This window comes from Onychomys torridus, unplaced genomic scaffold (assembly GCF_903995425.1).
Source record: "Onychomys torridus unplaced genomic scaffold, mOncTor1.1, whole genome shotgun sequence".
NCBI classification, from domain to species: Eukaryota; Metazoa; Chordata; class Mammalia; order Rodentia; family Cricetidae; genus Onychomys; species Onychomys torridus.
In genome coordinates, this window is record NW_023413904.1 from 1,444 (window position 1) to 73,532 (window position 72,089).

General features: G+C 43.7%; 3 protein-coding genes and 2 pseudogenes across 3 annotated transcripts in view; all 5 read left to right on the forward strand.

Moving 5' to 3' along the window:
- Positions 1-1,106: 1,106 nt before the first annotated feature.
- On the forward strand, positions 1,107-4,820 carry LOC118576564 (annotated as a pseudogene).
- Positions 4,821-22,530: 17,710 nt separating this feature from the next.
- Positions 22,531-29,180, forward strand: LOC118576557 (annotated as a pseudogene).
- A 4,122-nt stretch (positions 29,181-33,302) lies between these two features.
- On the forward strand, positions 33,303-38,309 carry LOC118576562 (schlafen family member 12-like). The gene is made up of 2 exons (XM_036176787.1): positions 33,303-33,432; positions 36,819-38,309. The coding sequence occupies exons 1-2, from the start codon at positions 33,383-33,385 to the stop codon at positions 37,891-37,893; spliced, it is 1,125 nt and encodes a 374-aa protein (XP_036032680.1). The 5' UTR covers positions 33,303-33,382; the 3' UTR covers positions 37,894-38,309.
- Positions 38,310-47,785: 9,476 nt separating this feature from the next.
- On the forward strand, positions 47,786-48,901 carry LOC118576558 (schlafen family member 12-like). The gene has a single exon (XM_036176785.1). It carries the CDS (start codon positions 47,786-47,788, stop codon positions 48,899-48,901), a length of 1,116 nt encoding a protein of 371 aa, XP_036032678.1.
- A 19,344-nt stretch (positions 48,902-68,245) lies between these two features.
- Positions 68,246-72,089, forward strand: part of LOC118576559 (schlafen family member 12-like) — a 27,406-nt gene continuing 23,562 nt past the window's right edge. Inside the window, exons 1-2 of the mRNA XM_036176786.1 lie at positions 68,246-68,317; positions 68,517-68,597. The gene's annotated coding sequence lies outside the window, so the exon portion shown is untranslated. The remainder of the gene's footprint in view (positions 68,318-68,516; positions 68,598-72,089) is intronic.

The following is a 72,089-nucleotide window of genomic DNA, read 5'->3' on the forward strand; positions in this document are numbered from 1 at the left end:
CTCAGGCTTGCCTAACCTGAGTTTCATCTCTTGGCCTACAACAGGGAAGACACGACGCAATCTGACTCATTTGGACAAAGTTGTCTTACTGACTTCGCACATATACTACTGAACACACACCACACACAGTCACTCAACACACCACCACACAAAATATCAATTACAAAAATTATAAAATTGTTCACTCTCGGTTAAGATTAATGGTCTATATCTACATGGCGACGTAGGTTTGGTGAAACGCACTTGTATCCCAGCACCTTGAGGAAGGCAGAATCGGACAGATCTTCTGTGAGTTCACGGTCAGCAGATGGTCTACAAAGTGAGCTTCATGATAGTAGGGCTCACACAGAGAAACTTTCTGGTCTCAACAACTGAAAAAACAGACAATAGCACAAACACTCTTTTTCCTAAAAGAAGAAAACACCTTGCTTCCTGTTTGTCCTTTCTTTTCTTTGAGAACAGTTAGTCTCACGGATACAGCCCATGCGAGCCTCCTGACACTGAGAACTCGAGAACAAAGCTTGGCGCATCAGAACTCAGCACAGATTCTGACACTGAATTCTACTCTCTGATCACCCGGAAAGTGCCACCCTGTGACGGACCAGTAAAGGACTACTTACTATTCTCCCATCGATAAAGCCATCAGTCCCTAAAACCTCTATATCAGAAGGAAAATGATTCTTCCAAGCATGTCTACCAGGTGAACGACACTGGTGGCATCTGGGCACAGAAATGGCTCAATGGACGCCCTCGTCTTCATGAGTAGAAGCAAAGTTTTCCCGTCCAGCACTCTAAAAGTTAGACTAGCGTGCTGGCCTATTGCTCAAATCACATGCCTCAGATGTTCTCCACGTTGGTCGCAACAGGAAAACCATGGTATATAAGAAGAGCACTAGACGCAGTCTTGTCCTTTATTCTAAACAAAAGGTTGACAGAGGCAGCCTATCTGATAGCTCATATTTTATTAATTTTTCTTTATTAATTTTTTTTTTGGTTTTTTTAAAGTTTTTGTAACTTCTGTTTGTTTCACTTCATTAACTTAATATCAAATGCGATCATCACCTAGGCAACATCTCCAATTTCGATGCCAGAATGCCCTCTGTAAGAAGCTAGTTCTTCCAAGATCATCACGGACCTGAGGACTTTACTGAAGGCCACGACACATCCTTGTTCTCATGGGATTATTGTAGTTTCTAGAAGCTGGGCTGGTGATATTGGTTTAACGAAAGAGCAGATGTCCTATGTGATGCTCTCCTGGTAGCAGTCAACAAGCCCTCTGGTACTGTACACAATCTTAACAGACCCGAGTTGGAATGGAGGATCTGGACTATATGTACAACACTGCCCTTCAGTTAAAGCAGCAGCTCCAGGCTCTTGGCGGGCTACTCAGGAAAAGTGTGCGTCATTCCAAGGCAGATAGAACCTGACCAGCAGAGGGCCCAGACCTGATCAGTCCCCAGTGTACTACCCCAGGTCCTACACGCTGTGTAGTAAAACAGAAGTGGAAAAATGTGCTACAAGCTCTTGTGGTGGTTCTCACTGTGCTCCAGGTCGGTGCTGAGTGACAAGTTGGGCTGTGAGTTTTTCAAGCAGCGTATAGAAGACCAATGCAGGCTTACTCTCCAAGAGCCTCCAGGAAACCCGGGAATTGTTCATCCATTGCTTTCCGGGAATCAGGAAGACAGCTCTAGCCATAAAGATCACGGAGAAAATCAAGGACGCGTTCCACTGCAAACCAAAAGAGATCCTCTATGTTTGTGAAAATGACTCCCTCAGGGATTTTGTGATGTGAGAATTTTAGCATCTAAAATTTGGGGGGGGGGGGAAGTCTTCCAACATAGTCACAAAAGCAATTTGTTTGAAGTTTAAGGCTTAGCAATGCTCTTTCACCGTGGGAGTGCAAAAGCCTGAGTTAACGCAAATGTGATTGACCTCTAGAATGGGTAACTTATCATAGTCAACTCCCACACAGGTCAGGGAGTGCTTGTCATTTGTTGGTTTGTGACAGTCTTTCTTCCTAAGCTCAATCCTCCTGTATCAGCTTCCTGAGCATTGAGATTATAGAGATACACCACCATGCCCAACTGGGACTCTAATTCATTCCCACATTGTGTCCTTAGATCTAAGAAAAGTAGAAAAGAACCTGTCTTACTTTAAGTAACTTTTCGCTGGAAGGTTATTGTTTTGGTTATATAATTAGTCACTTTATCTATCAGGAATTTAAATTTAAATACAATTTAAATTTGTTCATAAAATATTCACATATTTGAGTTGTTCTGTACCAGTAATTTTTAGAAAACATGTAACTTTAATTCTAATTGAAATTTCTAGCTTTCAGTGGATGTTGTACAATTTAGCAAACAGAAAAATTCATGTTTTTTCCTTTAGTTTTAATTATTCAAAAAAGTCTTATTGAGCAGTATTTACATTAGATGCTATTAAGTATAATGTCAGAGTTAAAAAAATACGACAAAGAGTTTACAAAATAATCAATGCAAGTGCTGATTATTGGTATTATAATAAAGATCTGCCTTACACAGGCTGGATGTTGGTCAGCATATACTCTCCAGGGAAGGACACTTTTGACCATACTAAATCATTAGGAAGCCAGGTGTAAGAGTGCATGCCTGTAATTCCAGACTGAAGCAAGGGACTGAGAGTTTGAGGCCAGCCTGGCCTATACAGTGAGACCCTGTATCAAAAGCAATTGAACCAATGATAAACAGTAGGAGAAGTGAATGAGATGGGGAGGGCCTCCTAGGCAAAGGGCACAGCAAGGTCAAAGGCAGTGAGAAATGAGCTCTAACTGGAGTAGAGCCAGAGTGTGGACATATGGAAAATGGTGATGCTGGGATGTTTACAGATGCTAGATTATGGAGGAAATTATGCTAGGGACCATGGACATTATAAAGCTCTGTAGCTACATTTTTAAAATGTCCCAGTTAAAACCCCAATTACCAAATACCTATCAAACCTCTAATGTGAAGAAGGTATGAGGACAGCTGAAAATCAGTGCTTTTCTTCAGGAGCCACACAGACCAAGCTTGATGAGGATGGATGTGGTTACAAGTCGAAGCACAGAGAGGAAAGCCCCAGGAACTGTAGACATAAGATATGTATGAGTACACCCTATTAGATCCCTAGAGAAGACAAGAAGCAGCCAGATCTGGGAAGCATGCTTATGTAGCATATATGCATGCTATAATGTACCACAACAGGGAAATGAACCAGAGAGAGGAAGGGCCCTATGGGTTTTTTATTTTTTTTTCTTTTAATCTTCTTGAAGGAACTCAGCAACTGATGTTTTTCTTACCAAAATCCAAAGGAGTTTCTGGTTTTTGTCAGACAAGTAAAGAAACAGAACTTGCTTTAGACAAAATTTGACTTAGCACATACCTCTTCTACATGTATAGATTACGATATGCCCGTAGGAGACTGTTCCCTAATTCTAAAAGGACAAATTAAGGAAGTAGGAACAGGCACGAGTTACTTTTGAGATTTCCTTTAACTGTAGTGATCTTGTCTTCCCCTGTCAAGCATCACAATTGGACCAATAGCAAGGTTTCCTAACCTTTTTTTTTTTTTTTTTTTTTGAGAGCAAGTATTGCTATGTAGGCTAGGTTGGCCTATAGTCATTATGTAGTCCAAGCTGGCCTTGGACTCAGGATCCCCAGGCTCCTGAGTGATGGGATTATAGGCACAAACCACCTGACTGTCTAACTACTTCAGAGTAGAATTTCACATGAAGATTTAACTAAGCAATACACAAATTCTGTATTCTATCTTCCAGGTACCTTGGAAGCAGAGTGGTTTTGCTGTACTGCCTCTATTAATGAATCAGTCTGCAAGGAGGATTAGCCTCTATTTCCAATCCAGAGAGCTAGGAGACCTTCTGTTATCTTTGTTTCTATGCCTGAAACCCTGTTTTTCTCCTTTATGGTTACAGCCAACAAGTAACTTGCCAAGTTGTGACCCAGAGGACCTTCATGAGAGAAGAGTTCCCAAAGATTAAACATATAGTAATGGATGAGACGGAGAATTTCTGTAGGAGACACGGTGACTGGTACCTGAAGGCTAAGAGCATCACCCATCCAAAAGTGAAGGGGGCTGCAGGTGAAACCCTTCACCATGGGATCCTCTGGCTTTTTCTGGATCCTTTCCAAATCCATCGTGCAGATGTTAGTGGCCTTCCTGCTCCTTCTGCTCAGTTTCCTCGAAAAGTGATCATGAATGAGATCCACTGTGCCGTGGAAATAGCAAACGTCATGAAAGAAGAAATGAAGAGACTCCAAGGAAACCCTCCCTCCAACATAGCTCCAGACATGCTGGCAATGTTCCAAGAGGCTTCCTATGAGGAAGCCATGTGTTCCCAGGCTCTGCCTGGTATGTGTGAGATCAAGGCTAACCTGACACTAGAACAGATAGCCCTCTGTGTGGCAGAAAAATGCCACAGCCTGTTCCATGATGGCTATCTGCCCAAAGACATTGCAATTCTGTACTGGAGAGGAGAAGACAGAGGGCGGTATAAGGACATGTTGCTCAGAGCAATGGCTCAGAGGACAGCAGAGGTTTCATTCAGCAGTGCTGCTGATGTTTGTAGTGACGGCATAATTTTAGACAGCGTTCAGCAGTTTTCAGGCATGGTCAGGAGCGTTGTGTTTGGGCTTAGTCCTGAATGTGTGCAGTCCGACAGGGCTCATCAACTCTGCTTTGCCTCAAGAGCCATCAATCGTCTCTACTTGCTGTATGAAAGGAAGATAGCCTTCTGATGACTATTGCAAATAACACAGGAAGCTATACAAGAGCAATCTCTCCTTCCAGATGGGTGGTAGCTACTTCCTTTTTTATATTACAAGTGAAGAAATGAAGGCACATCGTTATATGCTGGAGCCACAGCAGTTTTTTTTATAGGTCACTAGCTGTGGCTGTGCCCTTTGCTCACTCTTGGACAGTCACAAGATAAGTACGATTGGTTCCCTACTCCAGTTTTCCTAACTCAAGCCAGCTTTCATTCTGACATCCAAAGACTCTAAAAGAGAAAGCAAATTTTATGAAATTCTCTGCTTCAGGGAGTTCCTGCATCCTTTGGATGGAATCAGTCCCCAAGGCTTTCTATGGTGCTTGCTCCTCTCCTGACCCCATCCTGGATCATGCCTCCATCTCCATGCACCCTGGTCTTGTAGCTATATTGGGAGTAATGGCACTAAATGTCCTTTAGACCAATTACTTGGACTGAGTGTCTTCAGGGCAGCAACCAAACCAGCATCTGATGCTGTCTGTGGGGCTCAAGCTTCACAGGTCCAACCTTGATTTCCCTTTTTCCACAACATCTAGATTGGTCTCTTCGGGTTGACATTCTGCTAACTAAGGACAAAGAATATAAACACACGAGTGACAATGTCACTCGGTTAGTTTAGACTGTGAACTGTATTAACCAGTGGGCTAGGGGTGTTTTGGTACTTTGTGCACTCATCAAGAACCTAGGAAGCCGTGTGGTGTGAGCACGGCTCAGATAGAGGGACAGCCTGGACCTAGTGGCTGGCTATTCTCTCTCTTTCTCTCTATCTCTCCCACATCTTCTCTTTCTCTCCTTTAATATGGCAGATAATGCATTTAGTGTAATAAAATAACCAAGATAAAGAGTTGCTTATGGTGTGAAGCTCTTAAAACATTGTTAAAATAGGACAACAGAATATGATCATATTGGCTGGAGAGATGGAAAAAGAAAAATAAAAAGCTTCTAAACATCTCATGATCCCAGAGTTTTGTTGTTGTTGTTGTTGTTTTCATTTTTGCTTATGTTCATTACTTTTTGATATTTCACACACATGGCAAGTTCTGCAGTCAACTTTATATCCTATACCGCTGCTTCTTCCATTTAACATTTTGCAAAGCATTGCCACAGCATTATTGTGGCTGATATGTCAGATCTACCTTTAGTTCTACACTTTGCATATCTTAGCAGTAGAGCTACCTATTGAAAACTGGCACAGCCACTCTGAAAATCAGTGCAGAGAGGATATTCTGGAATAGCTTAAAAAACAAAATCTACCAGCTAAACACTTCTGGGCCATATGCTCAAAGGACTTGACATTATCCACAGATACTTGCTCAGCCATGTTCATTGCCATTGTATTCACAAAAGCTAGGAAATGGAAACAGTCTAAATGACCCTCAAAACTGAATGGATAATGAAAAGGTACATGTATACAAAGGAATTCTATTCAGCTGCAAAGAAAAATGAAACCATGTATTTTGCAGGTAAATGGGTGGAACTAGCGTGTATACTGAGAGAAGGAATCCAGACACAGAAAGACGAATGTGTTTTTCACTAATCTGTGGTTCTTAGCTCAGAATCTTTATGCGAGTAACCACAGAAATCAGGAAAGTAAAAAGAGACCAAGTCAGGGGAGCTCTAGACTGCGGGATGGCAGGTCAAGGTGCCATGAATCAGAAAATGGGGAAATTGGATTTGGGCTTTAAGTAGGCAGTGGGAAAGGTGAGCAATACAGAGAGGTTAATAAATAACACGAAGAATGTTTCATATAACATAGAGAACATGTGATTTCATGCTTACCTAAAATTACATGTAATATATGTGTATATACATAAATGTATAGTTTAAGGAAGTTGTGACACCAGGTGATAATGCTCCCCAAAAGAGCCATGAATTACCTAACAAAGCCCCCAGTACCCTGTATGATAGACATGAGATCTCTTGAGTTGTTGCAAGGATAGTCCAAGAGATACTCCCAAACAAAACACCATAGGCTATTGCTGTTGCCCTTGGTTGCCTCCCAGAATTTGAAGGTAAGGCCCTGTTGCTAGAGAAGTCATGCTCTTCAAACACTGGACTTGGAGGAAATGAGCAGTAACTGGCTGTGAAGTCCCCCTGATGACTGGCTGTCAGAGAATCAGATGCTTCTACGGAAGCTGCCAAGGGATAGGTGCATTTGCTAGTCCTACCCCACTGTAAAGCCTATGTACCACAACAGTGACTGGCCTGGCAAGATATCCACAATGATGCAACAGTGGCACCTTTATTTTGGTTACTAACAACTGTCTGATTGGACATAAGGTCTGCTCAATAGGAGGGATTCCCATCTAGTACTGGAACCCTAGCCAACTACCCATGGCAAGAGGGAACATAAACCCAGGAGGAGAGCTCACTACTCCTACTTCACTAAACCAACAGGATTTGTTTTCTCAGTAACTATCCCTACACAGATATGTGGAGCTCTCACCCCTCATCCAAAAAGCTTCATTTTGAAACAGATGGAGACAGTTACAGAGCCTCACAACAAATCCAAATGCAGACAGTAAGTGAGTGGGGTTGCCAACCCTATATGATATATCTGCAACACAACCCCTATATCTAAGGCTCAGGGAAACCCATGGAAAAGTGGGGAGAAACATTTGTGAGAACCATAGGACCATGATCTCTGCTGCTAGGTGGCATGTCCTAGATACAAGAGGGAATGCTGCACCACGTGACCAGGACAATGACACCACCAGTTGACTTGTCAGTTGTGACAGGGGAAAGTCTGTATGGTCCCACCCTTAGACAGAAAGCTGCAGGAGGTCAATGGCTGCTGAGACAGGGAGAATTGGTTGATTTCAGAGACCAACTCCTACAAAGGTTGTCTAATCACGAGGTCATTTCAATAACCGTGATGTGCACAGAGGTTGACTGTGTGCTTTCAGCATGTTTGCTCTTTGGCTTGATGCTAATGGCATGCAAAGAAATGCCCTAGATGACCCGTCAGTCACAAATGAATGAGAAACCTGAGAAACCAGCTTGAACTCAGCTCAGAGCCAAGTTCAAGTAATTACCACTCAATCAGCTGGATCCCGACAGATAGTAAAAGTACAGATGAGAAAGAAATGTTTATCATTTACAATTGAGATTTCAACATCATTCTGTACCAGAACTGACAGATGCAGGCCACTCTCCATGTGTGGACTCTTTGGCTGACCTAATGCAGACCTTGTCAGCTGGACCTCGGATCTGAGGTCCTGAGAGGATGAGGCAGAAAGTCAAATGCTGTAGACAACCATACCTCAGTTTTAGCATACTTTTAAACACAAATGTAACAAAGAAAGCAATGTTACAAAAAACATTATTTGAGTTCAGAAAAACATGTCAATAAAGGCCGGTAAGCACATACTAAACATATGAACATACTGAACACAGCAGCCCCTTTCCCAGAACTTTCTCAGGACAGGCCAATTTAAACACAATTGCCTGGCTCTCTCCATAGATTATGTCTGGGAATGCAGGAAATCAAGACAGAAGGCCATATCCAGACTCAGGGTACACTGATCAGATTGAGTTCTGTAGCTGTGCTCTGACATCCAACAAGAATAAATAGGCCTCCTGTATTGAATGTGAATGTTTAATACAGTAGACACAAAATCACATACTATAACAATCCAGGGAACAAATGCACCCGAGGTAAAAGGCCCTCTGTCTTTTTTCCCCCCGGAGTCTCTCTTGTGGTTCCCCAAGACATTGTTTATCATATGTCATTCTTTTTTTATGATTTATTTTATGCATATGAGTGCTCTACCTGTATGTATAGTTTTATGCCAGAAGAGAGCAACAGATCCCACTATAAGTGTTTTTGGGCCATCATGTGGTTTCTGGGAATTGAACTCATTACTCCTGCAAGAGCAGCCAGTGCTCTTAACCACAGACCCATCTCTTCAATGCTGTCCCCTCCCCACAACTTTGAGACAAAGTCTTGTTAGGTAACTGCCAGGGGCTGGGATTGCATGCATGTACCATTGGACTAACAGACATACAGAATTTTTTTATTTAAGTAAGGAGGGAAAGGCTGAAATCAGCATCTGATTACAAAAAGTGAGTACTCATGTCTCAGAAATAGTTGACTCTGCAACGGAGCACATATGGTAGAGCCATGCCTAATCACTCCAATCCAGAGGCTCAAAGAAAGTACTTGGAGAATTGTAGGTAGGAGCATGGACCATTTAACCTTGATGTTGCATAAGTACAGTTTCAGAGAAAAGAAAAGATGACCCTGTTCAGGAATGAGACTTTTAAAAATAATTTTTAGCCAAGCATGGTGGCATACACCTTTAATTCCATTCTGTCATATGCTATGGACTCTATCATTAAGCCATATCCCCAGACTGATATTTATTTTTTATTGTAAGACAATGTCTCAGTAAGTTACTCAGGCTAACCTTCAACTTGTGATCTTCCTGCCTGAGCCTGGGGAATAGCTAGGGTAACAGGCCTACACCACCAGCCCTACATAATTCTAAATTTTGTTCAAATGATTTAGGAAAAGTTTAAGTAGTATATTTTTTATAAACGCATAGTAATATATCAGAATACACACAAATACACCCTAGCACACCCACACGTAAAAAGCAAAAACCAAATGCAAACCCTCATCCTTATTTTCACAACGCCCCCAGGTGTTTCCCATTTTTGCTCTTTCATTTCCAGGGCTAGCACACTGGCAGATATGCTTTTGCTGAGTTGTAATCATAGGCACACTCCTCTTGGTGCACATCTAGGCTGATGTTCCACAGCTCCTTCCCACTCTGCAGTCTCCCAGGTCACAGCCCAGGCACAGCAGGTCCTTGATGCCTTTGAGCAGGGAGGGGCTGGCAATGCTGGTTTCTGCAATCAGAGCTCAGGCCTATTGTAGAGGAAGAGGGTGGTAGGTTGTTAACATTTCAGTTCATGAAGATCTTAAATCTCAGGGCAAGGGGTTGGTTGGGGAGCTCCAACACTCCAGGAGACATGGCCACAGAGCAACATAAGACAGAAGCAATCTTCTCCCGTCATTTCCCCACTGTGAGAAGATGGCACAGGTGGCATTTGTGTCCTCGGTGATGAGGGGCAGTAGCCAAGTACAGAATCCAGGAAGTCTGTAAGCAGATCCCTGCTTGCCCGAAATGTTACCCATCCCCCTCTGCCCCTTCCTGTCTTTTGTATGCTCTTTCCCCCTCCCACCATACCCTCTCCCCTCTCCCCCTCCCCCTTTTCTTTTCCCCACTATCCTTTCTTCTCCTCCCTCTCCCTTCAGCTCCCTTCTTTCCAAAGAAATAATAGATTTTGCAAATTAGAGAAAATGTTTCATATTTGTTATCCCAGGCCCCACTTTTTTCACTGATCACAGTCTCTTCCTTGCCAAAGGTATCATTTCATTTTTTATTAAGGCCAAGTAAAATCCCATCGTGTACATTTTCTTTGTCTGTTCATCAATTGATGGAAGAAAAAGCCCTTTCACATCTTGGCTACTGTGAACACAGATGTACAGAATCTGTCCATGAATAATTAAAGTCCTATACTCACCCAGAAATGTTTTCAGATTCTCTTATAAAACCAAACTAAATCAAACAAAAACCCCAGGCTTTAATTATGATAGAGAATTAGGTCAAACTCATGGAGCGATAAAACCAGGCTTAATTTTTGTTGTTGCTTCTTTCTCTCCTATATATGGGATGTTATATTGATTATTTTAAAACTCTCAAAGGTTGCACAACCAGTGAAACCTTTTACAAGTTAAAAAAAGGAACAAATTAATAGACTCAAAGTAAAAGTGCAGCAAATGGCGACTCAGAAAAGAGATGATCGAAAGTAGACAGGCCAGTGGCTTGGCATCAGGACACACGTTAATCTTACTTTAGATGACAAGATAAATCCCCTCGGGTGGGAGGGGGTGGTGGTGGTGGTGGTGGTGGTGGTGCACCATCCCTGGACATACTGCAATACCAGGTCGATGTATAGAGTGAACAGAGCAAAAGGCCAAGAAGCGATAATTCTACCTTGCCACACTCCAACACCGCTAACACGCACGAAAACCTCTACATCACAGTCCTAAATGCTAGTACCAACAAACACGAGCCTGACACAGACTGTCTTGTTCTTTCCTGCCCATTACCTGAACTGTAGAGTAAGTCTGTGACATTCAACAGAAGGGGATATTTTAGTTGCACTTTTAGTTCCCAGAATTCCAAGGAGACTGGGCCATGTCCTTATTTGCATGCCCCGCTCAACGCATTTCTGGTCTGACCAGTGCAGAAAGCAGCAAGACAACTGGTGGACCTACAGATGGAAGCCTTAGCTAGAGAGTTTTTTCTTTGGGTACCACCAAGCTCCGGCAGTCCGATGACAGTCCATTTATAAAATAAACACACAGATGCTTATATTATTTAAATTGTTTGGCCTAATGGCTCAGGCTTTTTGTTAACTGTTTTTATATCTTAAATTAACCCATTTTTATGAATCTATAAGTAGCCACATGGCTCGTGGCTTACCAGTACCTTACATCTTCTTTGTTATGGTGGCGGCTTGCAGTGTCTCTGTGACTCAGCCTTCCACTTTCTAGAATTTCTTTTTTTTCTGTTTGTCCCGCCTATACTCCCTGCCTGGCTACTGGCCAATCAGTGTTTTATTTATTAACCAATCAGAACAACACATTTAACATACAGAACATCCCACAACAGATGCCCATGGTTCTCCCAGTTTCTTCTTCACAATCTTTCAGACACAGATGACAACATCCACCACAAAGAGGTTCCCCCGACACACACCCTCTTCTTATATCTAGTTCATTCTGCATCGAGTCTCTCCCTGGAATGACATGCATGACTGAGGGCAGGGGGCCAGAGCCCTCCCTGTATGTGGATCCGGGGAAGATCTGCCTGGCTCTGCCTCCCGAGTGCTAGCAGTAAAGGCGTGCACCATCACCACCTGGCTCATTCTTTTACAAAGAGACCAAACCTCTGTCAAGATCTCCTCAGAGAAGGTTCACCCACCCCCATGACATCAAAACCTATTAAGGGCAGAGGGTCCACCTTAGGGTCCCTTTTGAGAAAGAACACTACCGGGAATGGGAGAGGAAATGGCTACTGAGATTGGTTTAAGAAGTAATACAAAGGTATGCTGTGGGGCACAGTCTAGACCCTCAGCTACCTGAGAGGACTTCTCTCCATAGAGACTTTCACCTCTTCATATTAGAAATTCACCCTTCACAAGAGGGCCCAGAGAAGACTATGCTCCTGGACAAAGTCATAGAAGCAGAAATGCAGGCAGCAATGATCTAGAAAAGCTTTCTTGGAGAGATAGTCACAATGGGAAAGATAACACAAATTCAAAAGAGAAAGAGAGTGGGAACGATCCAGGAGACCATAAAGGACAATAGCATAAGAAACAAGGAAAAGGAAGAAATTGGGAGGGAGGGAGGGAGGAAAAGCTTCCTGAGTACTGAGCTGTTAGAGTGGTCCAGCAAATCCCGGGAGTTTTCAGGTGTTGATGACACTAAGGCATACACACTGTTTGTCCTCCCAAGGACAGAATATGCTTCACCTGGTGGGGATGAACCCATGGATGCAGAGTCTATCACTTTCAAATCAGGGTCTACAAAGGACAAGTGAGAAAAAGATAAACCAATAGTAAGAAGTGACAAGACAAAATGGAATAGGGTGATGTCTGCTACAGCCGAGAAAGAAAATGTTTTCAAAACTTCTAAAGGACCCCACGAATATGGGAATGGGGAGTGTGAAAAATCTCCTGGGCCTGAACATCCACTTGAAAAAGCCAAAGAGCAGGCTGCAAAGCCTGACTCTATAAAACTCCCACCTTGTAGCTATGTTGGGAGTGATGGTAGCATATCCTTGAGACCAGTTTCTTGGACTGGGTGTCCTGAGGGCAGCACCTAGACTAGCATCTGATACTGCCAATTTTAACAAAATCATTAAAGCTGGCTGTGTGTCTGTTCCAAGCTCTGGCAAGGGAGGCACCCACCCACTCCAGGCCTCTCCTGCCCAGTCTGTCCATGCTCCTTCCCCATGAGAGGCCCCAGTCTCAGTCCTTCCCAAGGTCCAGGGAGTGAGGAGCACTCAGCACCTGGCCCCTCTGATGAGCTTCCCCCACCAGAAAGACAAACATGGTATGTGCTCACTCATAGGTGGATGACTAGTCTGCTACTCACAACTCCAGAGAGGCTACCTAGAAAAGAGGACCCTAAGAAAGACACAGGGATCACACAAGGACAGAGAAATGGATGAGATCTACATGACCAAACAGGATGGGCACTGGGGTGTGTGTAATGAAGGGCAAGGGTACCAGGGAGGCTCTCAGGAATCCACAAGGTTGACCCACTTTGGACTGTTGGCAGTGGTCTAGAGGGTGCCTGGACTGGTCTTCTCTGGTGACCGGTCTAGTGAATACCCTAATTGTCATCATAGAGCTTTGTCCAGTGACTGATGGAGGCAGATGCAGAGATCCATGGCCAGGCGCCAGGCTGAGCTCTGGGAATCCAACCAATGAGAGAGGGGAGAGGAACATCTATTCATGATGGGAAGACGTGCAGAGATGACTGGCCACACCTGTGGAAGCCCATGAACTGTAGACTAGTGGCTGTGGATCCCCTATACGAGTGGATGAGGCCCTCTGGATACTGTTTAGCTCAAACTGTTTGGGGTGCACACAGACAGGGGGATCAGGATCCATCACTGGTGCACAGGCAGGCTTTTGGGAGCCCTGTGACTACAGTGTAATGCCTTGCACAGCCTTGGTGCAGTGGGAAGGGGCTTGGACTTACCTAGGCTCAGTGTGCCAGGCTCTGTTGACTCCCCAAGAGAAATCTTGATTTGGGGGATGTGGGAATGTGGGGTGGCTTGGGAGGGAGGGCTGGGGGTGGAAGGAGGGAGGAGGTGGGTTCAGAGGGTGATATATAGAGTGAGTAGAAAAACAAAAATAATATAAAATAAAATTCAGTCTTGAAAGGCAGAATGGAGACAAATGCTTAGAGCCAGATGAGAATCCTAGAACCTCAAATCCTGACAGTTTAGTTATTAAAAAATATTTTTTTTAAAAAAAGAGCCATATGTTGCCCAGACTGGCCTCTAATGCCTATGTAGCTGAGGATGAATGTGGTGATATTTTGTATGTGCTCTAACAAATAAAGTTTGCCTGAAGATTAGAGGGCAGAGCCAGCCACTAGTTAACTATAGAGGCCAGGCAGTGGCCACTCACACATTTAATCCCAGCACCCGGGAGGAGGAAGTAGGAAGATCAGGAGGGTGCAGACAGGATCTCAGCCCATTTCATTGAGAGGATTCATAGAGACAGGATCTCCCCCATTTAGCTGAGGAGTTGGCTAAGTGAGAGGTGGCTGTGGCTTGCTTCTTTGTCTCTCTGATGTTTCAGCATTTACTGTGATATCTGGCTCTGGGTTTTTCTTATTAAAATCAATTAGAATTTGAGCTACAGTTGACCATGAACTTGTACTCTCGAAGTGGAGGCACGAGGTTCAGGAGATTTTGCCCATCATTGGCTCCAGTTATTTGGAGGCTAGCATGGGCTAAATGAGACCTTGCCTCAAACACAAAAACAAAAGAAATAAAACACATATAAGACAATGACACAGGAGCTAGAGAGTGGTTAGGAGTGCTTGTTGCTTTTGCAGAGGACATGGGGTCAGTTCCATCATACACTTGATGTCTCACCACCCTCTTTAACTCCAGTTCCAGAGTACAGATGCCCTCTTCTGGCCCCCAGGGTTTCCTGCCTATCCACAGTACACACAAACTCATGCAGGCAAGCACATACACACATGAATTGAAAATACAATATTTTAAAATGTATATTTAAAAGTTTCAAGCCAGATGATGATGGCGCACGCCTATAATCGCAGCACTTGAGAGGCAGAGACAGGGGGATCTCTGTGAGTTCCAGGCCAGCCTGGTCTCCCAAGCCAGTTCCAGGAAAGGCACAAAGCTACACAGAGAAACCCTGTCTCGAAAAACCAAAAAAAAAAAAAAAAAGTTTCATTTTGTGTAAGGGTGGGTAGCATGCCATGTGCTGTGGAGTTCAGAGGACAACTTGCAATAGAAGTTGCAAGTTTCAACTATGTATCTGCCAGAGAAGGATGGAACTCAAGTCTTGGGATTGGTGGCAGGCACTTTAAACCCACAGCCATCATACAGGCAAAGTAATAAATAAATATATCTTTTAAAAAAAGGAGAGAAGGAACGGAATGTCTGGGCTTGGTGACAAGCACTTTTTAGTCCCAGCACCCAGGAAGTAGAGGCAGGCTGATCTCTGAGTTAAGGCCCCTGGTCAACATAGTAAGACTCTGTTTGTTTGTTGTTTTTTTTATTTTCCTTATATTCTGAGGTGGGGGAGCTTGAGTTCAGGACAGGGTTTATCTGTGTAGCCATGGCTGTCCTGGAACTCTGTAGATCAGGCTGGCCTGGAACTCACACAGGTCCACCTGCTTCTGCCCCCCCAGGCCCCCAAGTCCTGGAAGTAAAGTCATAATCCATCACTGCCCAGCTTGGAGATTCTTTTTCAATCTAGTAAAGTTGAATCTATAAATTCAGAAACCTGTAATCCTTCTTGACACAGTCCTAGACATAGGCATATTCAAGCATAGCTATCCTACAAGGAAAAAAACTACTAATATTCCTGTATGACTGGTTCATAAGCCCTCCAGTTCAATGTCTTCTCATTATGGGGTTTGATTCTTCTAGTGGTTAATAAGGACCCTATGTCCTGCCCTGTTGATTCTTCATTTCCTGCACACTAGGAGGAGTGACTTGAGTAAGATCCTTGAAAAGTCTCCAGAACATCATCTAATCTTGCAGAGTCCATGACTGTAACCCTTGAAATACACCCTCACCCTTCTATTAAAGTCATTTAGAAAATGAGACTTACAGTAGAATCATCTTTGCCTGTTAGGAGTTATTTTCCCACTGGGTAATAATATAGACCTAGCCTTCGTTGTGACTTATTCCTATTGCCTTTATTCATGAAAGCCCTGCCCTTTTCAGGATGCAGTTATTATTTCTAGCCACTGGGTGGCACAAACTCACAGGAGTCCAGCGAAAGTTTCTAATTTACATCCCAAAGAGCACTTGTTTCTAAGTGGCAGCAAATAAAGGAAGGTTGCAGGAGAACAGATATATTTTATTGATATTCCATACACATGAAGCTACATTTCCTATATTCCAGGTCACATTACTGAATAAGGAAAAGGAAAAGAGATGAAAAAGTGTTGGAATTTGCATCACTTGGGAAATGATGCATCTAATCTTGCAGAGTCCATGGCTATAACCCACCTTTCCCCCAGCCCCTCCCCTCCATTCCCATCTCCTCCAGGGCCAAGACTCCCCTGGGGATTCATTTAAACCTGGAGGATTCAGTACAGACAGGTCCAGTCCCCTCCTTCCATGCTGAGCAAAGTGTCCCTGTGTAAACCCAAGTTTCCAAACACCCAGCTCCCAAACAATTCAAGCTATTCAATTGTCTCACTTATCCAGAGGTCCTGCTCCAGCTGGGGGCTCCACAGCCTTTGTTTCATAATTCATGTGCTTCCATTTGTTTGGCTATTTGGCCCTGTGCTTTTCCAATCTTGGTCTCAACAATTCACACTCTTACAGTCCCTCCTCTTTCTCGACAACTGGACTCCTGGAGCTCCACCTGGGGCCTGGCTGAGGATCTCTGCATCCACTTCCATCAGTTATTGGATGAGAGTTCCAGCACGACCATTAGGGTGTTTGGCCATCTGATCACCAGACTACGTCAGATCAGGCTTTCTCTCGTCCATTGCCAGCAGTCTACAGAGGATGTATCATTGTGGATTTCTGGAGACCTCTCCAGCACTCTGCCTATTCCTGTTCTCATGTGGTCATCATTTATCATAGTCCTCTGAGATACCACCTTACACCTGTCAGAATGGTTAAGATCAAAAACATAGAAGACAGCTTATGCTGGAGAGGATGTGGAGCAAGGTAAACTCTCCTCCACTGCTGTTGGGAATGCAAGCTTGTACAGCCACTTTGGAAATCAACATGGTGCTTCCTTAGAAAATTGGGAATCCATCTCCCCCAAGACCCAGCTATAGCACTCTTGGGCATTTACCCAAGGAATGCTCAATCATACTACAAGGGCATTTGCTCAGCTATGTTCATATCAGGACCTGCTTTTGGTGGAACAAAAGCAAAACAACCCAAGCCTAGACCACTCTTTCTTTCCTGCATTGGAAATTTGCATCTCTCATGGGAAAGCAAATTTCTCATCTTCTAAATTATACACTTACCTAGAGGCTGACTTCTTTCTGGCTCTAGAGTTCAGTTCCTCCCATTCTAGGAGCCATGTTTCCTTACCAGACAACACCTGCAGGTCTCCAATAGGATAGGGAACCCTCAAGAGACTGAAGATTCACACAAGCCTGTCATACATATCCCTCCATTACTTCCCTCTTCCTGCCAGTCACAGAGCAAGAACAATGGACTCTGTCCCAGCAACTTTCAGATCTCTCTCCATCTCAGAGAGGAAGGCGTTTGCTCTGACCACAGCTCCAGTGACTCCCAAGTCCTTAGCAGCCTGTGCTTTGGTAGAAGAGGCTCTGAAGATGCCAAGGAGCCAAGATGGGCTTTACCTCAGAGGGATGGGTTGTGCTGGCAACTCCCCCACCACACATCCCCCCAATAACAGCAAGTAGACTGGACCTGACATTAGGTGGGAACAGAAAGAGACAGACAATGGTGTCAAAGATGCTGCAATGGACCTGGTTCACTTACTCGGTGACCTGGAAACTGGGTTTCTTCAAGCTCAGAGCACTGGCAGGCTTCTTATTGTTTCCCTTGTCCAGAGAGGCAGAAAGTGGCATCTGGGCTGGCCACAAACCTGTGCAAGCCTTGGAGAAACTGGCTTTGAGAAATCAATATATATATATAGCCACTGTGAAATCTTGAAAAGAGGTCCTATACTAAAAACCTATACTGGGGCAGGTGGAGCAGGCCAGGGCCACAGAGGCAGACAGGACAGGTGGAGCAGGCCTGGCTGGCAGAGGCAGGCAGGCCCAGAGGTGGGGGCGGCCTAGATGCAATTGTAATAAAAACCAGAAACTGAGCTACCACCTTTGATCCCAGCAATGGGGGGGGGGATAGTAACAGTCATCAAAAGTCTCCCAACCAAAAACAGCCCAGGACCAGATGGCTTCAGTTCCTTTTCAGCATTCAATCAGACCATCATGTAGTTTTTTTTCTTTCAGTGTGTTTATATGATGGATTTTATTGACAGATTTTTGGATGTTGAACCATCCCTCCATCTCTGGGATGAAGCCTACTTTTATTGTGGTGTATGCTTCTTTTTTTTTTTTTTTATGTGTTTTTGGATTCAGTTTTCCAGAATTTTATTAAGTATTTTACATCAATGTTCATGAGGGAGATTCATGGTGAGATTTTGGGGGGTGTTCAGCCTGTTTGTTGCTTTGGAAGCTTCTAGCAACTTCACAGGCATTTCCTTCTTTAGGTTGGGTAAGTTTTATTCTATGATTTTGTTGAATATATTTTCTCTGCCTTTGAGCTGGTATTCATTTCCTTCTATACCTCTTATTCCCAGATTTGGTCTTTTTATGGTGTCCCAGATTTCCTGGATGTTTTGTGTTATGACTTTGTTGACTTTAATGATTTCTTTGACCAATGAATCTATTGGCTCTATCATATCTTCAATGCCACACACTCTGTTCCATTTCTTGCATTCTGTTGGTTATGCTTGCATCTGTAGTTCCTGTTTATTTTCTCAGACTTACCATTTCTAGCATTCCCTTTTTTGTGACTGCTTTATTGCCTCTACTTCAATTTTCAAGTCTTGAACTGTTTCCTTCACCTGTTTGGTTGCTTTTCCTTTGTTTTCTTGGCTTTCTTTAAGGGCTTTATTGTTTTCTTCCAATTTTTGTTATTCTTTCCTTGATTTTTTAAGGGAATTCTCCATTTCCACTTTAAATGCCTCTATCATCTTCATGAAGTTATTTTTAAGATTGTTTCCTTCTGCTTCTTCTATGTTCCAATGTTCATGTCTTAAGCTGTAGAACCTCTATGTTTTTGAGGTGCTATATTGGTTTTCATGTTGTTGAATGTATTCTTGCACTGGGGTCTACTAACTCTTCCTCCAACCTGGTTAGGTGGTGTCCCTGTCTCAGGGAGCTACTTGTTCCAATCAGTACTGGTGATTTTGTAGCTTGGGGAGCTGCTGGGGTGTCAGGTGATGTGTGAGTTTGGTGGATTGAATAGGACTTGGAGATTATAAGGTCCAATGGGGGTGGTGGTGGTGGAACCAATTCATCAACACAGCCCCCCCTGCTGCTTCAAGGCATCAGACTGCTGTTTTTCAGTCAGCTTTGTGTCTGCACCTGAATCTACTGATATTTTAACTACCATCTGCAATCCCCCTGCCCCACAGTCAGTTCCTTGCCACTCAGGCCAAGGCCTGATGGGACTTCCAGTACACCAGCTCTGTCTCTGCCACTGTCACCAAATGTATTTGTTAACCAAGTGTCTATCATTCTATTTACCAGTAAAGACTGGGGAGTCACATGTTGGTGTGAAACCAGCTAGCTCAGAAAGGTCAAGAAGCTACCTGCTGACCTTCCTTTTTGTCTGGGGACCCAGCAGGAGAGAGAGCATCTCTCCAGGAATCCCAAACCAAGAAAGACCATAAAACTCCAAGTCACTCCCTACTTCTTCCTGTGCATCTCTCTATCTGTCTTCCTGGCTTCTCTATATTCTCTATGGCTAATTCCTGTCAAGTAATTGCTGGGCTGTGGTGAAGGGTGGGTCCTGGTTGATTGTGACTACCAAGTCAAAGAAGTCTGGGGAAGGAGCCATCTATGTCCTCCACCAACTCAGGCCTGGAAATGGCCAAGATGCTCCTGGTTGATTAACTTGCACACAGGAGGATCTGAATTGGATACTCCAATCCCACATAAAATGCCATAATTGGAAGTCCAGTTTTGGGAATTGGAGCCAGGAAGTCCCCTGGGTAATTACCTTAGCCTGATTGAGCTCCAGGCCAATGAAAGAACTTATCTCAAAGGATGACACCTGGTGTTATCCTCTCTCTCCACAAACACAGGCACACATGTGCATAAGCACAAGCACACACTATACCTCCCTCCACACGCACATGCACACATACACACACACACACACACACACACACACACACACACACACACACACTCATACAGAAAGTTTCATATTAAATTGTAAGGAAGTGCTTTAAAGACAACAATTAAACATGTCAAAGGGGGAAAATATGTTTTCAAAATAATCCCCCAATCATCTTGAACTTAGCTTTTGGTGCTTATTAACTAGTTTTTCAAACCCTCCCTATTTTTAAACAGGAGAAAGTAGGCCGCTTCATGTTGGTAACACGGTGTAACCCTTGAGTCTAATATACATGGAACAGAAGGATAAATTATAGTTCTATGTGTATCCCAGGAGTTTGGCCCACCAATGCAGGTAAGTGAGGCAGAGTAGGGAACTGCAGGCATGACTCCTCCATGGTACAGCTAAAGTTTTATTGAGAGAGAGAGAGACAACAGTCAGAGACATCTCAAAGACCAGAGCAGAAAGCTAAAGAAGTCGACTGAACATGGCCAGCAGCCTGGATATGGCCAATGCTTTCTGCAAGATAGTAGGAAAGAGCAGAGGATAGACAAGAGTGAGATCATTGGGGAAATAGCAGGGGATAGACCACAGTGAGAACACAGGGAAAATAGCAGGGGATAGACCACAGTGAGAGCATAGGGAAAATATCAGGTGATAGACCACAGTGAGAGCACAGGGAAAATAGCAAGGGATAGACCACAGTGAGAGCACAGGGAATATAGCAGGGGAAAGACCAGTGAGAGAACTGGGACAATAGCAAGAGACAACCTAGAACTGTGAGAATATCTGGATTACAAGAGTGGTGAATAGCTAGAGGGAGGGAAGAGCCAGGAGACTGGTGTGGAGGCTTTGAAATGTTTAACAAGTACTTGTGGGTAGGGACTGAGGGAGCCTGGAGACTGGCACGGGCCTTGATATGCGGAAAGGAGTCTCTCATATGTGTTAACTGGAAAGCCATAGGCCCCTTTTGCCAGAAGTAAGGGAAATGAATCCTTTGGTTCACAGAAACTGAGTTCACAGATTCCCCAGGAATGCTGGCTTTTATCTAAATGCTTGAAAAACTCCTATAGTCATACATTAGAGCAGAATCCTTGGAAATCATTCAACTGATGATTGGAAGCAGAAAACATACCTCAAGAAGTGGGGAAGATAATTCAGTCTAAAGATGCTGGGAGTGTGGGGAGGAAGAAGGACAGAAAAAGGATGGGTGTGGAGTACCACAGTTTTGGGAAGAAGTTCTGGTTTCCTGCAGCACTTGTGGCTGCAGTGAACAATTTAGTAAACAATTCAATATATCTAGCTAGAAGAGGGTTTTGAAAGTTGACAACATGAGGTTTAACGTGATGAATATGATAAATTACTCTCATTTGACCATGATACATCATGCTCATATATTGAAACATCACATTAAACCCCAAATGGTGCAGTTATTTAATGTCAGTTAAGCATGAAAGTACACAGGGAGGAATGGACTTGAATCTCTGAGTTCAGGCCAATTGATAAATATTGATATTTCCAGGACAGTCAGGACTAAATAGAGAAACTAGGCATCAAAAGAAAAAAAATAATAAATAAATAGAATAAAATCTCAGCAGTTCAGAGACAGATGCAAATGGATTTATGAGAGGTCAGGAATACCCTGGCAGAAAAGGAACATGTAGTAAGGCCTGGTAACAAAAATCAATTTAAAAAATATGGAGACCTGGAAGTTTTCCTAAGAAGTATGTGTAGATTTACAGAAATTTTGAGTCTAAGCACTAAGAGTATTAAAAATCTAGCCATGGAAGAAAATGGAAGACAAATGCTTAAATGCATTTGAGAATCAAGAATCTCAAATATTTATGGTTTGTTTATTAATTTATTTATTAAAAACGAGTCTCATGTTGCCTGGTCTCAAACTCTTATATAGTTGAGAATGACAGTGGTGATATTTTGTTTATGTCGCAATCATAAAAGTTTCCCTGAAGATCATAGGGTAGATCCAGTCACTAGTTCAGCATAGAGACCAGGGACTGTTGGCACATACCTCTAATCCCAGCACTTGGGAGGAGGAAGCGGGAAGATCAGAGTTCAAGACCAAGATAGATCTATGAGATTGAATCAGTTGGAACAAAGAAAGAGAAAGAGAGGCAGTGAGTGGGGTTGGGCCACACCCTTAATCCCACCACCAGGGAGCTGGACACAGGAATGTAAGGCTGGTGGGGACAGGATCTCAGCTCATTCGGTCTGAGGATTTCTAGAGATGGGATATCTGCCTTCCAGCTGAGGAGTTGAAAAGGTGGGTGAGAGTTGACTGTGGGTTGCCTCCTGGTCTCTGTGATCTTTTGGCAATTTCTGTCTGAGATAACTGTGTCTGGGCATTTATTATCGGAACCAAGTAGAACTGGTGGTTTAGCTGGTAGCCAGTGTGAGGCAAAAACGCACGACCCTCAGAGGAAGAGTCTTGGGCTCTAGCCCTCGGAGCTAGCTCTCTTCTGAGACAGCGTCTTGGAAGACAGGAGTTAAATCAAGGTCCCGGGGCTGACTTGAGTCCCAGCTGCAAAGGTCAGGGTTCAGAGCAGCACCCAGCACACGGAATCTTCTGCCACCATGCCCTGTGTGCACTATAAATTTTCCTCTAAACTCAACTATGACATGATCATCTTTGATGGGCTCCATATCTCCCTGTGTGACTTAAAGAAGCAGATTATGGGGAGAGAAAGACTGAAAGCTGCCAATAGCGATCTGTGGATCTTCAACGCAGAGACGGAAGAAGAATATATGGATGACAATGCGCCAGTTCCTAAAAACACATCTGTCATTGTCAGAAGAATTCCTCCTGGAGGTGTTAAGTCGGCCAGGAAGACATATGCACTAAGTCAAACTGAACCAGTGACGGGAACCAAACAGGCCACCGCTGACTCTTCTGCATCTATTTCTCTGGCCCAGCTCACAGAGACTGCCAATCTGACTGAAGCCAATGCTTCGGAGGAAGACAAAATCAAAGCGATGATGTTGCAATGTGGCTGTGAATACGGCCCAATGGGTTTCGTGAAGAAGCCTCTAGGTCCACCACCTCTGTCTTATACCTGTTTTCGTTGTGGTGTCCCTGGTCATCATGTTAAGAGTTGGCCAACAAACGGGGATAAGAACTTTGAGACTGGCCAGAGAATCAGAAGGAGCACTGGAATTCCTGCAAGTTTCCTGACTGAGGTGAAAGATCCTAACACGAAGGGTGCACTGCTTATGAACACTGGAAAATACGCAATACCAACTGTGGATGTGGAGGCCTATGCTGTGGGGAAGAAAGAGAAGGCACCCTTGTGTCCAAGGGAACCATCGTCATCTTCATCTTCACGAGAAGACCGTCCTATCCCGGGGGAGCTCCTGTGCCTCATCTGCAAGGACCTCATGGTGGATGCCGCCATCATTCCCTGCTGTGGCAACAGTTACTGTGATGAATGCATTAGGACAGCCCTCCTGGAATCAGATGAACATACATGTCCAACGTGTCATCAGAACGATGTTTCTCCAGATGCTTTAACTGCCAACAAGTGTTTACGACAGGCTGTTACTAACTTCGGAAACGCAACTGGCTATACCAAAGGACCCGGCAAACATTTAGCTCCAGCCCCACCCCCAGTCCTACCACCAAGACCACTCATTCAGGGGAAAGCAGAGCCTCTGATGAGAAGCCCAGTATCGAGACAGCAGGATCCTCTAAGGATCCCAGTGACCTCTTCTTCAGCGGGCCCAGCTCCCTCTGTATCTTTGTTCACTTCCAGTCGATCTTCCTTGGCTCCTTCTGTGACTGGAAATTCATCTTCTGGCCCAGCTCCGGAACCTGATTTGCCTGGGACGGTGTCTGTACCAGTCCATTCGGAAAAGCTAGATGGCCCTTCTCGGGAGGCCCATGATAAATTCTCACTAGCTGCAGTGGTGGAACCAGAACATTCCAAGGGAGTCCCCTCAACTGCAACTGCTGCTCTTGCTGAGGAAAAGGGCCAGCAGGTGCCCGTCCTTGGAACTCCATCTCTGTTGGGACAGTCATCATTGCAGGGACAGTGGATCCCTACAGCTGATCCAGTAAGAAGAAGGGCTGCTCATCCAGGTGGTGGACCACCAGGTTCGGGACATTTCCAAGAGTTTGGCTACCTGGTTTCTCCACCACAGCAAGTCAGAAGAGGGGAAGGAGGTTGTTCCAGGAGCACAGAGCATGGGAGACAGCACAGCTGTAGATCCCAGAGGGCTCAAGTTCCCTCACTCCCAGCTTCTCCAGTCTGTGTGCCTGTTCCTCCAGGTGTCCCTCCCCCACAGGTCTCTCCTGGGTCTCCGCCTGGCCAGCAAAAGCCTTCAGGATACAGTGTCCCTGGTCCAGGGTTTCCACCAGCTCCTGCCAGTACCTGGAAACCTTGGGTATGGTCGTCAGGAGTGCAGACTGCTCACCTAAACACCATGCCTACAACGCCAGCACGGCTTCTGTCCAGGGAAGAATTCTATAGAGAGCAGCGACGACTGAGGGAAGAGGAGAAGGAAAAGTCCAGGCTAGCCGAGTTTACCAATGATTTTCCTAAGGCATCGACGGGGTGCGAAAAGATTCAGAGGAAGTGTAGGCGCTCCTATTCCAGGCCTCGGTCTCCCTGTACTGCTTCATCGGATCCAAGAAGCGCATACACTGACTCTAATTCCAGATCTGGTTCGACACGGTCCAGCTCTTACTCTGGATCCTCCAGCCGCCCACACTCTGGCCTCTCTTCGCCATCACCTTGGTTCCCCAGGAGAGGCAGAGGCAAGAGACATCATCAACCTTCAGAGTCCAGATCTCCAGGGGCATGGCACAGATCTAGGTCAAGGTCACCTCCAGATAGACGTTATCTTTCTTGGTCAAGATCTCCTCAGAGAAGGTTCACCCACCCCCATGACACCAAAACCTATTAAGGGCAGAGGGTCCACCTTAGGGACCCTTTTGAGAAAGAACACTACTGGGAATGGGAGAGGAAATGGCTACTGAGAGTGGTATAAGAAGTAATACAAAGGTATGCTGTGGGGGACAGTCTAGACCCTCAGCTACCAGAGAGGACTTCTCTCCATAGAGACTTTCACCTCTTCATATTAGAAATTCACCCTTCACAAGAGGGCCCAGAGAAGTCTATGCTGCTGGGATGTGGCCATGAGAGGCCCCAATCTCAGACTTTCCCAAGTGCCAGGGAGTGAGGAGCACTCAGCACATCAACCCGCTGGTGAGCTTCCCCTGCCAGAAAGACAAACATGGTATGTACATACTCATAGGTGGATACTAGATGTAAAACAAAGGATGACTAGACTGCTACTCACAACTCCAGAGAGGCTACCTAGAAAAGAGGACCCTAAGAAAGACAGAGGGATCATGACACAAAGACAGAGAAATGGATGAGATCTACAAGACCAAACTGGATGGTGGCGGGTGCAGGTAATGAAGGGCAAGTGTTGAGGGGAAGAAAGCTTAGGGAAGTGTGAGATCCCAGCTGAATCAAGAACAGGGAGGGAGAACAAAGAAAAAGAGACCATGATAAATGAAGACCCCAAGGGAGTAGGAAGAAGCAAAGTACTAGAAAGGTCACCGAAATCCACAACATACCTCCATAATAGACTACTGGCAATGGTCGAGAGAGAGCCAGAACTGACCTAACTCTGGTGATCGGATGGCCAGACACCGTAACTGTCTTGGTAGAACTCTCATCCAACCTTTGATGGAACCAGATGCAGAGATCTATGGCCAGGCCCCAGTTAGAGCTCCGGGAGTCCAATCCGCCCTAAAGACGAGGGATTGTATGAGCGAGAATTGTTGAGAGCATGATTGGAAAAACACTTGGACAAATAACCAAACTAGCAGAAACACATGAACTATGAACCAATAGCTGAGGAGCCCCCAACAGGTTCAGGCTCTCTGGATAAGTGAGACAGTGGATTAGCTTGAACTGTTTGGGAGGCCCCCAGGCAGTGGGACCTGGACCTGTCCTGAGTGGCTATTTGGAACCTGGGTCCTATGGAGGGACACATTGCTTAGCCTGTGTGAAGGGAGCAGAGGGACTGGACTTGCCTCCATTGAATCTACCAGACTGAACTGAATCCCCAGGGGAATCCTTGCCCTGGAGTAGATGGGAATGGAAGGTGGGGTGAGGGGAGAGTGGGGTTGGTGGCCAGAGGAGGGAGGACAGGGGAATCTGTGGCTGACATGTAAAATTAAATTAAATTATAAAATTATAAAAAAGAGGGCAATGGAATATGATCATATAGGCTTGAGAGATGGAAAAATAAAAATAAAATGCTCCTAAAGATCTCATGACCCTAGTGTTTTTTTTGTTTTGTTTTGTGTGTTTTTCATTTTTGCTTATTTCCATTCCTTTTTTATATTTTACACACAGCAAGTTCTGCAGTCAACTTTATATCCTGTATGGCTGCTTCTTCCATTTAATTTTTGGCAAAGTATTGCCACATTTTTATTGTGCCTAATACATCACAGCTACCTTTAATTTTACTCTTTGCACATCCTAGCAGTAGTGCTAGATATTGATAACTCTTTCAAAAAAAGAAAAAAAAAACCCAGAATCTTATGTAGCCTGGTCTCTAACTCTTATGTAGCTGTGGATGACTATGTGAATCTCAACTTAAAATATCCTAGAGGAGGTTCTCCATATAGACTCTGTAAATCCTCAGAAGAATGACAGCATCACTGGGACTCCCTGAAAAACCCAACCTAAATCTGGGAAGGACTTCAGGAGTCAAATGTTGAAAAAGGCCTGTCCCAAAGACATGAAGTCAGGAAAGCCAGCCATTAAGGATCAAAAGGCCAAGAAGCCTGAGGAACAGCATCTGCTTGCTAGCAAGGAAAGCAAAGAAAGCAAAAAACTGAAGAAAAGAATGTTGATAAACATTTGGAGTCATCTTCCATGAAAATCTCTGAAGTAGAAGGAGCTGAAATAGTGAACCTGTTACCAAAGGGCAAAATGGAAGGTGAGGATGAAAAACTAGAAAGGACCCAGAAAAGGATAATATTGTATCATCAACTTATCCAGTGAGGAACATCAAACTAACTTAAAAAAAGTGGAAGTGCAGAAAATACATCTACTTCAAAAGAACCCTCTGAAGAAATGTAGTCATCGTGTAGCAAAATTAAACAGCAAAACACCAGGGGAAAGGACAAGGGGAAAGTTGCTGGGACTGAAGGCTCCAGATTTACGTTTTTGGATTACTCCAGTACAAGCAACCTCAACTGGAAGCAGTGCTGTGTGAAAAACTGAAGAAAATACAGATACAAAGAGAATAGTCATTAGAACTATGGAGGAATATAACAATGATAATACTGGGCCTGCTGAAGATGTTATAATTATCCAGGTTCCTCAATCCAAATGGGATCAAGATGACTTTGATTCTGAAGTCAAAGAAGATGTGAAATCCACATAACCTATTCACAGTGTAGGTAAACCATCTGGTATTATAAACAAGATTACTACTGGGCCATAAGCTACAGTCAAGTAAACCGAGAAAGAAAGTGAGCAGTCAGAGAAAATTCAGAAGCTCACAAAAAAGGTGAGACATGAAATGACGCAGCACAAGGTCAGAAGCTCGAAAGTCTCTGTGTCCTGTGAGAAGGAGAGAACCAAAGACAGGGATTACTCAGTGCTAGAAATGGAAATCTCTGACAGGAGGAAGAGCAGCACCTTGCCAGAGAAGGAGAGCACCGAGGATTGTCAGAGTGAACAGAGAAATTCTAAGAATCTGTCTCAGACTTGCAAAGAGACTAGGACCTCAGCTAAGCATGAATCCCTTGATGGTTCCTCCAAGAAAGACCTCATTCCCAGTAGAGACAAGAAAATGGACTGTGACAGCAGAGAGCATTCCCGTTCAGAGCAAAGAGATGGAGAAGTGAGTTAGCAAGGAGGAAGGACTCTCCCTCTTGGAGTAAACATTCTTCATCTGGGCAGAAAAGTAAGGCAAGGAAAGAAAGAGATTTGCCTAAAGAGGGGACAGAGTCCATATAATGTAACTCTAGTCCTCCAAGAGACAAACAGCCTCATGATCATCAAGTCCCCTACGATACCAAATGGTTACATAAAGAAACAAAGTCTGGAGATATTCTTATATTAGTTCTAATTTTATTTTTTTAATTAGACATAAAATCAGAAATGTGGTGATATTTTGTTTGTACTCTAACAAATAAAACTTGCCTGAAGATCAGAGGGCAGAGCCAGTCCCAGTTAAACATGGAGGCCAGACAGTGGTGGCTCACACCTTTCATCCCAGCTCTAGGGAGCTGGAGAAAGAAATATAAGGCAGGTGGAGACAGGATCTCAGTCATTCAGTCTGAGTATTCATAGAAACAGGATCTCCCCCTTTCAGCTGAGGAGTTGGCAAGGTGAGAGGTGGCTGTGGCTGGCTCCTTTGTCTCTCTCATCTCTCAGCTTTTGCCATGATATCTGGCTCTGTGTTTTTACTATAAAAACAAATTCAAATTCAGGCTACAGTTGACCTTGAACTTGTATGCCAAAAGTGGAGGCAGGAGGACCAGGAGTTCTAGCCCTTACTTAGCTATAGCTATTTGGAGGCTGGCACAGGCTAAATGAGACCTTGTCTCTCACACACAAACAAAGAACTGAAGCGCACTTCAGATAATGACCCAGGAGTTAGAGGGTGGTGAGCAGTGCTTGCTGCTTTTGCTGAGGACCTGGGTTCGGTTCCAGCACCCACTGGATATCTCACAGCCATCTCTAACTCCAGTTCCAGGGTATCTGATGCCCTCTTCTGCTCCCCCGCCCCCAGGGGTTTCTGTGTATACACGGTACACACAAACTCATGCAGCCAAGTGCATATACACATAAATTGAAAATTCAATATTTAAAAAGTCTATTTAAAACTTTCATTTTGTGTAAGGGTGGGTAGCATGCCATGTGCTGAGGAGTTCAGAGCACAACTTGTAACAGAAGTTGCAAATTTCTACCATGTAAGTTCCAAAGAAGGATGAAATTCACATCTTGGCCTTGGTGGCAGGCACCTTTAAACCCAGAGCCATCTTACAGGCAAAGAAATAAATAAATACATCTTAAAAAAAAAAGAAGGAGAGAAGGAAGGGAATGTCTGGGCCTTTTTAGTGCCAGCACCCGGGAAGTAGAGGCAGGCAAATCTCTGAGTTAAGGCCCCCTGGTCAACATAGTGAGACTCTGTTCGTTTGCGTTTTTCTCTTTCTTTTTCATTTTCTCAGGGATGTTGGAGCTTGGGTTTAAGACAGGGTTTATCTGTATATCTCTGGCTGACCTGAAATTTGTAGACCAGGCTGGCCTCCAACTCACATAGATCCATCTTCCTCTGCCTCCTGAGTGCTCATTAAAGTCACATGCCTCCACTGCTCAGCCTGGAGAGCCTTTTTCAATCTAGTAGTGTTGAATCTATAAATTCTAAAACCTATGACTCCTCCTTGACATAGTCCTAGACATAGGCATGCTCAAGCATAGTTACCCTACATGAAACTACTAATATTCCTGTAGGCCTGGTTCATGAGTCCTCTAGTTCAATGTCTTCTCAGCATGGTGTTCAATTCTGATAGAGATTAATATGGAACCAATGTCCTGCACTGTTTATTTTTGATTTTCAGCACACTGGGGAGGAGGAGTGACTTGAGTAAGATCCTTGAAGATTTCCAGAACACCATCTAATCCTGCAGAGTCCATGGCTGTAACACTTGGAATACACCCTCACCCCTTCTATTAAAGTCATTTAGAAAATGAGACTTACAGTAGAATCATCTTTGCCTGTTAGGAATTCTTTTCCCACTGGGCAATAATATAGACCTGGCCTTTGTTGTGACCTACCCATGTTGCATTTATTCATGAATGCCCTGCGCTTTTCAGGTTGCAGTTATTAGTTCTAGCCACTGGGTGGCACAAACTCACCTGTGTTGTTAAGTGGCACCAAATGAAGGAAGGTTGTGGGGGGAGAACAGTTTCATTTTCCTGATATTCCAGTGTACACATGAAGCTACATTGCCTAGGATCCAGGTCAGATTCTTGAATAAGGAAAAGAAAAAGAGATGAAAAAGTGTTGGAAGTTCCAGCATTTGGGAAATGATGCAGGAGGATAGTCACAAATTCAAGGCCAGCCTGCTGAACTACATAGTAAGTTCCATGCCAGGCTGAGCTACAGAGGAAGACTTGATTACAAACAAATTGATGTAATGTTTAAAAAAATACAAACATACACACACACACACACACACACACACACACACACACACACACCCCTAATAAAAAGTGATACAAATACATCTTTAAAAAAATACATATTGCTCTTCCCCTTGCTCCTGCCACCTGTGGTGAGTGACTGAGCTGACCCTCCCCCTTACTTTCTGCAGCACATGGGAAAGGAGGCCCTGCATCTTGCCTGGGCTGCAGAGTAGAGCTAAGCCTGTTGACTGGATGCAGGTAAAGCATCTGGAGAATGAGATGCTGAGAGATCTGGCCCACCCCTCATCTGTAAAAAGATGGTGGGGGGGAAAGATGCCCTGCTCCCCCTCCCCACCTGTGGCTGGTGGGAGAGCTGGCACTGAGGTCACAAGAGTGGGAGAGCTGTCCCTACCCCTCATCAGTTGCCACACCAAGCCCTTGCACTTCATGTGAGCAATGCAGTGGATGTGGCCTGGATGGTGTAGGTGTGGGTGAGCTAACCCTGAATCCATGAAAGCAGGAGCTCTGGCCTGCCCCTTGCTTATTGCTGCAAGGGACAAACTAGCCAGGGCAATGCTGTAGAGCTCAACCTGTTGGTGATGTCAGGGCAGAGCTGGCAGGCTGAGCAACCCTGCAACTACCCAGGCCAGAACCAACATCCAACATCCACCCTACCTATGTGATCTACTGAAGCATGTGAAAAGGCTGGTGCAGATCCAAACCTGCAAGATCTCCACAACACAGGGCAATAGGAATCCTAGAGGAGTCCCAGTGAGGGCCCTGTATCCTTAGTGTAGTAGAAACCAGAGGCCTCGAGCCAGACCAATGACTCTTTGCAATGAACACTTGCAAGTAAAGATATATGGATAAAAGGGTTTACTACAAGATTTACTGTGTCATACTACAGCTTCCAGATTCCATGTTGAGATTTTTTTCTTTTTTTTCCTTTTCTTCATTTTTTGTCCCTTAAATTTTATTTTATCCTATTTGGGGGGGGGGATTCCTGTTGCCCTGTGTTGTGGAGATCTTGCAGCTTTGGATGCTGGGAGAACCTGGAGGCCAGCTTTAATGTGCTAATAGGTACCTCAGTTAGCCAGGTTTGAGACTGAACAACCATGAGCACTCTGGGGTGAGGCAGAGGCTGTAACTTGTTCCAAGGGACTAAGGAAAAATACAAAACATTAAAGAAGGTTAGAATCCATCAGCATTCTTTCCTACTGCTCATCTTCTCCATCCTCTTCTTCTTTACCCTCATCTTCATCTCTCCATCCTTCGTCCTCCTCCTCTTCTTCTCTTTCACATCCCTCATCATCCACATCAGGAACATAGGAGTTCCTCAGGGGGCTTTGGCCAAACACCATCTTCAGCAAACCCTCTGTGTCAGGTGCACCTGCATGGGAGTGGTCCAAACCCTGGAGTAGCTCTCTGGATGTTCACTCTGCCTCTCTCTGCTCTCTTTGCTCTGATTGGCTTGCACTCTTCCTCACATCCCTTCCAGACTTCCTTTGGGTTTCCATGGACTCTAAATGTGAACCCACAGGGATTCAGATTCAACTCTTCAGAGAGAATTTTATTGTTGAAACAATGTAACATGGTTTTGATGATCCAATTTCTGTAGCTTTGTTTCTGGTGAAATCACATGTCATCTCTTCTCTCCCACCCAATCCAGTGCCGACACTTGCAGATGGCTGACATCTGGGGGCTCAGAGATGACTATTGGTCTATTCTGAAACAATGGTTGGCAGAGTTTGTTCTTCCTTCGAGCCCTCATGACTGACTGGGTCCATCCTTGAGCCTGGGCATGGCACTCTGGACTTCATCAGGCTCTTCTACAGTTTCCTGCAGTCCTAATGTGAGGTGTTGTCCACACCCTGAGCTGTGGAGTTCTTTTTTCTGACTTTGGAACTGACCTGGACTCTGAAGAATGATTGGAGGAGAAGCTAGGAGGAAAGAGGAGAGAGAAGAGGGGAAGGGAAGGAGAAGGCTCAATTGGAGAGACTTGAGGCACACAGACCACAAGCACTGGCACCTCTTTTCCAACTGCTTCCTCTAGACTCTGCTCCTACCTGGTTCTGCCAGTGCCTCTACTCTCTTCCCTTCCTCCTGAGAACCCCAAAGCCCTGATCATTGGCTTGCCCTGGCCCTAGTGCTAGCCCTAAGACTTGCCTTTCCTAGGAAGGGGGAGGGTGCTTTTGTGCTCTGGCTTGGTGTGGAGGAGGCTCACTGGCTGGGTTCACTGATTCACTGTCCTTAGCTACCTCGTCTGTCCCCACCCTCTGACACCCTGAGCACAGAGGGGGATTTCTGTCTTTGCTCACTCTCTGGGTACTGATCAGAATATCCTACCTCATGCTCTGCATATGGTTTCTTCTTAGTTGTTTTCTGCCTCCCTGGGAAACCCCCACCTTCTGGTTCTTTCTTGAATTAGTGATTAAAGAAAAGACTCCTCGGGCCTGTGAAGCAATGTCCTCAGATCTGGCCTGGTGGTGACAGATCTGGCTGGAGGGCCAGTGGGATTCTGGGCTGCACTTCTAGCAGGCAGGAGAGAGTCAGGAGTGGGGTTTGGGTGGCGCTCCCCAGACAGAGCATTTCACAGCAGAGATGCCCCAGTGATCTGAACATTTCCAGGGCCCTTGTCTTTTCAAACTGTTGTTTCTTAAGAAGAACAGGGCAAGGGTGGAGGTGGGCGGAGCATGAGCACAGCACAAGAGGAAACTGTATCAAGAAACCTGAAGGTTTTGCCCAGTTCATATGCGCTCAAAACCACAATCAGTTTCTTAAGGTCGCTTTTCAATATAACAACTTTGGGAAGTATTACTATAACAAAATGGAAGGAGGAGTGATCACTTTAGATAGTCCTGGGAATCCCATAGAATCTTGTCTCCCCAGATGGGCTCTAGGATCCTGGGAGCACCAAGAGGGCATCTCACCTGATTACATTTCCAGTGGAGCAGTACTGAATGTCTTAAGCCCTGGGCTGAAGTGACTCAGGGGCATTAACAGGGCCACCTGCTCTTCTGAGTAAAGGGACAGGCCTGCTGCTCTGGGAATGCCAGTTGCAGTGGCTAGGAAAAGGTTACTCAGCTATGAGCCCGTGTTTCATTCTGACCAATAGAAAACGCCTCGGGTGCCTTGCTGCAGTATGCAATTTCACTTCCTGGACTGAGGGTGGGATGGTGAAAGACAAGCAGTTCTCAAGTCTGCAGAAGGACACCAGAGCTGAGGCAGAAGCAATCTGCTCAACAGGGGGCTGACTGGAAGCAGGCATGAGCTCTGCACTTCAAACAAAGCAGCTAGGCAACCTGGGTGCTCATGGGTAAGTGACCACTTCATTCCAGCCTTCTCAAGCTCCAACCCCTCCTGCCCTTTCTGTCCTTCACTTCCATCCCCAGGTGCAGTGCAATGTCTCTCGGATCATATGGGGACATCAGTACAAACATCGTCTCTCAGGGGAACTTGGTTAGTTTATGTTTCTACTAGGAATCTTGGCCCCTTGGAGTGTTCATAGCCCATTTTGACAAAGTCCAGGCTGTGGAGGACTTGGGCACCTGGTGAGCTTGAGGGTGCTAGCCAATGCCTTTGTGTCGGGAGGAGGGAGGTCTGAAGAGTCCAGGCAGAGAGCTCAGGATCTGCTTGGTCTGAGCCGGTACTAGAGAGGCAGACAGCAGAGGTGTGAGTGGATCAGGCTCCTTCTGCTCTCCAGAGCCCCTGGAGGCTTCCCCATTTTCATGGAGACATGATCCTGTGGGAAGTTGAATAAATATGTCCAACAGGCAGGCTGGAGCAGCATTCTAGATGAGGAAGGAAGTAAGTGCACTAGAGCTCAGAAAGCTTACAATGCTCTCCCAGACCAAATACAAAACACCTCCGAGGAGCAGAGTGCTGCATGTCTCATTTTTCTCCAAGAGGCAGCTCCTGTTCCTGTCCCAGTGTGTTTTCCTGCCAGTCTGAGCCCTGGCATCTGAATGCCATGCTCTTCCCTTCTGAAGACAGCTAACAAGACACCTTAAATCCCAAATCCAAGTCTCAGAGAATTTTCTCCAGGCACTACTACAATTTCTGGTTGTCATCAGGGGATTTGTTTTGTAAAGCAGACCTAAAGTAACAAAGAGGTTAATGAATTTACATGCCTGAATTTGTGGCTTACTTGTCCTGTTTGTTTTTGAAGGACTGTGTCCCAGAGATATGCTTAAAAGAAGTGAATTTTGAACCATTGAAAATGTAACATAGTCACAGGCTTAGGAGTGAGAAGGCCAGTGTCCCAGACTAGCCCACAACTCCATTAAATAGGACTGTATTGCATCCCCCTTGAGTTCCACATTTCCCAGGGACATGAGTATTGTCCTTTGGTACTTTGGTGTGAGATGTGACTTAGGTGCCCTTTCCATGTGGAGAGTGAACCAGTGTGCTGGCTTAGGTCAAGACCTGATAAGGAGGGTGCTGGACAGGAGGGGCTGGGGGAGAATGAGGAACTGAGACTGCTCAGCAGTGCATGGAGCAGGGTGGGGCTGCAGCTGCTAACTGGGCAGAACTGAAACTGCTCCCTTCTGGGCACTACAGGCTGTTTTAGTTCCAGTTTACTTTGGTTGTGGTTTTGTTTTAGTATTTTAGAGGGGAGGGATGCAAATAGGGCCTTGGTGTTTACCCCAGGCTGGCCTGCTATTCACTGTATATGTTCTGCATGCCTCAAGCTTACAATGCCCACATCAGCCTCCCATGGCCAACACCATGCTAGGCTCCTTGCAGCCTTTTAGTTGGAGATGATGGTCTCTGGTAGGGAATTAGGGAAAATGGGCTCACATCTGGATGGCTCAACCACCTCAGTCCTCTCTTTTCTGTAATTTCTTACCAACCTGCAATTGTGGCAGAGTAAGGATATCTGAATGTCATCCTCTTTCCTGTCAAACATAGCTGACTAGACATCCTGAATTCCCAGTTTCCTTCTGAAAGAATTTACCCCAGAGTCAGTGCTGTCATTGGAGAAGAAAGAACTACCTGGTTAATTAGACCCAGGGACCTCTGTCTTTGATTACCAACATAGGGGTGTTAGGCACATGCAGTCATTCTCAGCTTTTTAGGTGGGTGCTAGGAATCCAAACTCAGGTCCTCATGCTTGCACAACAAACACTTTTCCTACATGTCAGTCTGACTGACAGGTAGGGCAGAGGCAGGACTGGGCCAGCCAGTCTCTCCCTGGAGCTGAGCAGGATGATGAGTTTGGAGCAGCCCCCCTCCTGTCCACCAGAGAGAAACGCACTGGGCCAGGAGTCTTGTCGAAGCAGGAACTCACTTTATTGCATCAGGACAGAACTTTTATATAGGTTGGGGTGATGCAGAATGGGTTGAAGATAATGGGCCAATGGGATGATCTCAGCAGTTACTAGACAGAGGCCGATTCTAGGTCAGGTTGTGCTGATTCACTCATGCTGAAGTCATGTCCCAGGACAGGTTGCCAAACTCGAGCTAGGTTTGGGAAGTTACACTGGGCCTGATGCCCCGACCTCGTGGGGCCTGACAACTACAGAGCCACCTCCCCAGCCGTGGAGGCCTTAAGGCTGACTTCATGCTGAGGCTGAGGATGAGGGCATGCCCAGCTAATTAGAATACATAGGCATGGAGGTACCCTGGAAAGATAAGCAGAGCTAGTTACTTAACTGGCTAGTTTTTAATTTACACCCACAAAGCTTATGAACAATAGGAAATCAAGGCCCATGCAAAACCAGGATGCAAATAAGCAGGATCTCCTTCAGAGAAAGGCAAGACTCTAGACATTAGACAAAGTTGTTCAGACACTTGAGGTGATGTCCACTTACAAAGAATGAGATTTGACCTTTTCCTACACCATATTACACAAGCCGAATACAAAATGAATTAAACATTTAAATGTAAGACCAGAAATAAAAATGTAAGAAACAGAAAAACTACTAAGAAAAGACACAGAAGAAAAGTTCTAGGACAAAGTTTTGGCAAAGGTCATTTGGATGTTGCTTTGATTGGCTCTACTGTCAACTTGACACAAGCTAGAATTGTCTGGGAAGAGTAGATCAATTGAGGGATTACTTATAACTGATTGGTCTGTGTGATGTTTCCTAAAGCACAAGAAAAAAATCAAAGTAGACCTGTGATTCCATCAAACTAGATTGTTCTTGCACAGCAATGAAAAAAACATGGACAATCTACAGAGGGAGAAAAGATTTGTATTGCAGTCTGATAAAGGGTTAATAATCAAGAAGATAATGCACTCAGCCAAAGGTAAACAAATAGCCTAATTTCAAAATAGACAGAATGGATACTAATCATAAATAATGGTAAAGGTAAAACATCAGTAGACCTAAAACAAATAAATCTTTAAAAATTGCATAACTAAAGCCTATACTTTATAAAAGATAAAAGTCACACAGATTCCACAGGGGTTTATTTAGATGAGGCTGAATACTATATTAAGAACTGGAAAAGATATAAGTGAAGATTAAAATGGGATTGAAAATTCAAAGGGCTTAACTACACTTGTAACATCACATGTGGAAAACCTGTAGGCATGTAACTTCAGCTAATGAGTGCAAAGCCTCTGAAAAAGGAGTGTTTCTCCTCCTGTATATGACTGTGAAAAATAAGTAGCCAAGGATTGTGCTGTTGGCTCCTGAGTACAGATTTGATGTCTCCTGGTTAGGTCTTATTCTAAAGGCTCTGTCTGTTTTACAGGAAAGAAATTCAGCTTGAAATTGCAAAGGCTGCTGGAGAAATGGCCATCACTGTTGATCTGGATCCAGACTGTGATCAACTGGTTCTGAATATAGGAGCACTCACACTTGGGGAGAAGAATAGAAAGCAAATGAAGAGCCATCACCTCAGAAAAAGGGAGAATGAAAACATCTCTCAAGCTGTGTGTGCTCTCCTGAACTCTGGAGGTGGGATGATCAAGATTAAAATTGAAAATGAAAATTATAACCTCACCAGGGATGGACTGGGACTGGATTTGGAAGCCTCTCTTTGTAAATGTCTGCCACTTGTTAATTGGCACCTTGACTTCACAGAGCATGGAGGCTACGTTTATATCTTGGTGAAATCGTGGAGCCGGGACATCTTTGGGCTGCCGATTGGCACCCTGAGAACCAATTTGTACACCAGAAGCATGTCATCTTCAGTTGAAGTGAATGCTGCTGCTGCTCTCGAGTTCCTCCAAGACCTGGGGGAAACTGGAGGGAGATCCTGTGTGGGACCAGAGCTGCCTGCATACAGGACCTGCCCTGGAGTAGAAGAGAGTCATGTGAAGGACCTGGCTGCTGCAGTTTTTAACAAGACACAATTTCAGCACCAGGAAGACTTGCCCTTCTCCAGATCCACCTATGTTGAAGTTACATTGCTTTCAGTAAAACAGCTGTGGAAGCACATTAAAGAGCTCATCCCTCGACATGTTTCTGCATTTTCCAACACTGACGGGGGATATTTGTTCATTGGTTTGGATGGAAACAAACAGCAAATCATTGGTTTTGAAGCAGAGAAGAGTGATCTTGTGCATCTAGAGAGTGATATAGAGAAATGCATCCAACAGCTGCCTGTCACTCACTTCTGTGAGGAGCAGGAGAAGATAAAGCACACATGCAAATTCATCCCAGTCCACAGACCTGGAGCTGTGTGTTCCTATGTCTGTGCACTCAGAGTGGAGAGATTCTGCTGTGCTGTGTTCGCTGCAGAGCCCGATTCCTGGCATGTGGAAGACAGCTGTGTGAAGAGGTTTACCGTGGAGGAATGGGTCAAGAACATGATGAATGGCTAACCAGGCTCTGGCACCATTGGGGAATAAGTTCATACATGCCCACTGACTGGTCATGTATTAGCTGATGCTCTCAAGGAACACCTGGAACCTTCAACAATGCCATCCTTCTTGCCTGTCACAGCTGAAGCATTTCATGGCCACAAGTGGGTCAAGCCTGCATGTCTTCGAAGCCCTCTAACTGTTGAGGATTCCTCAGTAGAGGTCTGCTGTCAACCAACCATCCCTTGCTGTGGACTTCAGTTGAGAAAAGAAAGAAAAGGCCTTCATATTTCAGGCTTCAGCCAAGTGTGCAGGACATTTTCTTTATTCTTTTTTTTGTTTAACATATTATTGGTTCTTTGTAAATTACACCCCAATTCACATCATCTTCCCATCTCTCCCTAACTCTCTCTGCCCTTGCAACCTTCCTTGCAAAAGAAAACAACAAAAACAACCAAAAACCCAAAAATCTAAATAAGGATTTAAAAAAATCTTGCCATGGGAGCTATGGTGTGTCACACAGTATACCCTTTTGCTCAAACATCTTTACTTACAAGTGGGTTGGGGATTTAGCTCAGTAGTAGAGCACTTGCCTAGCAAGTGCAAGGCCCTGGGTTCGATCCTTAGCTCAAAACAAACAAACAAATGAACAAACAAACACCAAAAACCAAATGTTTGTTTCAGTGAGTTATTGGATGGGTTTGAGGGTTCTGGCTTCTACTACACTATCAATACTGGATCCTCCTCTGTACCCCTTTCAGACATCCTATTTATTGTAATCCTGTGTCATGGACATCCTGCAACTATGCTTCTGTAAGATCAGCCCCTCACATATTCCAGCAGTTCATGGCTGGGGTAGATATTGAGGTGAGCCATCTCAAAACCCTGGATCTGGGACTGGGTGGTAGCTGAGATTGTCAGCCTACCCACTCTCCCGCACCTGTGCCACCAGGGTCAGCTCTCCAGCACTGCCCTTGTGAGCAGTAGGGCCCTCTCACCTGAGTGGCACAGCTGGCAAGGGGCGGGGCTACCTATCAGGCTCTGCTGCCCAGAAGAGCTGCATAGAACATTTTCTAAACCAGTGGTTGATGTGGGAGAGCCCAGCATCTGCATCAACTCCTGCATCCTGGTTCCTGCACTGTTTGAGTTCTTTTCCGGGCTTCCTTCAATGCGGACTACGTTCTGGAAGTGTACGCCAAATAAACCCTTTCCTCCACAACTTGCTTTTTGGTCATGGTGTGTCAATGCAGCAATAGAAACCCTAATTAAGACACCTGCTTAGTATAAGGCTCTGAGTAAATTCTTAGTGCAGCCCACTGGCTGTACTCTCAGTGGTGGGTGAGGAGGGTGGTATCATGGGGTGTGTGAGGCCATGGGTATGGGGGTGTGGGACAGACTGACAGGAACAGGTGTTTGGTTTTTTTTTTTTGTTCATTGAGACAGGCTTTCTCTGTGTAGCCCTCTCTGTCCTGGAACTCACTCTGTAGACCAGGCTGGCCTCAAACTCAGAGATCTGCCTGCCTCTGCCATCTGAGTTCAGGGATTAAAAGTGTGTGCCACCACCACTGGCCTAAGGAAGGCACATTTTATCCCTATTGTATCTGTGGGTTTCCTTAGTGAGAACCCTATGTGCTCAATCCCAGTATTACTCAGAACAGGCGAAGCAACATTAAATGTATAATGGGTTCACTCATTCGCCAATTGGATTTAAGGTCATATCACCCCACCACACGTGTCCTCCTTGTACCTCCCTGGGAGAGAGCCTATGTCTGATACTGAAAGCCAAGGCAAAGGCCATGGTTGCAGAAGTCCTAGGGCCCAATGATGGGAAGCACCTATTACAGTTTTGAAACACAGATGTGATTTGCCTATGAAACTGCCTTTTAAATTGGGTCTTTATGGATTACCATTCCTGTTAGTCTCATAAAGACTTTTCTTCCCTTTAGATAGGTAGTGGATATTGCCAAGACTCACAACTGCTCAAAGTCATGAGTATAAGTGACTATTGTTATGGCACAGCGGTACAATGCTTAGGCAAAAACTGAAGAAAATGAACAAACCTCAGTATCAACCTTCTCCAAGGCTTTGGGATCACATCACTAAAGAGGTGGAAAAAAATTATTTTCAAAATTTGTTTTTAGAATGACTCAGACTAAGCCTTAATATAATAAATGAAAAGTAAAAACAATTTTGTTTTGTTTTATTTATTTATTTTTTTTGAGGGAGTTCTTGTATAGTCCAGGCTGGTCTTGAAGTCAGTAGACTTCAGAGGATGAGAAGGAACTCATGATCCTTTTGCCTCAACTTCCCAAGTGTTGAGATTACAGTTCTGTGCCAGTAGGCTTAGCTTGTGATAATAAAATTTAATTCTAATTTTCCAAAGAAAGAAATTATAAGTCAATCATAAAATTACTATCTCACGCTTTCATAGAGACTAAAATCTGAAACCAATAGTGTACCACACCAGGAACAGAAATGGGGGAGGGGGAGTCTTTAAAAATCATTGTTTAGTGGGGTCAGTGGTTAAGAACACTTATTGCCCTTATAGAAAACCCAGGTTTATTTCCCAGACTCACATGCTGCTTTAAAATTATCTGCAATTTCAGTTACATGAGATATAATGTCCTCTTCTGACCTCTGCAGGAACCATGCACACAAACGGCACAGAAATGCATGCAAGGAAAACACTCATACACATGAAATGAAACAGATGAATCTAACTATTTTTAAATCAATTTCAGTAGAGTTTAATGACACATACCTACAGCCCTAGGAGGCAATGCGGTAGAATTAAGAGCTTGATAAAAGGCTATATAAGGTGCCAGAGTCAGGCTAAGTTATGTCCAAAATCTCATCTTAAATAAGTAAACAAAATCTAAAAGTGTTTGCTGAGGGTGTAACTTAGATGACCTGGGTTCGATGCTTATGAATCACTCCAGCCCTCCAAAGCCAATCAATGTCTATCACATGTTTACAGCTTAGTAGTACATGTTGCCCTACTCTGACATACAGCATTGTTTACATTTCTGGTTACTGTGACAACATCCCGAGGCTAGAGTCCTTCAAAGCAGGGATGGAGTGGTGGCCAGAGGACCTCTAGTTATGAGGGATGGAGTGGGAGGTGACAGGTCCAACTGTGTGCAAATTAAGGAAGCAGACAGTAGTGAATGCTAGTTTCCTGGTACCCTTCCCCTGTTTATTCAGCCCAGAACACCAGATCATGGGGTAAAGACCCCATATCAGGGTGGGTCTTCCCTCCTAGCTAAACTTTTGTCAAAACTTTCTCACTGACAAGAACAGAGATGTGTTTCCTAGAAACTTCTAAGTGTAATCATCATCTTATCAAGTTCAATAAGTTATTCTTGAATTATTGTTTCCCTCCTTCTGTTATAGTCTCGTGGGTCAATGTTATCAACCCAGGGTGGCATCTTCACCCACCACCTTTGTATGTTGAAGGCCTAATGTGGAAATGGGGCCATCAAGGAGGTGAGCAAGGGGTAACAAAATCCTAAGGGTGAAGCACCACAGAACTAGTGTCCTTATGAGGTGACATGCCAGAGCACCTGCTTCCTTTGCACTGAGCAAATGGCCATGGGAGAACACAAAGACTGGCAGCTGAGTAGAGAGGCCCCTGAATGATCTCTGCTCTGCTTCAATCTTGGTCTTGGACTCCTTAACCTCAGGAACTTTTAAGCCACTCAGTCTGTGGTATCTCCCTACTGCAACACAAGAACACTAGGGATACAACACTATGTTATTCTTCTAACTAAAAAGACTAGGCTCAAGATGTAGCTTAGTGGCAAAGAGCATGTCAGCATGTGCTAGTCCCAAGGTTGTTAACCTCTAGAACTGAGAAACCAGAAACTCTTAAGCTTTTTCAAATTAAATGTATTTATTTAGCTAGGCGGTGGTGGTGTACACCTTTAATCCCAGCACTCGGAAGGCAGAGGCAGGCAGATCTCTGTGAGTTCAAGGCCAGCCTGGTCTACAGTGTGAGTTCCAGGAAATGCACAAAGCTACTCAGAGAAACCCTGTCTCAAAAAACAAACAAACAAAAAAATGGTATTCATTTGTGTGTGAGGGAATGTATATGTGTGTGTGGTGTATGGCTTTCCTTCAAACCACAGTCTAGCATTTCCTTCAGCATGTTGCAGATTGTTGGTTTGTGTTGGGGTCTATTTAAGATTTCCACACCAAGGAAAATCATGTCACATAAAAACTATCTGAAATGTTTGCAAAAAAATTTTCTAGATTAAAAAAACATTGTCTCCATTGAAACTCTTGGAGAAAAAGGTGATTATACTAGATGCAAAACCTCTCTCAGAGCTTTGTAATAGCAAATCTTAAATAATTATATTGCTAACTCCCAATGCAAATACACGGTGACGTTTGGGCAATGGCTTGCTGTGTCAGTACCATATGGACAATGAGAAGAACCAGATCTTGTAGCTGAAGAGAGCCACCCAGGGCTTCTCGAAAGGCAATGATAGCCACAGAGAACAGATGCTGAGCATCCTGAGCATTTGAATCTTCATGAGTGGTACCATGCAGTTGGCTACCAAGGGTACAGAGACAAGAGGAATGACGGGAAGGCCAAAAGAATGTTGATGAATTAGCCTGGAATATTCTGGGCAATGCCATTCCTCGGCCCTTCCAGAGCCACTTTCTGTGGCTGTTTCATCTGGGGGCATGGAGTTGGCTTGTCTCCATGGTCTCCTGGATGTTTCAACCCATGCTTAAGATTAGTGTGTGATCATCTCCTCTATGCCAGCCAACTTCTGCATAACATCCAGGATTGCATTCTGGTAAAGTTCTATGAGGTCACTTGGTTATTCTTCTAATCTTCAGACCTGTATCACCCTCCAGCAAGTGGTGCATTATCAAGGAATAGTCCCTCTGGTAATATTCCTTGGGGGTCTCCTAGGATTCTCCTGGCTGGCCCTGGATTCTCAGATCTCTTGGATCTCATGAAGGAATGCATCAGATCCTAATCCATGCATGATTAGATGCTGACTTTGGAGCTGGTTGCTCTTGCAGAGATGACCACAGTGGTGCTGCAAGCTCCCAATATGTCTACTGTGGCACGAGAGCCACCATCCTGACTGACAGTGTGGGGTTGACTATTACTCCCAATGCTTTCAGGTCAAGATCCATTGGTCTGCAGTATGGGCCTGTTGTCTTCTCTGGCAGATATTTTCCAAGATAACAAAGTGATCCTTCCGACCTGTGAGAATTGCCTCCTCCTGTTCAATAGACAGATCTGGAGGAGATGGGATAGCCACGTTTGTGTTTAAATTAATTTTAGCCAACATAAAACATAATATGCCTCATTATATCTACACACACACACACACACACACACACACACACACACACACACACACACACATTATTGTACTTCACTCTACAGCCTCACCTTCCTCCTCATACCTGGTTTGTGGATCTTAAATGTTGTGAGTCAAAGAAACTTGTATGACCATAATTATCATAAGAGAGGGCACAAAGAAAAAGAGGTAGATGAGTCTTGTTTGCCTAGGGTGTCCCTTGGAGCATCCCACAGAAACCCATCTTCCCAAAGAGCTAGGAGATGCAGCTTGTACCCTATGAGCCAGCTTCCTCCTCTGCTTCCCTTGGCTCAGTCTTCCATCTCCATGCTCCTTCCCTGCAAGGCTGTGACAGGTGTTCTTGGTGTCCTAGTGTCTCCTGCTCTGTCTGAGGGCAGAGACAGCAGCTTTCCCCCGGGGAATTGGGTGCAGTTGTGAAGGCTGAGTTACCAAGTCAAGGAGCCCAATTCTTCAGTTCTGACAGGTCAAAGGACAGTCACAGAAAAGGATCAAAGAACTTACATAGAGTTACAAAACTTCCTGGATTGACGCTGACCAATGAAACACAAGTTCTCCAAAACTGAAATCAGCACTGAGAGTGGAGGATTTGGTCTATACCACAAAGGAAACATTAGAGCGACCACAGCACTCTAGCTTGGCATTCTCCAACCCAGTTGCTGAGGAAATCTGGTGACAGCCACCAAGTCTCTGCTGTGGAGTCTGTCCCAGGCCTGAACTTTTCTGTTAGGTCAGCAGGTGTCCACAGCACAGCCAAGTCACTGTGGACTTCAAGCAGCTGAGTGATCTTCGTTGGAGCATCTTTTAGGTAAGTGAGCCACACTCCATGCCAGCATCCTCCATCTCAGCATCTTCAGTCCCCTTTTCCCATGCCTACCCAGAATTCACTCTGCTGGCTCTGGGAGGAGGTGGGGGACTTCCATTACACCCTAGAGCCATAGAGAAGATCCTTGTATCTTTGTCTCCTTTCTGGGAAGTTTGGTTCCTTGGCACTTTCATAGCCTCCTTCACAGATGCTGAGGGCTTGCAAGCTTTTAGGAGCATGGGATGAGAGCAAAATCCTTGGTCTTCATGGGTTCGGGTACTTACAGATCCCTCATAGAGGGAGCCTAGGTTCTGAGAGGGTCAAATAGGGGCCAGTGAAGCAGGGGGGAATGGTTTATGCACAGGTAAGTTATGCAGGTCTCCAAGCCCCTCTGAGTGTGCTCCATCTTCTTGGAGACCCAACTCTGTGGGAAGTTGGGGGAAATTTGCCATCCTAGCATAAAAAGATCTAAGAGCATAAGAGTGCTGGAGGGTTTTTTATCTAGAATGAGAGCATTGCCCTCCCAAGTAAGATGCAAAGCATCATCCTAGCAGGGAATGCTCCAGAATTATAGAGGCAGCTCCTTCCACTCCTGTGCCCTCGGTTCTGTGCCTTCCTGCCAACCTGCACTGCTTGAGGAACTAGGGACATCTGTCTGAATGCCATGCATTTCCTGCTAAAGATGACAACAGTCAAGGCTCTGAGTTCAGCTCTGAGAGAATTTTCTCCAGTGAACACTCTAATGAATTTTAAAAGAAATAACTAGTGTTTAAATCAGACTCAAGGCTTGTGGGAGATTAGTGAGTTTCATTTAGGGACCAGAATTGGTGGCTTCTAGATTCCAGCTTAGTAGTTAAGGACTGTTTTCCAGATAGATGCCTCAGGGCAGAGAGATTAAATCATAGAAATTTATTATAGCCACAGGTGTTGAAATGAGATAGCTCAGGTCCCAGGATAGCTCACAGACTTTCTATAGGAAGTCCACTACAATTCCCTTGAGTCCCAAATATGCCATTGATATGAGCATCCTCCTTCAGCACTTCATGGTGAGATGTGGTTCCTCTCCCCTTTCCATATTGGGGATGAACCAGGTGTGCTGGCTTAGGACAGGGTCTGAATGAGGGGGTGCTGAATGGGACAGGTTGGGAGGAAATGAGGAACAGATATTTCTCAGCAATGCACATAACAGGGTGAGGCTGCATCTTCTAACTGAGCAGAAATGAAACTGTTTTTCCCGTGCCTTAGTAGACTTTCAGTTTTGTTTTTGTTTGGTGTCTGTACCTCCTCCCTTCCTATCTCCCCCAACCCAGTGCCTACCCTGCAAACAGCCAGAATCTTTCTAAAATATAGCCCAAGCTGTCTTCAAACAGATTTGCAAGAGCTGAGATAACAGGCATGTATCATTTCAGCAGATCTTTATAGTTGCCTGAACCATACTGTGTACAGGACTAGGGACTCCATGAGGCAACTCTTGGGCTTAGTGAAAATCGATGTGATTAGGAAACCCAAGCCTCAGTCACACTGAGCCAGAGTACTAGTATAGGTGCAGTAACAGGGGACTCTTGACCACATTAATGCCACATACGGGATAATGCAGCAAGTTAAAGTCTTTTGTTAACAGTTAATGATAATGATACAAAACTGCTTGTGAATAAAATGTGATCCCATGGAAAAGCAAGAATCCAAATTTTCTCCTTCGATTTCTGATAGAATGCGAAATCATGATGAGTTCATGTCCATAAAATGTTGAATCCATTTAATATTTGGCTTTCTGTATAGGTTGGGGTTTAACCCAAGGCGCAGTACACATCAGGCAAATGTGTGCTTTCACTGAGGTCCCCATCCTCCAGGCCCTCACTCAGCCTCTAGAATCATTTTTTGTTGCTGTTACACTCTATACAATTATCCACCCATAACCACAGGTGGAAGAACTGCAAACCTCATAGATGCAAATTTTAAAACAAACACTGATAAATTAACTTGAGTGCTACAGTAACAGAGTAATGGGACATTTCTGTGGTCACAGTTTTTCAGGAGACTGAAGCAGGAGGATTGCTTAAGAGTTAGAGCCCACACTAGGCAGGAAGAAAGAAGGAGAGCACTCCTGAGTTCTCTTTCTCCCACAGAAACATTAAAAATACAGAACTCCACTGAACTAAAAGCCAGAAGTTGATGGTAACCACAGGTATGCCCAATCAAGAAAAAGCCATATTCAAAACTGGGAGATCTCAGGCTAGAAAGATGGCTTAGTGGTTAAGAGCTTAGGCTGCTCTTGCAGAGAACCAGAGATCTGTTCCCAGTACCCGCTGCAGGCTAACATCCACTCCATGAGGATCTGATGCTGTCTTCCAGCCTCTGTGAACACCACATGCACAGTGACAGAGCGGCATGTCTGCAAAACACCCATATGCATAAAATAAAAATAAATAAGGTCTTAAGCCAACAGCAACAACAAAAACTAGTTGACAAATGTCAAGTCATTTTAGGTCCCAGTCTGCAGGAAAATTGATCCTGATGGGTCTTAAAAGGAAAACACCATGGGCTGAGATGCACAGAGACTGAGTCTGGCCACCTTATGTCATTCAGCCTGATATAACAAAGAGACTCAAGCTTGGTGGGTTGTGAATAATAGACTTTTTTCTTAGAGTAAGGCTGAAGAGGATAGAGCAAATTCCATACTGAAGAGCAAACAACGAAATTGTCTGCTGGATGTGTTCCACGGGGCTGGGCATTGTGCGGGTGGGGGAAATGGTTATTTGGGGATAGATATTTATACCATGATAACATCAGTAGTGACTTCTCAGGTATTTTGCGATATTTCATTGTGATCCTTCTTTATTTTAACCTCATCGTATGGAGAGTAGATGTGCCAAATGAAGATGCCATCATGGTCAGGATCTAGTGACAATCATCTTTTCTTTGAAGACTGCCAGTGTCTCACTGTGACATGATGTAGTATAGGGTGAGCTTAGCTGTCTGGAGTACCTTTTATCAGATCACTGGGTCCATTTAGATGACTCTACCTTTGTGACCTGCTAACCTCCCAGAGGCCTCATCACCATAAGAGTGAGGAATTACAACATGAATTTTGAAAGGAAAGAAGCATTGGAGCAGTGCGATTCTGTTTTAACCATAAGAACCCCACCTCACTGGAAATATGTGGGTATCTAATAGGAAGAGAGTAGCACGACTTGGTCCATGCTCTTCAAAATCAATGGCCAAAGTTTACAAATTAAATTTACTCCCAAAGAGTAGAAAGATAATTCACCTGCTCTATTGTTCTATGTACCTAGATCCCTAGGGACAGTTTTGCTAAGGGACTCTCCCTGGAAGCAGATAACTGATGAACTAACATCTGAAATTGTTTAAAAAAAAAAAGCATAAGTGGTTTTATAACAAAACTTTGCTTGATAAAAATCCCCCCAAACATAGGTAAATTGACCTTGCAGTTTATTGAAAGAAAAGACACAGAATTCAAGTTACACCATATTGAGAATTAGGGAGGAAATAAATCACTGATAAAATGAAGTTAAAATAAAGAAGGATCACAACGAAATTATCGCAAAATACCTGAGAAGTCACTACTGATATGTTATTATGGTATAAATATCTATCCCCAAATAACCATCTCCCCCACCCCCACAATGCCCAGCCCTGTGGAACACATCCAGCAGACAATTTTACTGTTTGCTGTTCAGTATGGAATTTGCACTATCCTCTTCAGCCTTACTCTAATATCTATTCTATGTCTGTCTTACAGGAAAGAATGGCAGCTTGCAAAGGAGGGGCTGCTGAGAAAACGAACATCACTGTTGATAAAGAAAGCACCTCTGCTAAACTGGTTCTAAATGTAGGAGAAGTCACTCTTGGGAATGAAAGTAGGAAGAAAATGGAGAAGAGGCATAGGATACAACAGAATACAAGCATTTTAAGAGCTGTCTGTGCTCTGCTGAATTCTAGAGGCGGCATGGTCAAGGCTCATATTGAAAATGAAGGCTATAACATCGACAAACATGGAATAGGAGAAGATTTGGATACTTCTTTTAGGACTGTTCCGGCAGTTGTTCAGAAGTGCCTAGACTTCAAGCAGGAAGGATGCTTCCTTATCATCTCTGTGGAGTCATGGTGTCTGGATATCTCTGATTTGCACCCTATCACCATTGCCACCAATTTGTACATGAGAAATGGGGCTGCCTGTGTTAAAATGAACTTGCATACTGCTCGGCAATTCTTCAAAGACATAGACAACCCTAGAGTAAGATCTCCAAAAAAATCAATGTTGCTGGATGAAAGGCTTGGTGAGAACATACAAGAAGGACTCCATGTGCAAGAAGAACTCCATGTGCAAGAGCAGGCTGCTGCTTTTTTTGACCAGACAGAACTCACAAAAATGACAGAATTCTCCTTTAGTGAATCCAAAAATGTTGAATATAAATCATTTGAAACAAATAAGTTGGTACAACGAGTTAAAGAGATTCTCCCTCAAACTGTTTCTGCATTTGCCAACACTGACGGGGGATATTTGTTCATTGGTTTGGATGAAAACAAACGGCAAATAATTGGTTTTGAAGCAGAGAGGAGTGATCTTGAGCATCTAGAGAGTGAAATAGACAAGTGCATCCAACAGCTGCCTGTCATTCACTTCTGTGAGGAGAAGCAAGGGATAAAGTATACATGCAAATTTATCCCAGTCAGCAAATCAGAAGATGAGTGTTCATATGTCTGTGCGCTCAGAGTGGAGAGGTTCTGCTGTGCTGTGTTCGTTGCAGAGCCAGATTCCTGGCACGTGGAAGACAACTGTGTGAAGAGGTTTACCTCAGAGGAATGGGTCAAGGTCCTGATGGATAGCATGCCAGGGTCAGGAAGAGAAATTAGCAATTAGAATACATTTAGCTAGGTAAGTTGGAAGAATTTCTCTTTGGGGTTTGAGGCAAGTTCCTCAGTCCTGACTTTACTCAGTGATTAACAATGGATCCCTGAAGTCTCAACTGCTTCTGCCACCTACCTGGGCTAGAGAGTCCTCTCACCCTGGAGATTACCTCAACTGCCTCTACTCATGTGTAAAGCAAGCTCCAACATCTCCCCACTTGAGCCCCTTTTCAGGCCATAGGCACTTCTTTCAGCAACCCTTCCCTCAGTTGTTTGCTGTCTCACTCCCCACTCCTTCCCATTGACTCCTCTCCCTGAACCTTCTTCCCTTCCAGTTACATTATTAGACTATATACAGCCCTGGAGTTTATGATGAATAAAGTACCTTGCTCTGTGTAGAATATTATTTTAAGATGTGTTACGTTTCTTCATGCTGTGGAACATTTGTTTAATGATGAAAGTTGTGTTGCATTCTTTTATCTTGCATTTGCTTAACACTGTGAAGCTGTGTAACTTTACCCATCTAAAACATCTGATGATTCAATAAAGAGCTGAACAGCCAATAGCAAGGCAGGAGAAAGGATAGGATGGGCTTGCAGTCTGATAGAATAAATAGAAGGAGAAATATGAGAGGAAATGAGGAAGAGGAGGAGCAAGAGAACAAAGAGAAGAGGACACTAGGGGCCAGCTACAAAGTAAGAGTGGAAGTAAGATTTATAAGTAAGAAAAAAGTAAAAGCCCAGATCTGAAAGGGAGATTGGCTAATTTAATTTAAAGTTTTAAAAGGCTGGCGCTGGGAGGTGATATTGCACACCTTTAATCCCAGCACTTGGGAGGCAGAGGCAAGCAGATCTTTGTGAGTTCGAGACCAGTCTGGACTACAGAGCAAGATCCAAGAAAGGCGATAAGCTACACAGAGAAAGCCTATCTCCAAAAACCAAAAAAAAAAAAAAAAAAAAAAAAAAGGTTGGCAAGAAATAATCCAAGCTAAGGCAGGTAATTTGTAAGTAAGAATAAGTCTTCATGTGTGATTCATTTGGGTACAGGGTGGATTCCACCCCCCAAAATAGCAAAAACAACCTTTAACATATTGGCATCCCAGTGTAGGGAAATTTCCAACAACACTGGTGTGCCAGGTTTGCAACAGAAAAGCCTGTAATGAGGCCAGAGCAGCACCAGTCACTCTGAGCCTGCAACATTGCCAACAGCTGTTACCATCTCCTCCCAAGCTCACTGCTGCTTCACAAGCCTCCTACCTTACGTTTTCCAGAGGTTTTTCAACAAATACATCAAGAAACAAATAAAATCCTCAGCAATGTGGTCACCATAAACAACAATCTTCTTTGTGAGAAACTGTCCATAGATTTGGGCCCCCCAATAGCTCTAGTTTTGACTGAGAAAGTTTTGACTTAAGTTGACAATCTTCCTATGGAAAAATGGACTAGTACATTCCAACTCCGCGGTCCAAAGCCAAGGCTGCCCAACTCCAAAGTCCATATCAGCCTTTGTATCTCTCTGCCTCCCTGAACAGCAGAATAAGTGACATACAGCTCCATGTTGACAGTAATTGTGGGAGTCAGTCAGAGTTCAGCTCCAACCTGCCAAAGAGTTCTTGATTGGAGGAGAGAGGAATGAGGAAATGATAGATAGAAAGATAGAAAGACAGGATAAGAAAGACAAAAAACAGGATAGCTTTGGGAGGGTCCTGGGTTAATACCCTGTTGCCCAGAGCTTTATTCAAAAGAACTTTTTATAATATTTCAAGGGGGAGGCAAAAGACCTCCCCCTTGCAAGATCAATACACACCATACAGCCAAGTGTAGAACCTTCCAAACACCTGATACCCACGACCCTGGCCAAATCATCCCATTATGCAGCCCTGCTGAGTAAAGCAAGCTTAGATTTTGTGATCCTGAGTAAGGTCTCATTAGAGAGCCTCTGTGGGCTCCCACATGTTCCCCTTCTTAATAATATAAATCTTAAGTGAGGGCACAGAGCTTAACTCTATGCAGCTCTGAATAAGCTTTCCACTAAAAGCTTGCAAGTAGCTGGTCTAATTATAGCAATACATCTGCTCTTTATGGCTGCTATACCTCCTAGTAAAGGAGTAGAGGATGATAAAGATGGAATGGCCTCTTTGAATGGGTCTAAGATGAGTATAGCAGTCTTATAGCTGCACCAAGCCTTTTTTTTTTTTAAACCAGCAAGCTCCTGATGCAACTGCATTGAATAAATCAGTAAACTCCTGATGCAACTGTATCAATTCTAAAGATATCTTAGCATCACCCCTAACATTGACAGGTTAACAACATAATTCTAACATGAATATTACTATACATAACTAAATCTCACAAACTTACATCCAAAAGCAAACTCTCAAAAGAACTATTTACAGTTTACAAACTTTAGCAAACACCCAAAAGCAATCTCTTAATACAACTATTTACATTTTTTGCTAACAAAACATAGTGTATATTAACAAAAGTTAACAATCCACTCAAAGAACGAAAGATATATAATATTTAAAAAATTAAAGAGATTGATGAATATTAACTCCCCCTTTTCCATCATAATTTTTTAAGCTGCATCTTGAGTTTGTGTAGAAAAAACTAATTTCTCTATTTCTAATCACAGTTAACAAAGTGTATATGCATACACAAAACAGTTTACACATCACTCAGCTGATAATGTACATAGGTGAAATCAAAATTGTCTCACTGCAATTGAACTACTCCTGTCCACCCCATTTCCTAAGTCTAAAAAGTTCAAAATGTCAGTTCTATTACCAGTCTTAATGTTCCATTGAATGCTGGAAATCAGGACCTGGCTCATCAGCTGCCTTGAAGTCTTTGTATAACTGTCCAACTCATGATGCAAATCATTCCCATGCACCAAGAGCATTGTTTTCTTTTCAGTTTTGGGTTTACCTATGTTTAGTAATGAATCTGAGGCAAAGCGGAGGGTTTGCCCCACTGCACCCAGGTGGGTCTCAGCTGTCCGTGTAGCTCCCACTGTAGTGGATAGCCATCCCAGCATTGGCCTGGAAGTTCCAACCTGCATTGAGGCTTCGGTAATGGTCACGCCCAGAAGGCAGGGTGGAGGAGGAAGAGGAAGACCAAGGATGGAGAGGAGGTCTCTCCCTTGGTTCCGGGACCCTGGACGCTGGAGGTAGACCGAGCAGAGTTCTCCAGAGAACACCACTGGACTGTGCCATACCTTTCCCAGACTCTACAACCTATCCCTTCATTTGTAAGTTACCCTACAAAATAAACCTCCCATTTAACTACATGGAGTGGCCTTAATAATTTCACCAATATCTGGCGCCCAGCATGGGGCATGAACCCAGGACCCTGAGATTAAGGGTCTCATGCTCTATCGACTGAGCTAGCTGATAGTTATAATTTCCTCAGTTATGATAAAAGATAAGTTAGATATAAAACCTTAAACTCACAAATATAAGATAGATAGGATATCTTCTTTAATATTGTAACTGTAATTCTTGCTTGATAATTGTTTTGTTATATGTAATTGTACTATGTAAAAGTTAAAACCTTCCTTAAAAAAAAAAAAGAAAAGGGGAAGTGCTGTGGATATCGCTCTGTGTAAATAAAGTGCTGATTGGCTAGTAGCCAGGCAGGAAGAATAGGGTAGGTGGGACAAGGAAGAGGAGAAGGCTGGGAACAGGAAGGCTGGTGGGGAACACTGCCAGCCGCTGCCATGAGAAGCAACATGTAAAGATACTGGTAAGCCACAAGCCATGTGGCAAAGTATAGACTAACAGAAATGGGCTAAATATAAGAGTAAGAGCTAGACAATGGTAGGCCTGAGCTAATGGCCAAGCAGTTTAAATAATATAAGTGTCTGTATGATTATTTTATACGTGGGTTGTGGGACTGCGGGGGCTTGGTGGAACCTGGAGAGAAGCTCTCCAACTACATCCCACCACCACTGCTCAGCTCCAAGGAGGAGTAGAAAGTGGCAATGTGTGGTCCAGGAGTCCCAGTTGGTCCCCTCAAGACCTGGGGGACTCAGTGCTGGTCCAGCTTTGCCTCCCTGTCATCAGCCTTCTGCCTAGGACTCCTGTGTCCTGTGGTCCCGAGGGCTCTCTCATGCCTTGCACTACATGGCTCCAGTTGCTGCTCCCCCTTTCTGCTCTCCCCAACCCTGAGCTCTCCCAGGCATCCCTCAATTGACTCTGGGCTCCAGGGACTCTGGTTCCAGGTGACAGACCTGCTCTGGCTGCTGGGGTCCAAAGTCTCTGCTACACTGTCCAAGGCACTGCCACTGTCTGCCTTTTGCATCTCTGCTCTGCCTGTCAAGGTTGAGCATATCCTCAAGCCATGTCAGTCCAGCTCTTAAAAGCACTCTGACTGATTGCTTTCTCCTCTTCCTGCTCACCATAGCACCTCACAGCAGAAAACATGCAGAATCTCACTGCTTGTGCTGGCTCTCAGCATCTGTCACCTGCACTTTGAGGATGCCCCATGGGTCTAGGTCAGATCAGGCTTTCTCTCGACCATTGCCAGCAGTCTGCAGAGGATGTATCATTGTGGATTTCTGGGGACCTCTAGCACTTTTCTTCTTCCTATTCTCATGTGGTCTTCATTTATCATGGTCTGTTATTCCTTGTTCTCCCTTTCTGTTCTTTATCCAGCTGGGATCTCCTGCTCCCCCAAGCTCTCTTTCCCTTGAAACTTGCCCTTCATTACTCCCACTGTAGTCCAGGTTGTTCATGTAGATCTCATCCATTTCTCTGTCCTTGGGGGATCCCTGTGTCTTTCCTAGGGTCTCGTTTTCTAGGTAGCCTCCCTGGAGTTGTGTAGCAGTCTAGTCATCTTTGTTTTACATCTAGTATCCTCCTATGAGTGAGAACATACCATGTTTGTCCTTCTGAGTCTGGGTTACATCACTCAGGATGATTTTTTCTAGATCTATCCATTTGCCTGCAAACCTCATGATGTCATTGTTTTTCTCTGCTGCGTAGTACTCCATTGTGTACATGTACCATATTTTCTTTATCCATTCTTCAGTTGAAGGACATCTAGGTTGTCAGCCTTTCTTTTTTACCATTAACAATTAATAACTTGTAACAAACCATCATAAACAATGACAATATGTACAACTAATTGAATGACCAAAACCCACCCACCCACCTCTTGGGAATGTGGGTGTCATGTTTCTAAAATTATTTCTTGCTGTCTGGGAGCAAAATCTCCTTTAGGGAAACCTGAAAAGAAAAACTTTGTGATAATTGTCAAGTCCTGTGAGAGGTAGCTGCATCATTTGTTGTCTAGTCTCTGCATAAGGTAAAAAGTTGTAGGGCTCATCTCAAGTCCTTGCTCAAACAGTCTGTGAGGCTGGATCATCTCAGCTAGCCATCTCAAAATTGTCCTGAGCAGTTTGTAGTTCAAAGCTGATCTTTGGGTGATGTTGGTCAGCTAAGTGGTATTATTACTCCCCCTGTGGAATCATCATTGTGGGGTCCCAGCATCTTTTAGGGAGATTTCTAAGTCACTGTTAGGCATGGTCATGGTTCCCAGCAGAATTTGTGTGTTGTCCGTGCCTACTCAGTGGTTCGGAGCAATCACAGTCTGATAAATGTCTGCCTCTTGGAACCATGAATGTTTTACACTAGAGAATTTCTAAACAGCAACTTCTCCCCACCACTTGACTCATCAAACTTCTCCAAACTGACCTTTGACAATGTTTTCTTGTAACACAATGGGCCCGGCAAATGCTCTCTGAACAAGCAGCGGCAAAAACTTAGTCCCCAGTAGCAGCATCACTACAGCCATCAACACCCCGAGAAACAGCAGGCACCTTGGAGCAGCAGCTGCCATCTCTATGGTCCCACTGCTACCATTTATGGCCTGGCCCAGCCCCGGTTTGCAGCTTCTCCTCAACAAGCCCCCAGGCTAGCCTGGATCTCAGGATGCTCCTGCCTCTGTGTCCTTCAGCAAACCCTACCAGTGAGTGCCACCACATCTGGCCGTGTGCAACTAGAGCCTGACCTGGGGACTGAAAGGCCACAGGCAAGCAGCTTTTGTTGTGAATTTGTGCCACAACGCTGGGTGCCAGATGTAGACAAATTTCTAAATGGTCTTATTAAATAAAAAACAAGGAGGCAAAAATTGGGATGGATTCTGAAAGATAAGAAAAGCAGAACAATCCACAGCTAACCTCACTTTGCCAACTTCTCAGTCAATCCTATTTCCTCAAACTGGAAGCCTCTGAGTCCTCATCTGAATGGATCTCAGCTGAAATGCTGTTAAAAGCCTAAAATCTTAAAAGACCTAAAAAGCTTCTAGTTTCTGGTCCCCACACCTTATATACTTTTCTGCTTGCTGCCATCACTTCCTGGGATTAAAGGTTTGTGTTTACAGACCTGGTTGTTTCCAGGGTGGCCTTGAACTCACGAGATATGGATCTCTGCCTCCCAAGTGATAGGATTAAAGGTATGTGTGCCACAATTTTCTAACCTCTATGGCTATCCAGTGGCTGTTCTGTTGTCTGAAACCTGATAAGTTTATTAGGCTGCATAATATATTAGGGGGGACAATATCACCACAGTTTTATGTCAACCTGTCACCATCTAGTCATCTGAGAAATGGGAACCTCAATTAAAAAAAAATGTCTCCATGAGATTAGGCTTTAAGTTTTCCTATAGCACATATTCTTAAGTCATGATTGATGAGGGAGGGCCAGCCCTTTCTTGGTGGGATCATCCCTGGGCAGGTGGTCCTAGGGTCTATAAGAAGACAGTCTGAGCAAGCCATGGGGAGCAAGCCAGTAAGCAGTACTCCTTGATGACCTCTACATCAGCTCCTGCCTCCAGGTTCCTGCCCTGTTTGATTTCCTGTCCTTGATCCCTTCAATTATGGATTAAAATGTATAAGTGTAAGTCAAATAAGCCCTTTCCTCCCAAATTGCTTTGGTGATGGTGTTTCAACACAGTAATAGTAGCCCTAACTAAGACACCACCTCTCCAGCAACCATCAGTTGCTAATAGCTTTTCTAGGATGGAGCCTCATGACTCCTTCCCATCCATGATGGAGTACTGACTGGCCTGATCTTGAGCAAGTCTTGTGCTCATGCTCATGGCTACTGTGAATTCATCAGTACAGCAATCCTGCTATGTCCAGAAATGGCATTTCACAGAACTGAGAGAGGAGATTTTACAATGTTTCAGACAATGACTCACTATGTAGGTCAGGCTAACCTTAAACTCATAATATACCCAGAATGGCCTTCAATGTGTAACAATACGTTACCCTAGCCTCCCAGGCTGCTGAGACTGAAGGAGAGAGCCACCACACCAGCATGGGTGTGAGTTTACCTTATAGGCCCAATAATTCTGAGTTGTTTAAGAAGTGTTTTTCAGTTCAGAAATAGGAAAGGTAAAGGAAACAAAGGAAACTAAGAAGAGGAGAGAAAACTGCTGGAGCCACCCAGAGTATCAGTCAGTCCACCTCCTCGACCGTCTACTTTTTTCCAGTAGCCTCATGAGCCTGAGAGCCATAGCTGGAGCCTGGCTGAAGTTCCTGCTGGACTTCCAGTTACCTGTGTGGCTCTCACTGCTGTGGCACCACTGTGAGTCTCTGCCACTGGCCACAGTGACCTGCTGTGCCCTCCACAGACACACTGCTCTCCAGGCTCTTGATGGGTTTTGATTTCTGTCTTTCAGGGTGGAGAGAAATACTGCAGAAGAGATTAACAATCTGTTTGTAAGGCAGGACAAATGTGTGGCATATCATGGGAGCTGGGTCAGAGCTGCCATGAAGCAGATTGGTTCCCAGCCTCAGCCACCTGTCAGAATCTTCTGGCTGCTTTGTAAAAGAGCAGTTCCCAGGCTGCCCCCCGACACACGTGACTCCTACTGTCAGACGCTGCTGCAAGATCATCCAAATGTCCCATAGACATCACACATGTGCAGAGCACTAAGCAGAGAGCACTTCCTACTCACTTTCAATTGTTATCACGAGGCTGATGGGAATGCAGGCCCAGAACCTACTCATGGAAGAGGTGGTGTTCACTTTCTTTATGAATATTTTCTCTCTCAGTCTTCCTCCCCACTGGTGACACTAAGGCCTTCCTTTAGAGTTTGTAAATAGTCCCTCCAGTGGCTTGGGGTGTGGCTCAGTTAGAGTGAGTTCTGAACATGTGTGAGGTCTTAGGGTTCTTTCTGAGCCTCAATGCTCCTCAAATCCTTCTAAATTAAAAGCCCAACCCTTCAGAGATAAATTTGTTTTAATTGCATCTCAAAATCAATTTTGTTTTTACAGATTAAGAAAGATCAACAAAAAACTCTCCAAAAAACAAACTAGTTCTTTTTTAAATAAAATTTTCCACGATTTATTTAGTTTTATTTTATATTTACTGGTGTTTTGCCTGCATGTATTTTTGCATGAGAGTGTCAGTAAGTTTTATTATGGATTAAAAATGATATCTTTACTTGGTGTGGTTATTCTTGCCGTTAATCCTAGCATTTGGCTGGGAGGCAGATCTCTTTGAGTTTGAGGCCAAGTTGATCTATGTGATGAGTTCAAGGACAGCCAGGGCTACACAGAGAAATCCTGCCTTAAGAAAGAAACAGAGGAAAAGACAAAGAAAGAAAGGAAGGAAGGAAGAATGGAAGGAAGGAAGGAAAGAAGGAGGGAGGGAGGGAGGAAGAAAGGAAGGAAGGAAGGAAGGAAATGCAAACACACACAAAACAACAAAACTCAGCTTTTTAAAATAAAAATTCAATGATTTACTTAGTTGTATTTCAAGTGCATTGGTGTTTTGCCTGCTTATATGTCTGTGTGAGGGTGTCAGGTCACCTGGACTGGAGTTACAGACAGATATGAGCTGCCATGTGGGAGCTAGGAATTGAAGCCTGGCACTATGGAAGAGGACACAGCTCTCCTCACAGCTCAGCCATCTCTCCAACCCACAATACCAGCTCTTAATGCTTAACCACAGATGTGAGAAGCATCCACAGGATGGACAAGCTGTGGAAGATGCAGCCCTGACAAGATTCAGGAAATTCTCTTCCAGAATGAGTGAAGGAAAGCTGAGGCTGTGCACTGTATGCTGGCTCATGCTTGAATCCCAGTACTCTGAAACTGGAGGCAGGAGAATTGCTGTGAACTGGAATTTTTTAAACAAGGCATGAAGGGGAAACAGAGACCCATTAAGAATAAAGATCATTGTTACCTGTTATCAGAATAATGTGTATAAAGACATAATTTTCTAATGTAGATGCTCTCAACCTTCCTAACCCTGTAAAACTTTAATATAGTCCCTCATGTTGGGTGACCCATCCATAAAATTATATTCATTGCTACTACATAAGTGAAGTTTTGCTACTGCTGTGAATTATAATGTAAATATCCATGTTTTCAGATGGTCTTAGGCAACTCCTTTGAAAGGGTCCTCTGACCCCTCAAAAGGGTCCTGAACCAGAGTTTGAGAACCACTGTACTAAGAGAATATGAAATTTCCCCAAGAGTTGCAGACTTACTGGCTTGTGGTACCTGGGGAAAGAAAGCATGAGCACAAGAGATTAACACACACATATCTAGATAATGAAAGTAATGGTGACAAAGCCCGTGTGCACTGGGATGGCTGTGGTGATATATTGTGTACCCTAATATAATTTGCCTGAAGATCAGAGAACAGAACAAACCACTAGATTAAACATAGAGGCCTGGCTATTGTGTGGTGGTGCATGCCTTTAATCCTAGCACTTGAAGGGCAGAGATCAATCTGGATCTCTGTGAGTTCAAAGCCACCATGGATGACATGAGATTGATTCAGTCTAGGAGAGAAACAGAGACAGGCTGTGGTGACATACACCTTTAATCCCAGGTTTTTATCATAAAACCTAAAGAAACTTGAGAAACAGATGGCTCCTAAAGACACATCCTTTAGACCTGGCATTCAGACTAGGAGAGAACTGCTTGTCACTCTATGTCTTGAAGGCATTTGACCACTCCACAAGTCGGCACTTTGTGGTGATATTTTATCTGTGTTCTAACAAATAAAGCTTGCCTGAAACTCAGAAGGAGGAGCCAGCCACTAGTTAATCAGAGAGGCCAGGAAGTCTGTACAGAGACAGGAAGGATAGAGCTGGAGGGAAAGAGGAAGTTATAAGTGAGGGTGGAGCAAGCAGCTCACTCTCTTTCGGCGGAGGATTTCGTGGGGGTAAGAACTAGTGTCTTGCTCTTTGCTTCTCTGATCTTTCAGTTTTTACTCTAACATCTGGCTCTGGGTTTTGTATTAGTAAGACCTTTTAGAATTCATGTTACGGCACTTGTTCTCACTGGCCGCTGGACAACAGAGAGAATGTTCTTAGTGGTTACAAATCTAAGCTCTGCTGATCTAGAACAAGATGGAAGATGAGTAATTTCCCCCATTGTGATGTTACAAAAGGGTCAAAAAGAAAAGAGAGACTGTTCCAGGGGAGGCTCTGATTCACACCCACAACCAAATTCATGAAAGTCACAGGAAAGAACCAGATTTCTCAGTCTGTGTCAGTGTCTTTGTATGTCTGTCAGTCTCTCTCTCTCTCTCTCTCCCTCCGTCCCTCCCTCTCTCTCTCTCTCTCTCTCTCTCTCTCTCTCTCTCTCTCTCTCTGTGTTTTGAAATGACACTAAACTTAACACATACAAGGTAAAATACCTCTGAGCTCTATCCTTACCCTGAGCAGAACGTTTTTGACATATTCTTAGCAGATTCCATTGGAAAATAAGGAAGTTAAGAAATGAAGAAATGAAATATTTACAAAGTAGCAAATCATGACTGGCATGTGTAGACATTAAATTCTTTTTTGTCTTTATTATATTTGTGTTTTAATTTTAAACAACAGCCATGGGTTCCCCTGTCCTCCCCCCTCCGGCCCTGCCCCCATCTTCTTCCCAGCCTCTCCCCTCCATTCCCATCTCCTCCAGGGCTAAGACTCCCCTGGGGATTCATTTAAACCTGGTGGATTCAGTACAAACAGGTCCAGTCTCCTCTTTCCAGGCTGAGCAAAGTGTCCCTGTGTAAGCCCAAGTTTCCAAACAGCCAGCTCATACACTCAGGACAGGTCCGGGTCCCTTTGCCTGGGTGCCTCCCATACAGTTCAAGCTATTCAATTGTCTCACTTATCCAGAGGGCCTGATCTAGCTGGGGACTCCACAGCCTTTCGTTCATAATTCATGTGCTTCCATTCATTTGGGTATTTGTCCCTGTGCTTTTCCATACTTGGTCTCAACAATTTACACTCTTACAGTCTCTCCTCTTTCTCGGCTATTGGACTCCTGGAGCTCCACCTGGGGCCTGGCTGAGGATCTCTGCATCCACTTCCAACAGTTATTGGATGAGTGTTCCAGCATGACTGTTAGGGTGTTTGGCAATCTGATCTCCAGATTAGGTCAGATCAGGCTTTCGCTCAACCATTGCCAGCAGTATGCAGAGGATATATCATTGTGGATTTCTGGGGACCTCTCCAGCACTCTGCCTATTCCTGTTCTCATGTGGTCTTCATTTATCATGGTCTGTTATTCCTCGTTCTCCCTTTCTGTTCTTGATCCAGCTGGGATCTCCTGCTCCCCTAAGCTGTCCTTCCCTCAAACTTGCCCTTCATTACTCCCACTGTAGTCCAGGTTGTTCATATAGATCTCATCCATTTCTCTGTTATTGGGCAATCCCTGTGTCTTTCCTAGGGTCCTATTTTCTAGGTAGCCTCCCTGGAGTTGTGTAGCAGTCTAGTCATCTTTGTTTTACATCTAGCATCCTCCTATGAGTGAGTACATACCATGTTTGTCCTTCTGAGTCTGGGTTACCTCACTCAGGATGATTTTTTCTAGATCCATCCATTTGCCTGCAAACCTCAAGATGTCATTGTTTTTCTCTGCTGAGTAGTACTCCATTGTGAATATGTACCATATTTTCTTTATCCATTCTTCAGTTGAAGGGCATCTAGGTTGTTTCCAGGTTCTGGCTATTACAAACAATGCTGATATGAACATAGCTGAGCAAATGCCCTTGTGGTATGATTGAGCATTCCAGGGTATATGCCCAAGAGTGCTACTGCTGGGTCTTGGGGGAGATGGATTCCCAATTTTATAAAGAAGCACCATATTGATTTCCAAAGTGGCTGTACAAGTTTGCATTCCCACCAGCAGTGGAGGAGAGTTCCCCTTGCTCCACATCCTCTCCAGCATAAGCTGTCTTCTGTGTTTTTGATATTAGGCATTCTGACAGGTGTAAGGTGGTATCTCAGAGTCGTTTTTGATTTGCATTTCCCAGATAATTAGGGATGTTGAGCAATTCCTTAAATGTCTTTCAGCCATTTGAACTTCCTCTGTTGAGAATTCTCTGTCTAGTTCTATAGCCCATTTCTTAATTGGACTGTTGGGCATTTTGATGTTTAATTTCTTGAGTTCTTTATATATTCTGGATATCAGCCCTCTGTCAGATGTGGGGTTGGTGAAGAACTTTTCCCATTCTGTAGGCTGTCGCTTTGTTTTGTTGACCATGTCCTTTGCTCTACAAAAGCTTCTCAGTTTCAACAGGTCCCATTGATTGATTGTTTCTCTCAGTGTATGTGCTACTGGTGTTATATTTGGAAAGTGATCCCTGGTGCCAATGCATGCAAGACTACTTCCTACTTTCTCTTCTATCAGGTTCAGAGTAACTGGTTTTATGTTGAGGTCTTTGATCCATTAAATTTAACTATGTGTGGAAGCAAAGTCAAAATTACTTGAGAGATGGAGCTATAAAGTACAGTGGTAGAATTTGTGCTTAACATGAAATGTACAAACACACAGAGAGATTAAAATCACACAAAACACACACACACACACACACACACACACACACACACACACACACTCATACATATGAGGAAATGAGAAGAGGGGCTGAGGAATAGAGACTAACCAGAAGGGGAAAAGCAACTCACAGATCTCTCATATATGAAATGTAGATTGGCATGTATGATTTGAGGGAAGAAGGATGTTAATTAGGAAATTAGTCAGAGAGGGCATAGACATAAGAGCGGGAAATGGGGCAAGGTACAAAGTTATAAATATGTGAAAACAGCAGAAGTATCCCTTTATTGGGATCATTAACTAACTACAAAGCATCAATGATAAAACCTGAAATAAAAATCTGCCAGACCTAGAGGCACACACAGGCTTATGATCCCAACACTTGGTGGGGGAGGGTGGCAGAAGGATCAGGAGTCCCATGTCCTCCTTGCTGGTAACACAGCCAGTCCAAGGACAACCAGGGTTACATGAGATCCTGTCTTACCAAACACACACACACACACACACACACACACACACACACACACACACAATCCCAACAAATCAAACAAACAAAGACATATGAACACAGTCTAGTGTTCATCCAAATGTTTTCTCAAGTTGCTCTGCAAGGTATTTAGTGGTTCTTCTGAATTACCTTACAGAGACAGAATAGAGCTGTGTCCTTCTTAAGCTTTAGGCTTGCATCACCCAGTGTCCAAGTCTTGAACAAATCAGGGCTTCTAGAAACTTCTCCTCTTTCAACAACCCAATACTGTGGATTTTTTTTTTTTTTAAATTTCCTGGGCAAGTTGGATGCTCAAACACTCTTTGAGATAGGAAACAGATTCATATAGAGTTACAAATATTTCCGCAAGCAAGAAGTTGTTATGTTGTGAGAGAATTGACTGCATTGTGTAAAGATATATCACTGTGATTGGGTTAATAAAATGCTAGTAATAAAAGGCTAATCGGTAGGCAGGAAGTATAGGTGGGACAGAAAGAGCTCTGGGAAGAAGAAAGAGGGAGTCACCATCTTGAAACAGAGGAAGCAGGACATGCAGGAATAGATGAAAAGCCACAAGCCATGTAGCAGCACATGGGTGAATGAAAATGAGTTAATTTAAGTTATAAGAGCTAATTAGAAACAAGCCTAAGCTAAGGCCAAGCTTTCATTATTAATAAGAAGTCTCAAAAAAAAAAAAGTCTCCAGGTCATTATTTGACAGCTGGGTGTTCTAGATTCTATGAAAAGCAATAAACTGACATCCAGTGGTCTGATCAGCATCCCAGGAGAAAAATACCTAATGTTCCAGAGGAAATACCTAACATTCCAGCAATTATAGATATCACCAGGTGTCCCTCAGCCCAGCAAGCACCTATCCCCATTTACCAAGACACCCCTAGACAAATGTCAGCCAATCAGGTCTAAACCCTGAAAATCCCCTTACCCTCAACCTCTACTATGATAACAACAACAACAACAACAACAACAACAACAACAACAACAACAACAAACCCACTACCTTGCCTGGGTTCAGCACTCTCAATTCTCACCATACATTGGACAGGTAGGGGAGTCCAAGCTGAAGCTTGAATAAAGACTTTTTGCTTTTGCATATTGATACACTCTCCTGGGTGGTATTTGGGGGTCTCTTGATCTGGGCATAATACCTTTCTCTTAAAAATTACATCCACAAGGTCATTTGCTGCAGTTTCTGCCTGAGTCAGAAAGCAGCCACTTGAACTTTCCTGCCCCCACTTAAAAAAGGATCTCTCAGTGCAAAGTGGTGTTTGGCTGTGGTTTGTGCCTGATCCAGGGTCTAAGATTTGGAGTGAAGATTCAGTCTACTCATAGAATTGTCAAAGTAAATAGGTTTTTAGTGTAGTTCATCCTTTCAAGCATTCACAGTGGCTATATATTGATTCCTCAAAGCCAGTTACTCTCCAAGGATTGCATGGACAGGTTAGCAGCCATCCCAGATCACACTTCCTGCTTCCCTGGACAGGGGAAACAACAAGAAGACTGCCAGGCCCCTGAGCTTCAAGGAACTCAGCTTCTAGGACATAGAGTAAGTGAGCCAGCTGCATTTCAGCATTAATTGTATGTCAAAACCAATATTTGTTTTTACAGATTAAGAAAGATCAACAAAAATCCCACCAAACAACAAAACTAGTTCTTTTTTAAAAAATAAAAATTTCAATGATTTATTTATTGTTATTTCATATTTATTGGTGTTTTGCCTGCATGTATGTCTGTGTGAAGGTGTCAGTAAGTTTTATTATGGATTAAAAATGATCTCTTTACCTGGTATGGTTGCTCTTGACTTTAATCCTAGCATTTGGCAGGGAGGCAGATTGAGTTTGAGGCCAGATTGATCTATGTGATGAGTTCTAGGATAGCCAGGGCTATATAGAGAAATCCTCCCTTAAAAAAGAAAGAAAGAGAGGAAGGAAGGAAAGAAGGAAAAAAGAAAGAAAAAAGAGAGAAAAAAGACAAACACACACAAAACAACAAAACTAGGTTTTTTAAAATAAAAATTCAATGATTTATCTAGTTTTATTTCAGGTGCATTTGTGTTTTGCATTTGTGTGAGGATGTCAGGTCACCTGCAACTGGAGTTACAGTACTCTGGAAGAGGACACAGCCCTCCTCACGGCTGAGACATCTCTCCAACCCACAATACCAGCTCTTAATGCTTAACCACAGATGTGAAAAGCACCCACAGGATGGACAAGCTGAGGACCATGCATCCCTGAAAAGATTCAGGAAGTTCTCTTCCAGAATTAGTGAAGGAAAGCTGAGGCTCTGCACTGTATGCAGGCTCATGCTTAAATCCCAGCACTCTGAAACGTGAGGTTGGAGAATTGCTGGGAACTGGAATTTTTAAACAGAGGCTTGAAAGGGGAAACAGAGAGCCATTGAGAATAAAGATCATTGTTACCAGTTATCAAGATAATGTGTATAAAGACATAATCTTCTAATGCATTGGCTCTCAACCTTCCTAACCCTGTAAAACTTTAATATAGTCCCTCATGTTGGGTAACCCATTCATAAAGTTATATTCATTGCTACTACATAAGTGAAGTTTTGCTACTGCTGTGAATTATAATGTAAATATCTGTGTTTTCAGATGGTCTTAGGCAACTCCTTTGAAAGGGTCCTCTGACCCCTCAAAAGAGTCCTGAACCAGAGCTCGAGAACCACTGTACTAAGAGAATATGTAATTTCCCCAAGAGTTGCAGACTTACTGGCTTGTGGTACCTGGGGAAAGAAAGCATGAGCACAAGAGATTAACACATACATATCTAGATAATGAAAGTAATGGTGACAAGGCCTGTGTGGACTGGGATGGCTGTGGTGATATATTGTGTACCCTAATGAAATTTGTCTGAAGATTAGAGATCAGAACAAGCCACTAGATTAAACATAGAGGCCTGGCTATGGTGTGGTGGTGCATGCCTTTAATCCTAGCACTTGAGAGGCAGAGATCAGTCTGGATCTCTGTGAGTTCAAAGCCACCATGGATGACATGAGATTGATTCTGTCTAGGAGAGAAACAGAGACTGGCTGTGGTGACATACACCTTTAATCCCAGGTTTTTATCATACAACCTAAGGAAACTTGAGAAATAGATGGCTCCTAAAGATACATCCTTTAGACCTGGCATTCAGACTAGGAGAGAACTGCTTGTCACTCTATGTCTTGAAGGCGTTTGTCCACTCCACAAGTCAGCACTTTGTGGTGATATTTTATCTGTGCTCTAACAAATAAAGCTTGCCTGAAACTCAGAAGGAGGAGCCAGCCACTAGTTAATCAGAGAGGCCAGGAGGTCTGTACAGACAGACAGGAAGGATAGAGCTGGAGGAGAAGAGGAAGTTATAAGTGAGGGTGGAGCAAGCAGCTCACTCTCTTTCGGAGGATGATTTCATGGGGGTAAGAACTAGTGGCTTGCTCTTTGCTTCTCTGATCTTTCAGCTTTTACCCTAATATCTGGCTCTGGGTTTTGTATTAGTAAGACCTTTTAGAATTCATATTACAGCACTTGTTCTCACTGGCCACTGGACAACAGGGAGAATGTTCTCAGTGGTTACAAATCTAAGCTCTGCTGATCTAGAACAAGATGGAAGATGAGTAATTTCCCCCATTGTGATGTTACAAAAGGGTCAAAAAGAAAACAGAGACTGTTCCAGGATTGGCTGTGATTCACACCCACAACCAAATTCATGAAAGTCTCAGGAAGGAACTAGATCTCTCAGTCTGTATCAGTGTCTTTCACTGTATGTCTGACTGTCTCTTTATCTGTGTGTGTGTGTGTGTGTGTGTGTGTGTGTGTGTGTGTGTGTTTGTGTGTTTTGAAATGACACCAGACTTCACAAATACTAGGTAAATCTTCTACCTCTGAACTCCATCCTTACCCTGAGCAGAAAAGTTTTTGACATATTCCTGGCAGATTCCACTGGAAAATAAGGAAGTTAAGAAATGGGGAAATGAAATATTTACAAATTAGCCAATCAAGACTGGCATGTGTAGACATCAAATTTAACTGTGTGTGGAAGCAAAGTCAAAATTACTTGAGAGATGGAGCTATAAAGTACAATGGTAGAATTTGTGCTTAACATGAAGTGTACAAACACACAGAGAGATTAAGATCACACAAAATACACACACACACACACACACACACACACACACTCATACATACAAGGAAAGAGGAAGAGGGGGTGAGGAATAGAGACTAACGAGAAGGGGAAAAGCAACTCACAGGTCTCTCATGTATGAAATGTAGATTGGCATGTATGATACGAGGGGAAGAAGAATGTTAATTATGAAATTAGTGGGGGAGGGCACAGACATAAAAGAGGGAAATGGGGCAAGGTACAAAGTTATAAATATGTGAAAATTGCAGAAGCATCCCTTTATTGTGAACATTAACTAACTACAAAACATCAATGATAAAACCTGAAATAAAACCATACCTAGAGGCACACACACAGACTTATGATTCCAACACTTGGTGGGGGAGGGTGGCAGAAGGATCAGGAGTTCCATGTCTTTGCTGGTAACATAGCCAGTCCAAGAACAACCAGGGCTAAATGAGACCCTGTCTTACCACACACACACACACACACACACACACACACACACACACACACACACAGACACACACACACACAAAATCCCAACCAACCAACCAAACAAAGACATATGAACACAGTCTAGTGTTCATCCAAATGTTTTCCCAAGTTGCTCTGCAAGGTATTTAGTGGTTCTTCTGCATTACCTTACAGAGACAGAATAGAGCTGTGTCCTTCTCAAGATTTAGGCTTGCATCACCCAGTGTTCAACTCTTGCACAAATCAGGGCTTCTAGAACCTTCTCCTCTTTCTAAATTCCTGGGCAAGTTGGTTGCTCAAATATTCTTTGAGATGGGAAACATATTCATATAGAGTTACAAATATTTCAGCAAGCAAGAAGTTGATATGTTTTGAGATAATTGATTACACTGTGTAAAGATATATCACTGTGATTGGGTTAATAAAATGCTAGTAATTAAAGGTTAATAGGTAGGCAGGAAGTATAGGTGGGACAGAAAGAGCTCTGGGAAGAAGAAAGAGGGAGTCACCATCTTGAAACAGAGGAAGCAGGACATGCCGGAATAGATGAAAAGCCACAAGCCATGTGGCAGCACATGGATGAATGAAAATGAGTTAATTTAAGTTATAAGAGCTAATTAGAAACAAGCCTAAGCTAAGGCCAAGCTTTCATTATTAATAAGAAGTCTCAAAAAAAAAAAGTCTCCAGGTCATTATTTGACAGCTGGGTGTTCTAGATTCTATGAAAAGCAATAAACTGACATCCAGTGGTCTGATCAGCATCCCAGGAGAAAAATACCTAATGTTCCAGAGGAAATACCTAACACTTCAGCAATTATAGATATCACCAGGTGTCCCTCAGCCCAACAAGCACCTATCCCCATTTACCAAGACACCCCTAGACAAATGTCAGCCAATCAGGTCTAAACCCTGAAAATCCCCTTACCCTCAACCTCTACTATGATAACAACAACAACAACAACAACAACAACAACAACAACAAACCCACTACCCTGCCTGGGTTCAGCACTCTCAATTCTCACCATACATTGGACAGGTGGGGAGTCCAAGCTGAAGCTTGAATAAAGACTTTTTGCTTTTGCATATTGATACACTCTCCTGGGTGGTATTTGGGGGTCTCTTGATCTGGGCATAATACCTTTCTCTTAAAAATTACACCCACAAGGTCGTTTGCTGCAGTTTCTGCCTGAGTCAGAAAGCAGCCACTTGAACTTTTCTGCTCCCACTTAAGAAAGGATCTCTCAGTGCAAAGTGGTGTTTGGCTGTGGTTTGTGCCTAATCTAGGGTCTAAGATTTGGAGTGAAGATTCAGTCTACTCATAGAATTGTCAAAGTAAATAGGTTTTTAGTGTAGTTCACCCTTTCAAGCATTCACAGTGGCTATATATTGATTCCTCAAAGCCAGTTACTCTCCAAGGATTGCATGGACAGGTTAGCAGCCATCCCAGATCACACTTCCTGCTTCTCTGGACAGGGGAAACAACAAGAAGACTGCCAGGACCCTGAGCTTCAAGGAACTCAGCTCCCAGGACATAGAGTAAGTGAGCCAGGTGCATTTCAGCATCCTCGACCCCATTGTCTGTCTCTTTCTATCCCCACCTAATGTCAGGACCTGTCTACTTACTGACCCTGGGGGGATGTGTGTGTGTGTGTGTGTGTGTGTGTGTGTGTGTGTGTGTGTGGAGTTGCCAGCACAACCATCCCTCTCAGGTAAAGCCAACATGGTTTCCTTATAGGAATCTTGGCTCCTTGGCATCTTCAGAGCTTCTTCTATCAAAGCACAGACTGCTGAGGACTTGGGAGTCACTGGAGCTGTGGTAAGAGCAAATACCTTCCTCCCTTAGAGATGGAGGGGGTGCTTAATGTTGCTGGGAGGGAGTTCTTTATGCTTGTTCTTTGACTGGTTAGTGAGGCAGGAAGAGAGAAGTCAATGGAGGGTTATGTATTGGAAGCTTGAGTGAATCTCCAGAGTCCCTTTAGGGTTCTGTATCCTCTTAGAGCAATGACCATGTTGTCTGGTAATAAAAACTGGCTCCTGAAAGGGAGGAACTGCATGCTCCGGAGCCAGAAAATAAGTCAGCCCCTAGGGAAGGTTGTAATTTAGAAGAAGACAACTTGGTAGAAGAGATATGGGGCAAGGTAATTTTTGAAACTATTGGTCTAGACTTTCAGCAAGAAACCACATTTGAAACTATTGGGCTAGACTTTTGGCAGGGAACCATACCTACTGACAAGATTATCTGGGTATCTTCAAGGGCCATAAACCTCAACAGGGTATCTGCAGGAGCTACTGGATCTTATTGAACTTTACTGCCCTGTTTCTTAATTGGCTTCTTCTATGGTATCTGTTTCAGTTGCCATGGCATATTCCTGCATTTCTTCCTGGAACTAAGTAGAATCTCTAGGCACCAGGTGGTCTAAGATGGTGGCCCTTCCCTAAGATGGAGTATGTAAAGTCAAGTCTAGGCCTTTACATTGTCTTCATTTTCCCTTTTCACAAGTTTCAATGACAGGATTCAACCATGAGTCCTACCTGTCCAGAGGTTCAAGGGTATTGGGACCTAAGAACCATCAGCTAACAGATTTTGCTAGGGCAGCAGCATCAATATCTATTGTGAATCTTAAGGCCCTTTAGTTCTGATCTTTGAGTACAACCAGATGGTGATCTTATATAATACCTCTTTGGTTCTGCACAAAGAAGTTCAAGGGTCTTATCTTATTGCAGAATCATTTCAGCTAATAAATTTATCTGTTGACAACTCTAAATGTGTTTTCCTGCTATGGCAATGAGCTTTATAGTTGGCTATCTTGCCTCTATGCCAGGGAGTTTCCTTTTGACCCAGCATTTCAGCCTTCTTCTGGACAAGGAACATGGGATAATGTTATCTCTTCTGGGACTGCTTTGAGATGGCATTGGGGCATTGTTGTCAGGGCCCCCCAAAAAGGCTCAAAGGCTGGTCAAAGGCTGGAAATGGGGCATTTTCCAGCAGCATGTGGCCATCTGACTCAGCTGTAGAGATAGGGAACAATCACCTTGGCTGGCCTGGCCCAAGTCAGCTTTTAGCAAGTCCAGAGCTCATAATCATCTGGAGCAATGTAGTCAGCACTGAAGCTTGGAGGTGTCTGCTAGCCAAGTGGAAATCTGTTGAGAAAAATTTAAACTAGGAACAGAAGTTAAAATTTATGAACTTATTTGGAACCCTTATTAGTAACTGGTTAGAGCAGGAGTCCCAAGAATAGGAGAGTGAAAACACACAATCCTTAGGTATAGACAAGTGGGGGTAAATTTAAGCTGTACTTATCTGGAGTCCTTCCAACCCCTCTGAAGTGGATCCAGGGTTTATGACTCTTCAATTCTCTGAGGCCTAGACAAACTATCTTATAAAATGACATAAAAGTTTTAGATACCTTAGTGTAACCAATCTGCATCAAAATCCACATCATAGACAAAGCAGGTGATGGGTATCTGTAAAACAGCAGAAATGGACTCATAGCTTAGAGTCCTAGCAAGAAATACAGATTTGGGTTAAAAGAATGTGCATTTTCCTTCTATCCAGAGAGCCAGGTTTAAATTGGACAGAGATTACTATTTTTGGCCCGATGAGAAGTACTTTTATGTTTATATTTAGATGACAACCATAATCAATCTAAAATGTTGAGCTTGTGACTTAAGAGTAAGTAATTATTGTTCTAAAAGCTTATCAAAACTCTACTGAATATTAAGCTCTGAACTGTTACTTCATAGAAGGGGAGAACAATTTGAAACATTTTTCATAATGTAAATCATTTATTTATCTCTTTACTACTTGCATTTATATCTTAAATCATTTTCTGAGATCCTCAAAGCTTATAAGCTTTTATATTCTCAGATCTTTATATATCTTTAAAACATTTTCTTAAAAATGAGCTAAAAAGCTGACTATAGCTTTGTGGGAGGATATGGTTGTCTGATGCTGCCAAGCTGACAAAGTTATAGCTAGCCTAGCTGTCAGTGCTATCAGAGATCTGAGAAGGATCAATTATATCTTAGTGCAGACCAAGCAGCTTCTGATTCTATAAATGACAGGGACCAGTCCATACCCAGGTCTCCATAGCATAGAAGGCACAAGTATCAGTACAGCATCAATTTTCTTTGGCCATCAGGCCCATAAGGCAGAGTATTTTTTTTCTTCTGGAGCCGAAGACCGAACCCAGGGCCTTGTGCTTGCTAAGCAAACACTCTACACTGATCTAAATCCCCAACCCCAAGGCAGAGTATCTTTTATGTAGAAGAGGGAACTGGGGAAGACTGATCTTACTTTATCTAGGAAAAGGTGCAGTCAATTTCCAGTATCCTGTTGCTTGTACACATTCTGGGCCAGATCCCAGTGGCAGGCATTGCACTGGGGCATCTTACCCTGTAGTCAGCATTGCCCTAATCCAGGTGGAGATGTTGTGGTGCCCCATACATAATCTTCTTTGGAGACCTTGGATTACTGCTAGGATCTGGACATCTGTCTGATATAATAAGCTTTTAGATCAACATTTTAAATGCCATATTCTTCAGATCTTTGAAGTATGGGGGCTGTTCAAGTATATCTGAATAGACAAACTTTGTTTCTAGTTACTTGTTCTAAGCTCAATCCTGAAAACATATGCAAGGGACTGAGTAAAGCTTATCCCTGTAATAAATTATATCAGTACTTAGCATGACTACAATTAAAAATCTTGGTCATTTATAAGATGACTGACTATTTACTTACGTTCTCCAACAGTCTACAATAAGTAGCCTTAAAAACAATGATTTTAAATTAAAGCTCTTCTAGTATCATATATGGGTTCAGTAAAGAAACCAAAACAAAATATCAATATAAAACATTTATATGACTTATTTTATCCAAATAGCTTAAGCTTAACAAATTTAGCAAAGACAAGGAGACTAGGCATAGATTTCAAAGCCTGAATAGACCTGGAGTAAGGACAAGCATTCTCCAAGTCACTGGTTCTTAACTTTCTCAATGATTTTCTATAACTGCAGTTTTGCCATTGTTGAATCTCAATGCAAACATCTGTCATATAGGTGGTCCTAGGCTACCCCTGTAAAAAGGTTTTTCAACACCCAAAGGGTTGAGACTCATGGAGTCAGAATCTGCTCCAAGGCCTTTGCCTAGGTCACTGTTTTATTACATCACAAGAAAAGAATATCCCAGCTTCTGGTGACTATCACCTGGGTGGCACTTAGATTACAAAGTTTAGCTGCCAGAGCAAGGTACATTCTTGTGTATAAATGCATTGAGGAGAAGCTTTAATATTTATCAAATACCTTGTTT

Bases quoted from the DNA above. Each gene is read 5' to 3' on its own strand.
- LOC118576558 (XM_036176785.1), top strand. From the start codon at position 47,786: ATGGCAGCTTGCAAAGGAGGGGCTGCTGAGAAAACGAACATCACTGTT.
- LOC118576562 (XM_036176787.1), top strand. From the start codon at position 33,383: ATGAGCTCTGCACTTCAAACAAAGCAGCTAGGCAACCTGGGTGCTCAT. The intron at 33,433-36,818 runs GTAAGTGACCAC...TCTGTTTTACAG, and splicing joins GGCAACCTGGGTGCTCATGG to GAAAGAAATTCAGCTTGAAA.